The 72,089-nt window shown below is 40.4% G+C and overlaps 3 protein-coding genes across 3 annotated transcripts; all 3 read left to right on the top strand.

Moving 5' to 3' along the window:
- Positions 1–39,642: 39,642 nt before the first annotated feature.
- Positions 39,643–40,651, top strand: LOC122032478 (bZIP transcription factor 11-like). Its single transcript, XM_042591767.1, has one exon. The coding sequence runs from the start codon at positions 39,964–39,966 to the stop codon at positions 40,432–40,434; it is 471 nt and encodes a 156-aa protein (XP_042447701.1). The 5' UTR covers positions 39,643–39,963; the 3' UTR covers positions 40,435–40,651.
- A 287-nt stretch (positions 40,652–40,938) lies between these two features.
- On the top strand, positions 40,939–43,270 carry LOC122032775 (60S ribosomal protein L10). Its single transcript, XM_042592084.1, has 4 exons — positions 40,939–41,065; positions 41,983–42,484; positions 42,696–42,777; positions 43,017–43,270. The coding sequence occupies exons 1-4, from the start codon at positions 41,056–41,058 to the stop codon at positions 43,095–43,097; spliced, it is 675 nt and encodes a 224-aa protein (XP_042448018.1). The 5' UTR covers positions 40,939–41,055; the 3' UTR covers positions 43,098–43,270.
- Positions 43,271–53,892: 10,622 nt separating this feature from the next.
- LOC122032113 (NAC domain-containing protein 92-like) lies at positions 53,893–55,316 on the top strand. Its single transcript, XM_042591366.1, has 3 exons — positions 53,893–54,164; positions 54,255–54,541; positions 54,637–55,316. Exons 1-3 carry the CDS (start codon positions 54,002–54,004, stop codon positions 55,156–55,158), a joined length of 972 nt encoding a protein of 323 aa, XP_042447300.1. The 5' UTR covers positions 53,893–54,001; the 3' UTR covers positions 55,159–55,316.
- The last annotated feature ends 16,773 nt before the right edge of the window (positions 55,317–72,089 follow it).

Below are 72,089 nucleotides of genomic sequence, written 5' to 3'. Positions count from 1 at the left end.
ACAGACTGTTCGAAGTAGAGATGATAGTCACGTATCTCGAACTATCAACATTATGTCACAACACTTCAACCCTTAATATGGTGATGTGTGATGATAACCTTCATTTTTTTTAACAAGATAGAAACTACAACTCTCTTCTTTCTTCAATATCCTTCTCTTTTTTTACCCCTTACTCATACTTCATACAAAAAGTATAAATTTATAAGAGAAGATAAAAATATGGATAGTGTAAGTACCTCGAGGTAATTTTGATGTGATCAACCAAGTTAACTTAGGTCCTGCTGTGGTTTGACCTTTGTGTCTAAGTGTGTAGGAACTTAGGAGCATAAGAAGTCGAGCGAAAGATGCATCTAGCGAGAAGGACAACACGGGAGAGAGCCGACAGGCTCGGTGCGTTCAAGGAATGAGGTGTTGTGAAAGAGTATGCAGGTGGACGAGAAGGAGGCACACGACATTTCTGAGGGACAAGAAGCCGAAGAGGAAGGTTGCTCGAGAAGGCCGGAAAATGGGTTTAGGTGAGCCCTATTCCTGATGGCCGAAATCACCTAAGAAAGTGGAACCGAAGTGGAAGATCCGGACTAATATGAGCGGAACTGGAGCGGAAGACTATGATAGAAAGTCAACAAAATATTGACTTTTTGGTCTGACGCCCGAACAAAATGGTTAACTTCCCTTGTTAACTATTTTTCACTCCGCTCGCTTGGGTGATACTCCGACCATCCGAAATTGAGCTCACCCGAACCCAACTCATGCCTTCTCCTCGAGCAGTCTTCCTCCCCAGCTTCTCGTCCCTCGGATTGTCGCGCACATCCTTCTCGTTCGCCAGTGTACTCTTCTGTAGCACCTCGTCCTTCAGATGCACCGAGTCCGTCGACTCTCTCCCCATGCCATCTTTCTCGCTAGCTACATATTCCACTTGACTTCTTGTGTTCTTAATTTCCCGCACATTTAGTCACAAGGATCAAATATACACAGGACTTAACTGAACTTGGTTGACTATATTAAAACTATCCCGGGGTACTTACACTGTGGACCTCTACTCCCAAGAACTGCACTCGTGTGTCGAGAACCCGAGCATCACAGTTCTTCCTGAGTTCTTTCCAAGCACTGTGGCTCAGTCGCATTCTTGAGTACCCGCAGTGAGAGTGCAGTTGAGAAGTTTTGAGCACGGCTGAACACATGTACAGAGCATTTCTTCTCAGGCTACTCGAGCATCTCTACGTGCCCGGAGTTCTTAAGAAAACTCTGCGCACATGATTTTTAGCCGAGTTCGTGAATTTCTCACTTGTGAATTCATTGATCACTTTGTCAACGAAGTGCATCAAACCAACTTGGCACTAATACCAATGTTGGATGTTGATAAAAGTAAAATACATCATTTACTTCTACTTTGAGAAAATTAAATTTATACCTTGGTTGGTGATGCACTAATCTCCGACATCGTAAAACTTTGGAATTATTGTGAACTCTAGCCACGGATTACTCGAAGTCAAGATGATAGTCACGTATCTCGAACTATCAAAGTGATGTTACAACGATTCAACCCTTAACTTGGTGATGTATGATGATAGCTTTTTTTTCTCAACAAGATAGAGACTATAATGCTCTTCTTTCTTCAATACCCTTATCTCTTTTTTAACTACTTAATTATACTTCACACAAGAAGTATGAATTTATAGAAGAAGATAAGAATATGAATAGTCATTCTATTAGGGGAGTTACTAACATTCACTTATGTTAATGGAGTTATTTATGTTAGTGGAGTCATGAAATGGAGTTACTAACATTCACTTATGTTAGTGGAGTCATGTGATAACCTCATTATCCTATTTGAATATCCCATAGTGGGCATACATTACTAACACTATATGAATGCCTCATAATGGGTATAAGTTACTAACAATTATAAATATTAATTAATTAATTAATTAATTAATATCACAATCATGATTAATTTTTTAATCAATCAATTAATTAATCAACTAAATTAATTATAATTTCACACCTTTCAATAGTTTCGCATACTTGAATTAGCGTTCATGTAATCTCATCCAAGAATCCAACTTATGCGTGAGTCAAACTTCCATTCGATTATATCAGACCAACCGTTCATTAAACATTAATTTCTCATTCACTAAAGAAATTAGTTTATGATAGTTTACTCGCAAAATATACGTCTTCTCCATATTTAATTTATTGGTTATCAAAACTAATTTTCTAACAATTCCTCATATGAATGAAAATTATGGATAAATTTCAAGCCTCAAACAAGAGTTTCATCGGAAGACTATCACATCAGGAGAGGTAACTTGTTGCTTTGAACCTTCCATAGTGAAATGTGATCGGCTTTACTTGGCCACCCAATGAACTATGTCTTGAATTGTTCAATCGTTGATGTAAACCAAGATATTCATATCCACACAATAGCCCCTATGCTTTTTTCTATTCTGTATCGTGCTCGTTTTGCCCATGAACAAAACCTGGGATTCATAAGTGTTTTATTGAAGTGACCCATCTTCACACTTATATAGGTGATCTTCTATTAAGAGTATCCTACAATACTCCATTATACCTTTTGCAATATAACATAGGAATCATTAAGAACTTTTGTTCATCTTTTACTTACTTTATAGGTCATACCTTTTGTCTCTAAGAATTAGTTGTTGTAATTACTCCTAAGTGTCTTAAATCTTGTAGCTTAGTTGTCCATTTTGAACCATAATATTGGGATCTCTAGCCAACATGGTTGAGTTACCACACTCAATTTAAATGTTTGAGTTTAGACTTATTCCGCTAGACATGCAATGTAGTTGATCTCTCGGTAGGCCTTTCTTAACTAGTGGATTTGCACAATTCTTCATATTAAATGGAAATTTAACCACTATAGATATATTGTTTTAATAATATTAAGACATTTCAAGACTTACCATTTTATAGTAGTGCCCTTCTAATCATTTCTTAGATACCATAATGTATCATATATTTTGACACATATGACATATCGATGTATTTTATGCAGTTAATTCTTTGAGCTCCCAATTTGGGTATTTTATATCCAAATGCCCCCACATTTATTGGTTCACCTCCACATTTATTGGCTTTATTGGAAGGTTTGTGACCTTTCAATGTTTTATAGAGATTTTTATTTTTATCTCACTAGGGCTTGTGGTTTACCAAGAAGATAACTTCTCCCATAATTTTCAAGATAAATCCAAAACTTTAACATAGCTTTTATTATCTTCTCAATGTTTAGCCACAACATAGTTAAATAGAGGTGAATGGGATATAATCGATTATTGAATGCTGCTCTTCCTCAAGAAATATTCCTTTAGCAATACCCTACATTCTCTCCCTCCATCACTATATATCATCTTGCTTAGTTAATTTTTCCAACCACATTTCTAGTATTTTTAAAATACTTCAAGGGCCTCAATGTTACTTAAAAGCAAATCTTCATAACTAAAATCTTTTGATTTCATTAAGTTAAAACTATGGTTGTCTAATCAGGATGATGACAAAAATTGTAGTTGTTCTCAAACTAGAAAATATGAATCTCTTGATCTTCCAATTTCACTGAGCTAAAGCTACGATCGTTTGACTGGAGTGTTGACCAAGATTGCATTTAATATTCAAGAGACACTTGACTCAAGAAGTATACTTCCATTGGTCTTCCAATCTCATCGAGCTAAAACTATGGTTGTTTGATCGGAGTGCTAACCAGGATTGTATTTACCTTCGAGAGACACTTGACTCAAGAAGTATATATCCTTAGTCTTCCAATCTTATCGAGTCAAAGCTACATTCATTTGATTGAAGTGCTGACCAGGATTGTATTACTCTTCGAGAGACATTCGACTCAAGAAGTATATATCCCTTGGTCTTCCAATCTCATTGAGCCAAAATTGTGGTCGTTTGATCGAAGTGCTGACTAGGATTGTTTTTACTCTTCGAGGGATACTCATCTCAAGAAGTATACATCTCATAGTCTTCCAATCTCGTTGAGCCATAGCTATAGTTGTCTAATTGGAATGTTGACCATGATTGCATTTATTCTTCAAGAGACACTTGACTCAATTTCTTAGTTAATTGCAGCACATGTAATGCAATCCTTCTAACTTATCTATTTTGACCTCCACTTAGGTTTCATTGAGTTAGACTCAAATCTAGCTTTTTCCTTGTAGGATCGAAAGCACTAGGGGTGTGTGTGTGTAAATAACACTCATGGCTTTTTAAACTTTTTGTAAATCGATCAAGAGTAAATGCAGCAAAAAGTAAAGTAAAGAAAAAGAAATTGCTAACACTTTTCTTGAACAGCATGCAGGAGCAAAAGTTGTTCGGATTGTACTTTTCAAGGTATTGGTCGGACCCTCTTTTTATAGCCCCATCTGGGTGCCTGGATGGGTCCCCGGGCTCCCCCACAGTGTTGATGTGGCTGTACCTCATCGAAAGTCTATCCCGTGCAGTATTTATCCACCTCCGGGCGTCCGAACCAGTCCGAGCGCCTGGACTGCTAATGTGGGTTAGTCAGTCAAAGCGTGCCACTATAACCTGCGAATAAAGTTTGCCCAGTCTGGGCGCCTAGATGGATCCCAGGGCGTCTAGAGAAACTCCGGGCGCTGGAAGTCTAGGAGCCTAGATACCTTATTTTCTAGCCATCTTTACTTTGCATCAAAGGTTAGTTCAACAAGCAATAATATATAAAGCAGAATAATATTTGATAGTCTCTGGACTGTTTGATCCTGATTTGAGTTTCGCTGAAACTCTAGGTTGGATCGATGCCTATTGTTTTCTCTACGAGAAATGCATCCTTACCTATTCCTCTCAGGAGAGTTTACCTTTTACCAAACTGGTCCTCCAGATCGTTTGGACTTTTACTCAACATCCAAGATCTCAAGACTTTCTACTGGGCTTCTGAACACTGACCCATCCAGTCTTCCGCCTGGTGTCTGTGACCTCCAGGACTTCCACCTAGTGTCCTCGATCCTAGGATTTTTACTTGACATTCTCAACTTTTCAAGACTTCACTTAGTCCCACAAACTAGGACTTCCTTGCCTAACCATAACTAGAACTTTCTACCTTCCTAGTGTCCATTAGGACTTCTTTTCCTAGCCTCAACTAGGACTTTCACCTTACCTAAGATCACTTGGGACTTTTCTACACACTTAGTCAAACTTGTTAGAATAACAATAAGATTTAACTTAGAACTCTATACTAATATAAAAACTTAGGTTCGATCATCTGGTGCTCCTTACACCAACATTTCCAAGTGAGCTTGATCTTCAATTTGAAAATTTTTATTAGCTCTCTTTTTGGATAGTTTAAACTCACTATCCTTAACTTTATGATTTTAGTCAAATGACCTTCATAAAGCCTTGATCATTATTGTTATATTATACCCATGATATAATTTTTCTATCCATCCTTTTAAGGCATGGTTCTTGCATAGGAAAATTCTATTCTTCATTGCGAATAACTTTCCCATTGCTTAAGGTTAACTTTTTTAGATGCGTTAGGACATCTTTTAATAGTAACCTTAAAAGATATATTTTCTTCAAGAACTACAATATCTTTTATTGTCATCACTTGAAGACGATTATAGAGAATTTCTCCAATTTTGCTCCTGTAGGAGTGGGACTTACAGTCACTATAATTGTGAATATCATCTTAAGATTGTTGGATCAGTATATGAAGATGAATCTACCATGTTGATCCAATAGTTGGGCCCAATTAATCATCTCGACGATGAGTCGATAACTCTAACCGATGGAGCTCGGTATAACGGACCTTATCTCATTTAAACTTTTGACATGTCATTTCAGATATCGATACACCCTTTCAGGTAATAGATGTATCCTTCTTGGTATCATCATTATCGACTTAATCTTGTCAGTCGTTGAGTTATCCTTATGAATATCGACACACCCTTTTGGTAGGTTATCCCTACGGATAAGAGTATTAAGGTCGAGGTGAATACTAGACCTTATTTTCTTAAGATGATATTACCCTGCCCAGGTGACAATCGTCTCCTAAGATACAATGACTTACGTCTCAAAATAGGAGCACTCTAAATTTTAAGCCATAACGAACTTTCAAAGCCTTGAAACTTTTAAGAGAGGAAAGAGAAAAGAGAACTCCAGAGGAGAATTCATAATTTGAGAATTGAGTGTGTTGAATCAAATGAATGAGGTTCTTTTTGTAGGGATAAAGGGTTACTCCTAAGAGGTGAAAGATTGCTTCCAAGTGATGAAAAGACATGGAGTGTGTCTTTACACTTAAATCTTATCATTAATTAATTCAATTGATTAATTATTTATGATATGGGTTATATTGAATGGACCTAGGAGATAATGTGATGGTCAAAGTCAAGGTGATGTAACAGTCAAAGTCAACGGAGGAGAGTATCTCCTCATTTGGCCCTGAGGCTCATCTGTACTAAGGCTTTTGGGAAAAACGATTTTGAGCCGTATGGAAAAAGGCAAGCCGTTGAACATAAGGATTTCAATGCTTCATCTTGAATTAAAGAAACACCAATAGCCGATAGTTTAACCAATAGCGATCGAGTTTAAAGATCGTGTATCACCCTGTAATAGCTGATCCACTATCAAAGGGAGGGTCAGTCAACTCATTCTATAGGAGCCTCTCTCGATCTCGACGACTGGTCACTTTTATGGGTATTTGCTCAAAATAGAATTGACCGGGTTCACATGACTTCATGCCCATCTCTTCTATGTAAGCTTAGATAGCTTTATGAATCTAGTTGACGATTTGCACTTCACCTACAAGTTACCGTTGGATCGCGCGGCTAGCTAGAAGGGTGTTAAATCCAGTCTGTAAAAAAAAGAAACCTTTCTAACTTTCTTAAACTAAGACTTGAATAAATTAAAAGCGAAAAAAGGCGACACAAGATTACTTGGTACAATGGTGTTGTTAATCCAAGGAAGATGTTGCACTAGAATATCTCCTTGGTGAGAAGCCTCTTACAACAATGAAAGCGCAAAACGAAAGAAGCTAAACATTAAAAGAAGCACACAAGTGTTGGAATTACAATTTCTGACGCTGAGACAAGGTCAGATGATATAGCCTTCGGTTCTCGGGTTCCGACGTTCTGGGGATAAACTTATCCCCAATATTTAGTTCATATTGACGGATGGTCAAATGTCAACTCCGGGTGCTCGGAAGGGTTCTCCTCCGTGCGCTTCTGGCGCCTAAAGCCCGAGCTTGGGAAAGTCAACCCCATTGACTTTTTCACTCTTTTTCTCCGGCCCGCTCATCTCAGTCGTTTTCCACCGCTTGGGTGATCTCGCCATAATAGGGAATAGCTCACAACCTAACTTCCTTCTTTGAGCACGCCGCCGCGCTTCGCCCTCTAATCGCCAGGCTTCCTTCTCGCTCCATGATTCTCCCACCTCGCCCTTTCTACTCCACACTTGCTCCTCTCACCTCTGCGGCCCGACCTTCCTTGCTCCTCACCCGGTTTCGCGTCCTTCCCACCGTGATGTCTCCTACCTCGCCCTCACGTTCGTCTTCGAACGCATCATGTCTCATTCTCGCTAAGGCGCCGCTGTCTTCCGCCGACCACTGTGCTCCTAAGCTCCTGCTCCCCAGAAACACAAAGTTAAAACACACACTTACCTATCTTTGTTGTTCACACCAAAACAACCTTAGGGTTCCAACAATCCCCTTTGATGTGAGCAACCCAAGTGCCATAGTTAGGTAAAATAAACATGAAATAAATAACTAAATTTGCAATTAAGTATAAAAGATAGAAAATTTAGGTGTGCTTGGTGTATGCGTTTTTTCATTTTCTAGAAAACGACTCTCAAAATGGTGTTTGGTTTGTGTTTTGCTTGTTTTCTAAAAAAAATAGTATTTTCTAGAAAACAGAAAATGACAAAAAGTTATTTCCTTTTAGAAAAATTGAAAATGAAAACGACGCACGCAAAACACAATTCTTTAGATTTTTTGGTCTCTACCTCCTAGACTTATACTTTCCTTCTCCCCTTTGATCAAAAAAATGGGTTAAAAAAAATCTAAGGGTTAATAAAAATTTTTAACTTTCTTAACAAAAATTCTAAGTTGAATAAATTCTAAGTTAGAGAATTTGCAATAATTTTTAGCAAAAAATATTCTAAGGTAAAACAATTTCTAAGTAAAGCTTTAAGTAAGGGAAAACATTTTCTAAGGAAAAACTCTAAGTAAAAAAATTTCTAAGTAAAATTTTTTTGAAAATTTTAAAAAAAGTTTAACAAACTTTTTAAAACATTATTAAGTTTCCACCTTAATGCTTTTATCAGAAAGTTAATTAAACATTTTATTTCAATATTTTGGGTTCCATGTCATGGCGAGGCACCAGGCCTTCTTGGTTATTGGAACAATAACCACTTCTTTAGACAAAGCTTCATAAAGAACCACAAGAAACTCACATTCTAAATTCATTTAGTTCAAGTTCAAGTCCGACAAGAACCCAATATAGGTTCCAACCTACCGATTGACTAAAAATTTTAGGGATATCTTTGAAATGTTCCTAATTTTCCTTATGATATCTAAAATACCAATTTAAATTGTTATATTTTTTAACATTGGTTTTAGATGAGCATGCATAGTTTTTCAAGTTATTACTTGTATTTAAAAATTTTCCTTTTTAATTTTTTTTCTAACTTAATTTTAATCTTCTATTGGGCAAGATTTAGCTAATATTATTTTTAAATTTTAATTTTTCTAACTTGTAGCAATCTTTTTTAACAGCTAACGAACTTATACAATTGGTTTGGGAGGAAGCAGATCGACTACTTATCTTGTCGATGTCTCCGTGTCTCCAACCATCTCATCAAGTATCTTCCGACGTGGTTCTCCATCGATGCTCTCGATGCTCATTGAAGAGCAGCTTCACCGTGCAGCTGCCTTGATGACTTGCCATTAGTGTAAGAGAAAGCGACTTGAACACGACGTCGATGCATCCCACGATTGCTTCAAGTTTTACCTTAACCTTTCTGTCCTCGCCTTGTTCTTACTTGGGCACCCGACGTCTCTCGTCTTCTTCGTAGCAACGGATGATCCTTTTCTTTCATTCAATGATTAGTTCTGCACTTACATAATTTTTTACTTTACTATCATTACCATTTCCTCATTGAGAGAAGACTCCGACTCAAGTCTCTCGATGCTTTCAAGGTGACGTTGTTCTTGCCCTTCAGACTGCACATCTTGATTCGCACTTCAAATGTAGAAAAGAATTCTTCTAATGTAATTTTTTCTAAGTCTTTCAAATATAAAAGACATCTACTAGTGACGCCCATTTTGAATTCTAGGAAAGGAGTTTAGTGTGATACCTTAGAATCCGATTGCCACTGCCTCCGAGAAAGTGTGATGATTTCCTTTATCCTTGGAGTGCAAATGTGCAACTATCTCTGCTTCCCAGCATGTCGCTGGGCTGGTGAGTTTGGTTATGGAGTAAATCTCGCTTTTACTCGCTTCAAGCTGCAAGGGCCTTCCAAAGCTTTCCTTCACATGAGTCGTAGTTGCCGATCCGATGAGTCGTATAATGAAGAACGATAGTAGATGGTACTCATCTTTCCATTTGCCATAGTCGGCCCGGTCCTTTTCGTCCCAGTTTATTTCGGTCAGAAATTGAATTCCATAATAACATTAAATCAAAAGTAGTTTTAAAGAATACCGATCGCCTAACTAGCTTAATTCTCATTCGAACTTCGACGTGCATGGTGGTCCGACTATTATATCGTTGTTTGCTCGAGTCCTCTCCAAGCATCTTGGCTCTAATACCATTTGTTGGATGGCCAGAAGAAGGGGGTTGAATAGTCTGTGAACAAAAAGGAAAATATTTTAACTAACACTTGCATAAATTAAGAAAGCAATAAATTAAAACTAAAAAGATGAAAGAGAGATTTGGTTACAACCGAAGTTAATCCAAGGAAGATGTTGCACTAGAATATCTCCTTCAGGAAGAGTAGAGTAGCCTTACAAAGATTGAAAAGAAACTAAAGAAGTTAAACTTTAAAAGAAGCACAAGTGTTGGGATTACGAAGTTTACTTTCCAGGACAAAATTAGATGATACCATGAGAGCGTTAAGAGTGGAATCACCCAGCGTTTCAATCGAGCACGATGGAGAGTCAATCGGGCCCCGGGCGGATACAACGCCTCGATTCCCAGAGTGGCTTCAAGTGGTTGGCCTTGGGGCTGAGACGAGTGGGCTGGTAAGAAACCAGATTTCGGTTTTGCCTGTCCCCGTCAGGCGTGTTTACAGTCATTGCTCACTTGCATCCATGGAATGCTCACCACAACGGTCTTCAGTCCTGGCAAGGGCGGGGCTCCGACTTTCCTCCTAATCGCTTCCTTCTCTCGCCACACGCATACTACTCATCTCTTAGTTCGTCTCGGTTCGCACTCGGTCGTCGACCCCGAGTACTCTTGCCACAGCGTGTCTGCTCGCTGCGTGCTCAGTAGTCTTCGCCTGTACTTGTACGAACCCATCTCTTCGGTCGTGTCTTAGGTGGCAGACTCCTCCCTTCTCTCATTGTGTCCGCGGCGTCCGCCCTTCCATTGGCCTTCTCCTTCATTGGCCTACTACACCTATGACAGGCTGGTAACTTAGGACCTATTGTTGATCTTGACACACCTGGTCACACCAGACCACAAAACAACCTTGAAAACAACCTTGTTCCATAGCATACTACTATACCCTTGCGAAGGATTTTAGCATTTTGAAACACACTAGCTGGATGTATGTGCAAACCTCTTGTTAAACACTTGAACAGCGAATATTTCTCTGTTGCATCCACATCGATAGCAATGCTAGCATGTTTGTTGTTAGATTCATATTATGGACGGACGGATCTCTTATACAAGCATTACAAGTTATTGCTTTAACATCTCAACATGTCCACAACAAACATTATATTCCAACGGACGTTGTTGTAGGAGAGAGGGAGGAATCAAAGTATCGTCCTGGGATGAATAAAACCATGACTAATTAAGAATTGTCAGTAGAACTGACGAGTAATTACACCACGCGGAGGATTATAAAGAAGCAACTTTACTGGAATCGCTAACGGTGAGATAGAGAAAATACATAATAACACATATTAGGAGATAACCGACGGAGGTTTGTCTGCCTGGCCAAGTAAGACATTTTGAGATGAGTCCCAACTATAAGTGAGATTAAATGTGTAAAGAGGGGAAATGTAAACGTCTTGAACTGGTGAACGCCTTGCAATTCTGCGTTTTGAATAGCCATGGCAGCCTGACGAATTCATCCCCACCTTCTGCACAGATAGCTTCCACTGTTCTGCCTATGTGCTCATTCACTCTCAAGCGCTCTGACAATCTTCCGCACAGCTCCAAGAAGGCGCTTCCAGTTCCATTATTGACACATGTGCTGCAGATGCCTAGGATATGCTCCTCTTCGCGCAACAAAAAATACGATAAATAATCACTATAGAGATATGCCTATCACAATTCTAGAATTGGCGATGCCTTTTCCTGACTGAGGTGAAGGGTACGCGGGAACTCACTGTCAGCCTTTCTACTGCCTTACGTCTCCTCTACACCTATTACTACGGTGCGATTCGATTTCGATATACTGAGACACACGACGCGGTCTTCAGGACTACGGCTCTTCGAGTCTTCCGCTCTTTCGACACGGGACTGGGTTATTCACGACGGGATTTCTACCACTGGACACGGGGTTACAAGCAAGACGTGACCTGGTGACATAGATATCACGACAGGGTTACCACCCCACGCGCCGCAGGTTTTTTCTAAACGCATGGATCTTTCACACCTTCACAGCGATCCTCTGACTTGGAGACTTTGACAAAAACACACTCATCTGAATCATTATCAAAACATTTAGTTCGGATCGTTCCGGATGCACCAACAATGCCCCGGCCACCAACTTTGATTATACTAAGTAGTAAATAGCAAGTAATAGATGAATACTTTAACAGCAAATGCAGTAGGTGAGTTCATTTAACAAAAATTTTTAAATAACATATAAGGTTTAAAGTTTTAGTGTCAACTATATGCTCCATGCTTAACCCCATATCTGCTTCCTTACTATCGCTTAAATGCTCCCCTTAAATTTGCCCCTTATTTGAATTCTCTGCTGCTATGCCCTCTCCCTTTGCAATCATCATAGCAGAATAGTCTTTAAATAACTAGGTTTTGAGATCACTTAACAGTCATTTCTTATTTTTAGCTAAGTGAGAAAAAGTGTTAGCTCTTTGGATAGATTTTAAAAGCTAGTAAAAATATAATTATTACTTAGGGAAAAAGTTGCTTTTTAAGTTTTGACAAACTGTGCAGGAATTTACAAAGTAAGATTTCAAAGTTAGCTAAGCTCAAAAATGTTTTGAAAATTAAGATTGGAACTTAGCTTAGCTTTTTACAAGTATTGAATTTTGAAAACTTAGGTTAAGTTTAAACAATATTTAAATTTTAGGACAAGGAGGGAGCAAAATAGCTAAAATTTGGTTTTAAGAAGTCAGTTGATCCTTAAGTCCAAGCATGGGTTAAGTTTAATAGATTGATTTTTAAGAGGTATCAGAGCCCTAAAGATTAAAACATGCTTAATTAGAAAACTGAGTGTCCTTTTACCAACTGTCTAACTTTTAGCTACTTGCTGACTGCCTATAGGGCAACAACTTTCACATGGTTAGTCAAGTCAAGTTGATTTGGTCTAGTTAGATTTGACTAGAGCTGGAAGACTCAACTTGATTAATGTATATTGCGTATTTAACGTCCAGACTCATATCGATGCACAGATATAAGCATTCTTGAGTCCAGGCTGTACCCTATGCATCTCACGTCGTTCTATGTTTTTCAATCACAATCAAGGTAGACCTAGGTGTTTGTGAGATGCTCTGGCTTAATTCTAGGAAATTAGTAGGGGAGAATGTAAAATATCGGAAAAAATGGAAAATAATAAAGTGGAATTTTGAAATGATTTTCTAGATTTTGAAACACAAAAAAAAAGAGAGACACCTACTCCAACACACATTCCTATTTGCTTTCTTAAATCCGCGAACTCAAGTTGTAAAGGATTTAGTATAGATGTCAACTAGATTTGATTTGGACTCAACATGGTTGAGTGCAATTTCATCTTTACATGATCCCTTATAAAGTGGTGTTTTACCTCTATGTGTGTAGTCCTAAAGTTTTTGGTCAGATTAATCGAGCTGATATTATCAATAAAGATTTGTGTATTTTTATATTCTAGTTGATAGTCTTTAATGTATGCCATCATTGACAAGCTGCACATTGCCCTGTAGAGATTCACTAGATAGCTATGCACAATCCAACAGTCGTGTCACCTAGCGAGCAATATCACGGTAGTTCGCAACTCTCACTGTTTCTAGGCTAGATCGACTTAGCACTATTCTTTTTCTATTCTCGATACGGTGCCATATAGCCAAAGATCAAATGTGAGTTCTACCAAGTCCTACATTTAGTGTCTCGATACCTAAGTATTCTTTTAACATATGTTAGTGACTTTGTGATCCCACGCAGTCCCGAGTTGGTACATAAGCCAAACAATAACTATGGGTAGCTTGGCATTAGCTAGTAAGCTAGGTCAAAGTGTTCATACACTCCTATAGTATTTTGATCTCTCTTGGTTTTCCTTGGATCGGAGTCAATGTTAATGTTGGTTGCCATTGGAGTATTTATAATTTTGAATTTTCCATGCATTTTTTAATTAATTCCTTAGCGTATTTAGTTTGATAAATGTAGATTCCATCTTTTGTTTGTTTAATTTAAACAAACCATACTCATTTCAAATTCATTTCCCATTAATTTAACAAATTTTTAAAACTTAGAGTTAGTTGAGCCAAAAATTATGTTGTCAACATAGATTTGGGCTATAAAGATGTCTTTTTCTATAGTTTTTACAAATAAGGTCAGATCTATTTGTCCTTGGTTAAAGCCTTTGGATATTAAGTAGTTAGATAATCTTTCATACCATGCCTAGGGCTTGTTTTAGAATCCATAATGCCTTTTTATTTGAATTAAACATGGCTGGGTAGTCTCTCAAGTCTTCAACCTGAGGTGGCTCGAGACCCTTTGATAAACCCACTAGGACTTTAACGTCATTTGGCACAACCTACCCTTCTATCCACGCACTGATCATCCTCCCAACTGTCTGTCTAGTCTCACCGGAGCATAAGTCTTACTTGTATGACTACTTGAAACTAAACTTTGGCTACTAGACTAGCCTAGCTGCTCTGTTATATCACTGCGGTTATATGTTAATAAAAACCCAGGCCGGCTGCTAACATCCTTTGTACAGGTACCGGACTTGGTTTGACAATCCGAGGTGTGCTAATTCTTCGATTCCAATTCTCGAACATTCTTCCGATCTAATCTTCCGCAATGATGATGATCGTAGCTGGGGCTTCTTCTTCCAGGTAATAGTCAATAAGACGTCGACTAGAAATAAGCAATCGACTATTGGTTATGATCTAGTTAATAGACTTGGGTCACCATCGAATTTGGTTTGATTTGTGACATCTGTTACTTACCCTAGATCAGGGTTGTGGAGAGGTACCTAATGCACGTCGTGCTTCGATTACAATACTCATTAAGGTTAGTTTATCACATAGAAGAAGCGACACCTCTCCAGGAAGGACGGCCTCCCTATGGAACGGATACTCTGATATACACCAGCACATACTATCCAATCCGCCGATTTAAATACAAAATGGATATATCATACGAAACTCAGAACCAGGACACCATACAAATAAACAAATACAATAACCCAGCGCTAGAGTCATTTGAACCCTGAAACGAACCACAAAATACCATAACCTCAAACAAAAATCGGGTGATCAAGCCGCGACTGAAAAAAAAAAACAAAACTGCTGTATGAGCAAAGATATCTACGAACTCATATACAAACATAAATTAAACCGAATGTCTGAGTACTCGAATGACGAGGTGATACTCATGATAAGAGTATACAGGTGCAAACCGATAATAATTGATCTCTGAACGGTGATCACATCTCGCGGAACAGTGACATATTCATAGGCCAAACAGTCCTTACCTTAGTAACGCCTGCCCGAGATGCAAGAAGGTCAGACCAACACCTCAGATATATCAGATGTACTGAGTCATGTGTCATTATGTATGATGTCAAAACCCACAGACTGACACCCAAACGTAATGAAGTCGCCAGGCGCATATATAAGGCGATAGGCGGCAAATGAATGCGTATGTGCCAATCGCGCGATCTGTCTCGGGTCGACTTGGCTGACTTCGCACATGTCACACATGAACGTGATGATGTGGTTGTGACGCTCCACTGATCACTATCTATCACTATGCACCTTAGTGGAGTGAGATTGACGTAGGTACAGAGTGGCTCGTAGATACGTGTCATCCATGGGTCACGTCAATCTATCGCATTAGGCTATCACCACACACCCAAGCGACACGGATATAGCTACGTACCGGCCCGAGCTCCATTGCGGCGCTCAGTCAAATAGACACAGGAAGCGGTCTCTGCGGCTATGCAACTAGGCTTTCGATATATCACCCGAATGGCAAAGCTCAACATGCGATATATACGACTAACCCGGGTGGTGGTAATAGACATAGCAGTGTATATGGCGGCGTGGCAAGGTAAATACAATAGTCGTTATGCCGACTGTGCACATCAAGTGCCGAATGAAGATGCAGCCATCACTAATGCATAAATAAACATCGACATACGAAGCTAAACGAGCCAGTCGATCTAAAGTACCGCCACAATACGATACCGTGAAGACTCTTCGAGAATCGAGAATCATGATCCCATACAATGCATACTACTACTCCTCAGTTGGTAGTACCAACGAGTAATCAATCAATGGTACTTTAGCTAGCATAAAATCGTCTAGCAGCAATGCATGTGATGTGAGCTTAAATGTGTATTAGTATCCAGAGAGTGTCGTCGGTAAACGTCTAGAGTGCGAGTGTCCAGCAGACGCACAAACAAGGACTGCGAGGTCCTAGTTAGCGTCGTTAAACAAGGACGAACATCTAAAGGCATAGATCTATATCACACAAGATCATGTGAGTGAAGTACCGCGATCGATAGCGGGTAATCCGACCAATACAGAGATCGTGAGAGGTCGAGTCCCAGCAATACAGATCCTTATCCTTAATTTTAAAGCAAATATTAGCTATTAGCAATTCGAAAAACTCAATAAACAAATAATTAATCACATAACTAACTATCAGTCATCCTAGTCCATTCTATTAAAACCACAATCACCCTCTCTACATATTGACTTTACTTAACTTGCAATCTAATTTGCACATCATATTGACCCAGTGAATACGATAGACCCCGACACAGCGAATATCAACGATTAACACATCATCAAAAATTAAACATTCATTTTAAAATTACATCCATCCACTTTCAAAGTCTCAAGCCAAGTTGACTTTCTCCGCATTACCATATGACGAGATGCTCGCCTGTGAATCGTCTTCTTCTAGATCAATACCCAGAATATATCTGAATGTTGGCCTGATTCGAATGGGTCATATAACAGCAAATCAAAATCAGGATCCTCATGTAGGAAGATCGTATGGGAGGAAGGACCCAAGAGCCTCACTGCTGCTGACCATGCATCTTGGTCGACCATATCTAACCACTCACTTACAAATAAATCATCGGATCATAGATGTCTTCATCCAAACCACAACACATCAGGTTGTACTGTCTGTGCCCCACCGTGTTGCGGTAGTGTGGTGAGGCTGACCCACGACAGCGTCGAGTGTGGAACAAAAATTTAATTTCGCCTCCTTGGCCGGGCGATGGAGCATCTGCTCGGCCGAGTGGATGCTGGTGAGCCTCAGGCCTCGGGAAAGCCGTCACCGAGCAATTGTTGCTCGTTGCCTCGGCACTGCAATCACTCCAGATACCGTATCGATCGTTACTGGAGAACAAACTATCGATACCGGATACAATGAGGCCGTGGACCGGGAGAACCTCCGGCGGTAGGATCGGCGAGAGGAGTAAGAAAGTAATGACTCACGACGCCTAAAAAGAATAATGGAGACGAGATACTGGCAGTTACGGCGAAATGCACGCACAAGGCATTACCTCCCAGAGGCATCTATCCTTGGAAGGGAGAAGAAGGAAGGAAGGAAGGCAGAGCACCGCTGTACAGGTCTGGTATGAAGGCGGAGTAGGAGGGAGCCGAGATCGCAAGAGCCAAGTGGACAGAGAATCGAGGATGAGAGAATGACTCGCCAAGAGGTGCGGGACGGGAAGAAGAAGAAAAACTACTAAAAGAAAAAGGAAAACAAAAAACAAAATCAACTTTTCGTAAAATAGGGTAGCCTGGACTCGGGATTATCCTCAGAATCTTCTTCCATCTGATCAGAGTTCCATAAATCCTTATCATTATTCACCATTTCGTATCATCATCATCTCTCTATCTCTTGTGTGATGTTTCATTTATATCGATAGGTTGTTCTTCATCAAATATTACATTAGTTGCTTTTCTTGAACTTTCATATTTGATTATATACTAAAGGCCCACTTTGTCTATATTCCTCGTGAGTTAGTTTGTAAATTTTCCTAAGTAATTTTTAGTGTTTAAAATGGACCTTACACCCAAATACTTTTAGATAGTTTAGATTGAGAAATTTTATGGTAAAGTTCATAAGGTGTTATTGTAAGTTTGTTAATTAAAAATTGTTGTTGCTTTGAATGAATTTTGTCAGCCCAAGCCCCATTGATGATTGTTATATCTCTGCTTTAGCATAGTTCTCAATTTAGAGTAGTGTTCTTTACGCCCACTACAGACCATGACTAATATTGGGTTCCAGGACATGAAACCTCGTGTATCCATTTATTTTACAAGCAAACTGATTTCATCCCCAGTGTGATCACCCTCTTATTCTTTTGATTTTAGTATCTTTTTCATTTTCAATTAAAAATTACTAAATATTTCATAGGTTTCATCTTTGTTTTAGGAATTTTACCCATACCTAATAGAATCATTACTTACTATTGCTGGGTGATTGTCCATGAATCGAAAAATAGTAAAGCTCAGCTCCTAAATGTGTCTTTCTAGGTGGTGACTTTATGGGTTGACCTTTTGGTCTTTTGACACAGATCATAGTGTTTTCAATTTTTAATTTGGATGGAATGAACCTCCTCTAACTAGATTCACTTGACTGACCTTTAATGAAGGTGTAGGACCGGATGCGACCGGCCATGGGTGTTTCACAGTAGACGACTTTATGAGGATATGATAGGTCATTGTGTAAGATGTTATTCCTAAGTCCTTGTCTTATTTTCGTTTTCATGTTTTACACTAGACCGGTATCAAAATTGACTGTATCCGCCACATACACCTTACTTCTTACTAAATTAAAGTTAAAATTTTCAACCATAAGACATTTGAATGAAACTCTGGAGTTCATATACCTACCTACCCTTTCGATTACTTTAAGTTTCTGATAATTCCGCTGAATCTAATGATAACACCAACCGATTCTTTGTCAGATGAGGTGAGTTTAGTAAACTTGATTTTATACTTGTCAATGAGTCTATCATTGATCCACCACCACATGAAGTAGTTTGAATTGTTTTAATGGTTAACAATTGAAGTAACAATCAAGTAGACTCATAGATTTTCCTTAGATCTATCTTACTTAATCAGAATTTCAACAAACACTTAATTTATATTACTTTAATTAGTATTTGAAAAGATTTTATTATAATTAATTTTTGAGATTTTTTTAGAAATAGTTAGAAATTAGTTTTGAAAATTATTTTGAAATTGCTTTTTGAATTACTTTGTTAAGTTTTTATTTTGAAATTTAGTTTTGAAACAAATTTTGTTGATTCAAATTTAAGTTTTAAACAATTTGAGCTTAAGTGTGAGTTAAAAATTTTGAGAGTTAAAGTTAAGTTTTATTTTAATTTTGAATTTATTAAAACTGTTTTTGAAAAATTAATTTTTATCTTTTCACCAACAAGGGATTAAAACCATAAACAATTTCAAATGAAGAAAATTTAGTTTATGCTAAATTAATTTTGTTTTTTTTAAAACAATTTTGAAATTAATTTGACAAATTGAATTTTGAAAAGTTTAAAAAAAGTTAATGGTGAAATAAATCGAAGTTTAAAACAATTTTGAACATTAATTAATTTAAGTTAAATAATTGGTTACAGTAGAGTTTAAAAAGTTGTTTTTTAAACACACTTTTAAGTAAAACAATTTTGAAGTATTGTTATCAGTTTTAAATAAAGTTCATTCAAGAAATGAAATTAAACAATTTTTTAAAAAATTAAGTTTTTAAATCGAGTGAAATAAACAAAATTCAAGAGTAAGTAAACAATTTTGAAATTAAGTTTTTATAAACATGAAATTTTAAGAAAGTAGTTCAATAATAAATGAGTCGTAAGTGATTAAGCCGTATTTCAAAGATCTAAGTCAAAAAAATCTCAGTCTCAAATTGAAATTAACTGACTTTTACTCTTGTTTTGATTTAAGAACTCGTATGGGTGTGCCGCAGTCAGATAACCTATAATCTGCTTGAGCATGTCTGGGTGTATGTCAGGTGCAATGTATGATAATAAACGCCATTAGGAGTCACACCTCAGTAGCTCGCTCAGCACCCATCCCACCCATCTTGAAGCTCAAGGGCCTCAGGCTCACATAGCAGCTTAGTAACCATCTTGGTATGAGTGAGTCCCCATCAGCGTTAACCTGCCATTTATGGTGTAATTTAAGGGTAGTTTTCATTCCACCTATCTTGGTAACCGCTCTGTGAGCGACCTGTGGAGTCGATTATAATGGACGTCAAGGCGCTTCCACATCTCGAGAGTCACGTTACAAATTTAGTTACTACTTGTTTTAAGCAGATTTGCCGGTACAAGTGTATAGTCACTTTAATTACGACTCCGTAGTAATAGGAATTTATGCCATCTCCAACCATCTATCTGCTGTACTTGGACTGTCGGAATTCGTATTCCAACAATGTCGAGTTTGAGTTGGAGGTTTAAGGATCCACCATCTAGTTGATTTTAATTTCGTTTATTTGAATTTAGTTTTTTTTGATTTTACTTAATTTCGAATTCAAGTAGTAATATAGTTTAATGTTTAGTTCAATAATATTTATATAATAATTTCAATTGAGAATTTAATTTCGAGAATTTTGAGTTTATTTAATAGTAATGAATAATTTAGAAATTTTGAGTTAATTAAGTTTTTATGTGTAAATTATTTTAGAAATTAATTTAACTTAAAAAATATTAATTTAATTTCAATTTTGATTTTAATTTATATTTCACTTAATAATTTAGATTAATTAGAATTTCAATGATTTAGAATTTTGATTTAGAAATTAGAAGATTTACTTTGAGAATTGAATATTTCAACTTAATCAACTTAATAATTAACTTAAATTAATTTAAATTCTAGATTTAATTTTGAATAATTTAATTTTGAATTTGAATTTAGAATTATATAATGAATAATGAACTTTGAATAATAGATTTTTACTTAATATAATTTAATTTCAATTTTTAATTTGAATTTTTAATTTGATTTTGAATTTGAATTTAGAATTTATAATTTATTTAAATTAATTTGATTTTGAATTTAGCTTGAATTCGATGGAAATTTTTTTAGCTAAATCCTCGTTACGAGGATCAGTGGAACCCGAACCCGAACCCGAACTAAGATGATAACTCAAGAATGTCAACTATTTTGCTACCCATGAACCGACCTCTTTACTACTTTACTACTTTGTTTATTAAGATTTAAGGATAAGATCTATATTTCTTTATTTTTTTACATCACATCACTTATTGGCTTACTCAGGGTGTCCAAATTGGTCATTCTTGGAGCCCGAAAAGTCTCTAAAGTATTTTAAATTTACTGATTTTCAAACTAGAATTTTCTTCCTCAAGTTTTGAACTGAGTTGAATTTCAGTTAACTTGACTTGTATACGGAATGTCATACACTTACTTAAGGACCCTGGATGACTACTAATCCTAGTTGACTAGCTAATTCTCACTAAGCGATAGTTTGTAGTAAGGTAAGTTAACTAATTATTATTAAGCCTTGAATACAGGGGCCCTGAGTAAAGGCGAACTGGATGCATGGACTGCGCTTTGATTCGACCACTGACTTCACTGATACGGTCGACACGTCACGGCCGTAGTAGTAGACTTGTTTCGTTCGTAAATGGTGTAGCTCGAAGATTCCCAAAAGTGATGTTGTCCCAGCCGTGTGCTCCTCTCTCCTGACCTCCTCGGTTCTTTGGACTTGATCGATGACTTTGATACCTTCTATCTGATGAATTGAACCCTCACCTCGTACCAACGTTGGGCACCTCTCAACTGCTTCGAGCTGCATTCAGATTGATTCGATCAGTCTTCTTAAGCCTCTTCTTCTCTCAGAGCTTCTTCACAATTCACGATCACGAGTTCGAAGATCTTGATTCCATTCATTCCTAACCGTCGTAAAGAGTTCCGAGTGGGTCCGATCGATTCAATCTCGATTTCACTGATTTTTCTGCTCTTGATTTCACTCTTGATTCTCTTGATTCCGTTGGCTGTTACGCATGACTGCAACAACGCAACTAAGCATAATCTCGGGTGGGCATGCATTAGTTTGTTCATGAAGTTCAAAAGTTCATAAAATAATTCATCTAATTTTAAAGAAGATAAATCCTTGGAGACTTTGTAGGCACCTACACCCACAATGTACTCCTAGGAAACGAGTTAAGAGCATACCTTATAATGTCCCTATTTTCCTTTGGATTCCATGAAGAAATTAAGAATATCTTGAATTCGAGCATGTCCTGTCAGTTCCTTGCATGCATGCATCCCCATTTTTAAATTGTAGTTTTAGTAACAAAAACTAACGCTTGGTTTCCGGGTGAAGTTCACTACCTGATCACCTAAGAGAACAAGCTCGCTTGGACCGAGAGCCGACCTACATCGCATCCGCGTGGTGCCGTATACGTCCGCCGACTTCCACCTGATAAGTGGCGGCTCGCTTCTCACGGGATCACTGCAATTTCAATTCGTTACGTTGGTGCTGCCTTTCGAATGTGTTGATCGAGATTGAGATTCCATTCCATCTCTCCTTGCAGATATCTCGTCTTCCCGTATCATGACGTGTGTTGTACTGTCCATGTGAACTGGGAATATTAAGCGGTTACGTGAGAGATACGGAGATGGATTAAGAGTAAGGATGTAAGGAAGCTTTAATTGGAGAGCAATGAATTAGACATGGTCATTGATATAATATTGTCTTTAACTACAACCAATCTCTACCAATGAACAGAGGTGCTTAAATAAATAAATACAGTACACCGAAACTCACTTAACCTACTTAAGATAAGATGGAGGGCCTAGATTCCTTAACATGCAAGATACGGATCGCCGAGCCGATCTCTGCGAATTGCAGGCAGTGAGGTTAGGATTCAGTGTCCCCTTGTTTGGTGACGCGATTGTTGTTCTTGCCTAGTTCGCCTGTGTTTTCTGGAGAGCCTAATCGCAAGGCTAAGTTTATGCCTTTCAAACGCCTCGTCAGCCGCTCCTATGTTCCTTTCCTCAGGTTCGAGCGAGCTGTATCCGCGTAGTTTAGTTCATAGATGCTAATCTTGTGTTCGGTATCCTTAAAGCTAACCATGCCCAAGTGCGTGCTCACTCTAAGTGGCTTAAAGGCCTGCCACCGAAGATAGTAGAGAGTGTGTGATTGGTGAGGCATAGGGCTGAGGTGGCTGAGAGGTGCCAATTGAAAGATTCGATAGAGGTCGACCTGCGAGACGAGAGACCACAGCTCAACTCCCTGATCGAGATTCACTAGTTCTGCAACAAGACTCCTAACCTTTTGCATATGATGGTAACTATCTAATTCTACATATAGGAATCCTGGAATTCCTATGCTGCAGGTGAGAGGTGCGATGATCCAACTTCTCCTCGTAGAAGGTGCTCATTGGGTAGTTGTATAGCACACATAAGGTGCTAACCATACTTATCCTGCCAAAACCTCTCAAAACTTGTTGTTACACTTTGCCGCCATTTGGCTCTAAGGGTCAAATCTCAAGCCTTAGGTTTCTACTAGAACAAATTAAAGAGGTCTTAGTCCATAAGGTATGTCAATGAAGTCTTAGTTCATAAGGTATGCTAAATTATAAGCTATCGTAGTCGTTTCATTCATGCATAGTGCAGTAAGAACCTGAACGCTGAGCGTTCGAGAGCTCCTATCCAGAAATCGCTAAGGTTGCTAATTTGAACGATGAACCTCCATCTTTTCCTTCGACACATAAGATTATTTAAATGGTGAGGCGTACTAAGAGAAAGCAGAAAGCGAGCGGAAGTTCTAGGTGACAGCATGGCGACGGCGCGGTCAGCGAGGCCATCGCTAAGGTGCAAGGTTCTACTATTTTCTACCACCAAGGTCTCACATATGCTCGCAGCGCATAATACAGGACCACCTGAATCCTTCCATCTCAGGCCACAGTGAAGAGGAGATGTGCAGCGCAATGGTCGTGTTGTCTATAGAAATTATCTGCGATGTATGTAGAGACGAATCGATCTCATTCGCATATAGAGCCAGTCTAGAAGAAAGCGTGTGGATCCATGTTTATCAGGATAACTCCATGAAGAGTCTTGGGCGGGGCGGTGACCGAGGGCTTAGTACAGGGTTAATTCCGGATTTGCAGCATATAGTATTGGATACAAAGAAAGTTTGGTTGAGATGCATCCAGGTAAGGTGAGGTTGTCTAGCCGACTGCTGAGAGCAACTGCTAAGTTGTTACTACTTGAGCTCTTTGTTCTGGGTGGCTATATGGAGATTCGAGTGAATCACGGTTTGGGAAGATCACTGGTTGACCGACTGATCAAATGAGCTTAGAGTCTGGAAGGGGGTACCGATAGGATCTAACAAGAAGGAAAGTCTAGAGGTGCCAACACTTGGAAATGTTGTTTGGAAATCCCGTTGGGAGTGTTGGTGAAATCCTTTAGTTAAAGACCCTAGTGAGGAAGTAGGGTGATCTTGGTGAAGCTCGCACCCGAAGGCGGTTGTGGCAGGAAAGCCTGGGTGAGGTTGAGTGGAAGTGAGTGATGGTCGTGGTCGGTAGTGTAGGTGATGTGTGAGGCGGATGGTGGGTGAAGGGGCGGATGGGACATCTGGCAGTAGAAAGGGGTGAAGCCAAGTCAGAAGTCTGTGAAAATCCAGGTCGCCAAGTGTTGGCAAGGAAGTCATGGTGCGGGACACTGGCACAAGCTAGTAAATCTAAAGTGGTCCAATGAGAGTTGGCGAGAGAAAGTCGTGTCAATGAAGTTGTTGAATTGAGTAAGTTGCATCCAGATGCGTCAGTTGACGGGGAGTCTATAGGAGAGTTCGTGGGAAGGAAGTGGAAGTACGGCGACTTCATTCTTCCGGGCCATAGGCCAACTTGAGGTCAGAATGGAGAACGCGAGCGTTCAAGATCAGCCAATTTGGTCTTTGCGTCATGGTGGTTGATCAGCGATCAATCCATCAATTGGCCGCGATTCGATCAGTTATTTGGTAATGGTTAAGCTTGTAGGTCTTCCCTAATCGAGTTAGTCAGTTTCTCGTTGATTAGATCTAGTCCAAGTGAGCTTCATTAGCTGGTCGGCCATTTTTTCGCGAGATGATTGATTTTTCCCGTTTTCGATTGCAGAATTTTTCGACTTCTGGAATTTCGGATGATGATTTTCTAAAGAATGATCAGGCGACCGGACACCAATGGTCCCCATCCTGCTGGAGATTTTCTGCAGAGACACTACAGAGTTAAGTCTCTAATTCAATCCGCCGCTGCCGCTAAGATGCCGATGCTTAGATCCGGAGATTGTGGCTTTGGATGATGATGGGATGTGGCCCAATAAAAGTCAATTGTGATCAATGAAGCATGGATTGGCGAATCGATGTGGGATAAAACTCATTGGGGAGCAAACCTATTCATTCGGCAATGATCCAATTTCACGATTTCCCAACTTCACGCACCTTTAGCCAATCTTAAGGCTCTCAAAAGACATTTAGAGGGGCAACAAGCAACAAGTAAGTAAGCAAGAGAAGCAGAGAAAGGTATATTTTGTATTCTATGTTTTTCTCTTGTGTTGTATTTTGTTGTGTGAGTTTGTACGAGGCTTCTCCGCCTCTGGCTATGATCGAGAAGGAGTGTTTTTATTAGTGGGAGAGTGTGTCGTGATCCTTTAATAATGCTTCCTCCCGTTGGTTCAAAATAGCTTCATTCAGTCGATTACGTTTAAAGAGAAAGGCTGAGGCGATAGCTTCTGCTTTAACAATAAATAAATATCATGAGAAAAATCTTTATAAATAACTAAGGAAAAGAGGAAGATTTCCTATCAAAAGTGGTGCTTAGCTCAAGGTTGACCGAGGTTAGCCCAAAAACAATCATGATTAATTAATATCACAATCATTGTTAATCTTTTAATCAATTAATAAAATTAATTATAATTTTATACCCCTCAATGATTCCACATACTCGAATTAGCGTTTATGTAATCTCATCCATGAATCCAACTCGTGTGCTAGTTAAACTTTCGTCCGATCATATCGGACTAACCTTTCATTAAACATTAATTTTTCATTTACTCGAGTAGGGGCAGGAGGAATTTTTAAAATTAAATTAGTATATATATTATTCTACCCCAATGTAAGATATATTAATAGTTGGTCTAACATTAAATTTTGTTTTTATTTTAACACATCTCTTGAGTACGAATCTTTATAGGATTGAATTTTAATTTTTTTTTCTCCTTTATTTTTCACATTTTAACTAAATATATATTATGCATTTTGAAAATTTGGAGAGGTCATTATTATATAATGTGTTTAATAATTATTTTCGTCACTTAATGTACGACTCCTCCAAACATAAAATCCTCGATCCGCTCCTGCACTCGAGAAATTGGTTTACGATAATTTATTCATGAAATAGCCACCTTATTCCTATTTAATTTGTTAGCCACAAAAACCAATTTTCCAACGCTTTAACACATTCCACCTATAGACTCATTCAATCTATCCATCCAAAATGGCTTGTACAATTTGCCAAGCCGATTCAATTGATCGATGTGGTCTGCAAGGCCATTTGCTTCAGTCTTCGACCCAAAATACTCACAATGCTCCATGATTTGACTTTATGTTACATAGTTCCAAACATGTTCCCTTCCTTTTCACTAATTTAAGCACAGTAAATTCTCATCCTCCTCCTAGTTACCGTTTTGCTGTTCTCACATGCCACAAAGTGTTCTTGATGAAATAATTGAATAAAAATTTTCTCAGTAACCATCAGTGCAAGTTTAAGTAATCATCTTTTAACACGAAACTGTATGCAAGAAGGTACCTTGCTGCAGTTATCATTACACTGCACATGGTGCGCACTATCTGGAGAGGACTAGCCAAGTAATCTGTGGTGGTGGTGTTGATGGTTGCCAAAGGTGGTCACTGATGATAAAGAATGTTGCAGTGTTTGTCAAATCTTGGAAAAAAGATTGATAGATTGGCGTGTTTCTGTCATGTGAAGGATTGCTCATTTGTGGGTCAGTGGGGAGGAAGGCCAAAGAAAGGTGATAACCTGCAGCACTGCTCATGTGCGAGGGAAGGCAAAGTTTGAGTTGATGTTACAGAAAATGCTGCTCCATGTTGCAAGTGGTTTAATGCGCCTCCTATCTGATAAAAAGAGTGGAATGAGAAGGCCTTTTGATAAAACGAGGACCTCAGATAGATAACAAAGCAAGATACAGAGTGCTTTCCCCTTTCTTGCAGAAGATTCAAAGGTTCCTCTTTCCTCTTAATCGATAGCAATTTCGAGAAAGTTGTTAGTGAGGTCTTGTTTCATCCTTTTTTTTAAAAAAAAAACAGAATTATTAGTTAATCATACATGCTTACTATGTATAATCTGCTTTGGTGTGTATGTTTCAGGAGAGACTAGTATTGCTAAAATCCTTTAATAACCCCCACAAATCTAATCAAATCCCTTTTTCTTGGTGTATCGCACTCAAACTTTTACTGTTGATCAGATTCAAGAAGAAAGTTAAAGATTCCAAAGCAGTTAACAGCAATCCCCACAACTTAGGATTGGTCAGACAATTGGTATAAAGTAAATTTAAAGTTCTCAGAGAGCTCTTCATGAAGAAGGCAAACATTACCAAAAATTTTTTGGCTATGTTTAGTGAGGGATAATTTACCTTGTAATATAATTAAGATTATATTATAATATTTGATCCTGTCCGAGTGCCGCTGGGATCGGTTATGTGGGCGATTCGCCCATCTCCGCCTTCACTGGTCGGACGAAAAGATGGCACTCCGGCAGGCCTGCGCGGCTCTCAGGCAGCAGCAGCAACATGAATGGAAGTTGCATACAGTCCTACGTCGCGAGAGGTCTATAGGCCTGAGAAGCGGACACGGGGCTCCGGCGTAGCCGTGCGCTTCCTGCTGCTAGTCCCATCGGAGACAGTGTGAAAAAGCTCGTACCCGCAGTTTATCTACGAATGAGCCAAGCAACTATATGCCGCATTTCGGCAGGGCTAACGGTCGCCAGATGACTCCTCATATCTTCATGTACATAGGCTCAGCGGATAGGCGGGATCCTGGTCATATGTAGCAAGGCCTTCCTACCTTTGCGCGGCCTGGCGACTACGGTAACCCCCGCCACCCTTTGAACCTTTTATGAGCGCAGGCTAAACGCCCTAGTCGTACCTTCTTCGTGGGAGAACTCACCGTCACGGTTTCGCCTTCATCTGTCCGATACGATCCACGGCCAATCTTCATTGACTATCTTGACCTTTGACCTCCATGTAGCGACCCTTTCACCGCTTGTCCCGCCTGCGCCTTATCAGGGAGGATCACACCTCCCTTCAAGTTCAAGTTCGGAGGCGTGAGTGTCCGAGAGTGGCTTAGGTCGAGACGATCACACCACCTTAAAGTGTGTGAGTGTGGGCTCTTGATGTCGGCCATGCCTCGTTGCTCGCGGTTCGCTCGTGCCGTTTGGGAGGTCAGCCGTGAATCGAATTTGATCGCCGCGCACGCCATTAAAAGTTTAGCCAATCTCATTAAGGCTTAAATTGTCCCCAATTGCTGACCATATCGCGCGTGGCGGATTGGCATAGCATATCCGGCTGCGATGATGGTTCAAATCGGCTGACGTTCAATCACGGTGGTCCGATGTCTCGCTTCGGGATCCTCTGGACGAAGGCCATGTTGTTGAGGGGTTACGAAGGCTGCGCCGAAACCTTTAATCGAACCTCCTGCTCTCACCTCACCTATGCTGCCTGCTGCTTGGGCCACTTCCGCGACCATCTTCCTAGCATCCGCTGTGCCTGTGCGCGACCCAAGGCCTCGACCCCTTCCTTCCTCTAGTCTCTCTACCTTTCTTCGATTCCTGTGATGTTCACCACAGGTTTAGCATTTCCCTGTAGTCTTAGTTCATCTTTCTGGCTCGCTGCTACCTCTCACTATTCACTCGATCGCCTTAGCAGGTCCATCATTCCCATCTTAGCCCATATGCCATTACGGCATGCCTTACAGCGGCCGCCCAAACGTCCAGCCTCAGACGTAAACCTTACTTCCTTACGGTTCCTTACTAGTCTAGTCTTGCCTTGACACGCATAGTCTGCCACCAGAATCCGGTTCACACGCCTACTACACTTTCAGGAAAGGTTTGCGATTATTTCCATCACGGCACAACTTACCTAACTCTTTAGAGTTGGCCGGCGTGTATCCTTTGGCGCACCGTTATCCCCTAGATTTCCATTACTTTTACTACCCAAAACAGTCCGAGTGGGGTACTTTCCTTTTCTAGTCTCACGGACCCTGACTCTCGTAAGCGAGGAAAAGTTGGAAATTATTTTTTCTTTTTCATTTTCCTTTAGTATCCAAGTGGCAAACCATCGTTTGACGTGACTTAGCGACCTCGGCGAGCAAGACCGGTACGAGTATCTTCTTCACATCTACATAAGTTCAATATCGACAAACTAGGGGTTGTTATGTGTTGTGCTGAGATGGCATAAAGCTCAATGGTAATTTGGGTAAGTATCCTCTTTCCTTGTTTCGTCCTTCCTTTCCGGTAAGTTCTATACGACGAGTAGCTTCACAGAAGCCCATAGGGCGCCAAGGTAGGCCCGCTACCGTGAGCTTGGCAGAAGATTGGTAAGCTTGATGCATCGAGGACGTGGTCGATCTCTACTGGCCTTGCCGTACCGAGTTGGTGAAAGTAGTGACTCAGCGACACGAACTCACGAGTGCGTCCACTAGCAGGCTCACCCGGCTAGCGGTTATGCCAAGCCGCACGCTTGTTCTTGAGGATCGTGGCTCATTAGCTGGCGCGGTCAGTAGCAGGCCCGTCTATTCGCCGAGCCCTTGTCGACGCCTATTGCTCGAATGACGACCAGCTGGCGCTCTCGGAGGCGCTGCGCGTCAGTGATCCCGCAGACTGCACCTCGACTAACGACCATTTCTTCCGATCCTCCCACCGGGCATCACCACCGTAGATGCTCACTGACTGCAAGGTGGGTCTTGATCGGCTCCGCGTCTCACGGTTTAGCATACTGGCTTTTACCCGCGGTGGTGAAAGCTGTGTCACCGTAAGCCTGGCAGCTTAGCCCGTACTCTCACGTTAGTCATCGCCTAAGGCGGAATTCCTCAGTGCACGCTGCAAATCACGGCTAAGAGATTTTAACCCCGGCACCACGTCATTACACCATCCGTGGCTGATCCGCACTCGGCCGAAGATGCGAGGCTTACCACTAGACTTTCCTTGCCTCGCAGAGAGCCATCACATCACATGACACCGCATGAGAGGTCATGTATCATGCATGATCTCACGGCTTATTTATCCATCCGTTCCAACCTGTGTTATGGTGAGAGGCGGTGCGTCATTCTTGATCAGCATTGATCACAGAGCGTCGCAGATCGCACAATGAGGTGGTCAAGCCTCAACGGAGTGGCCTCGCGGTGAAGCAAAGAGCGGTAGTACCGTGTTCCTCATAAATCGTCGCTGGCGGAACGGATGGCCTAGAATAGCATAGGGGGGACTTGGACACAATGGAGCGAGCATAGGAATGGACCTGCGCGGAGGATGAAGTGGCCGCCGCGGCGAATGTGCAATGATGGAAGATGCCATCTGGTTAGCAGAGACTGCTGATGCTTGGCCGCGAAAGAATGTATGCGTTGAAGCGAATATCAGAATATCTGAATATGAACTCCCAAATGGAGTCGGACGCTTTCCGGCAAGGAACATCTAGGATAACTATCGAATCCGAGATCGATCATTGGGCGGCCTTCGTTGGAAGGAATATCAGAGCCAATGGAGAGTATGGCAAGCTCGTATGGCCAGGATCTCTCGGACGAGTTCGGTAACGGTGATACGTAGTTGCAACATATCACCTGCCCAGGTGGAGGTGAGGAGGGGTACCTCCATCTTCCGGCCGCTTCCTCAGGCGGAAGATGGGCTTTTAGGCCTCCTATCCGTCATCCATTATTAGCCCACAGGTTTTACTATAACTGGTCCTTTGTAACCGCTGGGCTTTTAGCCAGCCAATACAATCGCAGCCGGTGTCTCTCTCCCTATTTTTAACTGCTTTATAAGCGTGACCTAGTATGGACCCCTACTCACGGAATTTTTATCCTTTGTTTTCGTATGTAAATGAGTGAAGTAATTTCGAAGGTCAAACTGGCGACCCCGCTGAAACCCAGATACCTTTGTCGTATTACTCACGAAGCAGTCGGCATCACAAGTCGTGAGGCAGTACCTTCTGGATGCTGGTATGACATTTATAGCGCGGTCATTAAAAGAGTAAATCATCTTGAGCTCACTCTAGTCTTGGCCGACTTTCTCCGGCTATACTTAGTCCAATGCCACTCTAAGTTTAATGGCATGTCTATTTCTGCGCCGGTCCGAACGAGTCCGGAGTTTAATGTCAGTGCCAGCTAGTCAGTCCGACTCGAGCTGACTTGTCTCATCGGGTGAGCTCCATATGATTTAATATATATCTCGCCAAACGTCACGTCTCCACCAGCCTGCTGCTAATAGATAATATATTAGTTATAATCTCACCGCACGCACCGCTGGCAATGTAGAACATCCCATGTACTAGAGTGTAATTTACAAACGTATTGATTACCATTAGCCTTTTCATCCGATCCGATAGATGTGTGGTTTAAACCCCTATCTGGCATGTCTACATCCTCATCTTCAGTAAGGATCTGATCATTCGATGTGAAACGTGCAAGATTTCTCTTCCACACCAAGTCGCCCGAATCGACTTATCTGCCGATCACGCTAGGAGCCTCCAACTTTGCATCATTCATCGTACAGCTAGGCCATTAGGCAGGAGCGGACGGATTGCGCGATTCATTCAATACCAAGCATCAGCCATCAATTCATTTTGCTCGCTCGATCTCGGCCCGGTGGAGTTCCACTGTGCCGTTCTCTCGCTCCGCGCCCATGGGATGATATCCTCCCTCCATATACAAGGTCGTCACTGGCGGGCTGGCTGCTGCTAGTCGAGTCAAGCGGATGGCCCCATAACGACTGACTCGATGGGGTGAACAACGCCGTCCTCTCCCGGTTGACGAAGAAATGAGTATCTCGACAACGGCTTCCGACTTGACATTGCTTGGGGATACGCCACGGCGTGAAATGCTACCGGATGCCATATCCGGTTGGCTTGCACCATTTTGAGTTGATTTTCACGTAACGTCTATTGACGAACTATTGTCAACAGCGAATGCTTGAACCGTGAACCGCTTGAACCGACAGATATGTTTTGCATGAATTTTTGACCATGTGCTCGGTTATCTTGGCCAATGGCTCAGCCTCCACTCTAGAATTTGATCAATCCTTTTTTGTTTTTCTGTCGTCACACGGGAAGGGTCTCGATGTCCATGCGGTGACGGTCGGGCAAGACATATCCATGCTTGCATTTCTTCTCCTGGCGCATGCAGAGGATTGGTATATCGGTGGATGGTTGTGGTACTTGGCGGGAGACACGCTACTACTATAACCGCGTAGAGTGCATCACCGTAAAGCTGGTAGTGAGATCTTCGAAGCGGCACATGGCCTCTGCATGATGACGACTGATGTACCTCTGGAGAATGTATGGCCCGAGCGATGACTCTCCGAAATTGCAGCCTCCGAAATGACTATAGTGACGTCAGCAATGCCTTTTTGTTGCCGCGACCGGCCCTCTCCTTCTTAATAGTTGAGGCCGGTCCGATCCGACCGCACCCGGAGTAACTCCCGATGGTTGCTCTCTCAATCGCTCTGGTGTCCAGAGGTCGCCCATCCGATCCACATGTCTACCAAACATATTTGCTACGTACGGGTGGTGATGACTGCGATGACTATTGAGCTAAGTATTTAGCTAACCCACGCGTGGTTCTCCTCGTTAAGTATCTTTCTCGACTACTACCTGATGAGCCATGACGACCTTTTGAAGTTTTGAGTTCAAAGGCCTGAAGCTGCGTACAATCAGCATTGTTTATTTCAAATGGCAGTCGTTTGGTCGAGCGAAAGAAGTGAGCTTGTGCCCCGCTCACACGATTCGCCTCATTATTTGCATCGGGCATGACACGCCCATGTCATAGTCAGCTCCAGGACTGGAGGATCATCCACCTTCTCCTTGAGACGGTAGTACTATCCCATTCCACTCCACGTAAGTGTGGACCATCCATCCACATGATTTTCCATATACCTTAAGTATACTGCTTTTGTACGCGTGAAGCTCGACCAAAGGGAGTGTGCTTCGATTCGTGATGATGCTTGGTATTGATATCAAACCGCTTAAACTCGCTGTCCACTTAATAAACCGTCCGGATGCCGGTTGGAGTACCGCTAGTGGTTCGTCATCCAAGCGCGCGAAAGCGTGTAAGGGCCCTGTGTAAGGCGCACCATCTCATTGTATCTCACTAACTCGAAGACCAGATACTATCCTTAAGATATGGCTTAAAAATATACCGTCGGTGTGCTTTTCACTAATGCCGAGCTATAGTTGATTGATGAAGTAAATAAGACGTTAGCGGCTCCTTACCAATTTCACCTCGCACAGAATTCAACACCCTTAGCTCGGCATCGCACTCTCATCCCATTGAAACTTGGTGGTTTTACTATCTTGAAAACAACCGGTCACGAGAGATGAACTGTATGCCGTGCCGGTGAGATGCAGACTCTCGAGGAGTTTCGGGAGCGCGGCATGTCCTCTGCAGCGACTTCTTTATCTTGCTAGGGTTCTTATGCCAGACAATTACATACGTAACCCAAGGCGCCCAACCAACATTTAGGTGTTAAGTCTTGATGCCATACCTAATGTTTGAAGGTCTCCTCCATGTCGTGTAAAGCCCAGGACTTGATAAGTACGTGGTCGCCCACGCACACTTCCAAATGCGCCGTGCCGAAGAGACCTTGTTCATCAAAGGTGGTAGGTGGCTCACGTTCTTCAATCCCGGCATTAACGTAGCAAGCCGGTGCTGTACAGTGTGGTTTCTTCTCTTTCTTCTTCGAAGCGACACTTGATGGTAGCCTCGTATCGAACACATAGCATATTAGCGGCATGCCATGAGTGCGCAGCATATGCTCATATGGTTAGCCCGCGAGCCAAGACATCAAGAAAGGGTCGACTTGCATGCCTTGTGTTCAAGTCAACTTGATACGATCGATGGGAAGAGGATAGAAGTCCCTGCATGCCTTGTTCAAGTCCCGGGAAGTCGATGTAGACTCTCCACTTGTTGCCTTGGCTTGCAGACTGAGGACCGACTTGCTCTGAATTGTACTTCTGAACTTCCTTATATGAATTGCTAGCGTGTGTTTTCTTCTTCGCCCGATGATTACGTGCTTGCTGAGTCCTCTCTTCCTTGCTTCACTGCGCACGTCCCCAGATAGAAGTTCATGGGTCGACAAGTCCACGGCACGGCGAACGGCCCAGCTCAGCACCATGGGACACTACGACAAGGCTAAGGGCGAAGTTCGGCGATTCAGGCATTTGATCACCTTTTACACGCTCCGATCGCACAAGGTGGTGGCCTCACGTCCGATGGGATGGTCAATCGCACCTCCTCTTTCTTCATAAACCAAAGAAGGTGGCCGGTATTGTTCGACAGTTAATCGCAAACGCTCGGCACTTCCGAACTTTGATTAGACCCGATTCCATTTCCACGTAGCATCTCCGGTGGGGGTCTCGCCTTCCTCTGATCCTCCACGGTAAATTCGGATCCGGGTGAATGCGAGACCGAGTTTGGAGGCAAGGCCTATCGCACCTATACGCACCAACAGGGTCGGACTGGCCAATAACGACGAAGATAGCCGCTGACCCAATTCCAACGGCACGAGATTCGGAACGTGGCGGCCAACAAGTAGGGTCAGCTATGCCAGGGAAATCGTCAGACTGGTATGGATTGCCTTAATTTGAAGCAATTTCGATCAATGACGTAACCTTGTAGTAAATTTGGTGAAAATCACGAATGACCGAACCGAGCGCCGCTTGTCATCAATATGATCAGGCGCGAATAGTAACTTGACTTTCCTCGGGTGTTGAAGTGGGCTTCTGGTCCGGGTCTCACACTGTCAAGGCGCTGGACGATTATTCGACCGGTGTCCGATCTGGCAGCGTCGCTCACAGGTGATCCTATGCCTGACTCATTCCGATGGAGAGGTGCCTATTCCAGTCCCCCTAGGTGAGGTCCTGAGACGACGAGATGACCGATCTCTCCCGTTCTCCGATCCTCCTCCTCCCGTTGTTGGGTGATCCCTGCATGCTACTCGGCGCTACGCTGAGCGTAAGCTCATCCGGCCAGTTGCGTCTTCTTTTCGCCTCGTCATGGCGGAAACGCCGATCGCCGCATGGGGCTCTTTCCGATGCGAGGTGGTCGTCGCACAATCCATCCTCTCCCACAATCTCCATGGGGGTCGTTCTCACTCCTTGTGGTGGCAAGTGAGGACGGTCCTCTTGTAGGGTAAACCTTGTGGCTTGCTAGGCCAGGACGCTCGTGAGCACCGGTCTGTTCGACGTCGACTCGTATGCTCAGATCGTGGTCGCTACCGTATCCAGGCCCAGTCCTCTTGCCCGAGCCTGATGTCGCTCCATGCAGTTCCCTTCTGAGGCTAGGATCGACCATCCCCGCCCATGCCACGCGTGATGGACAGACCGGATACCCGTCCGGTTGAGCCCTTGCGTCGCGCGCGTGGTCCCTGACTTAAGCTAGCGCTTGGACGGTTCAACGTACGCACGTGCAGCGGCTATACGGCGTGTCAAGAAGCATTTGACCAGGTCAAGTGTGAGCCTTCTCGCTCGACAAACCCAAGCTTTGGCCTCGTAGCAACACATCGAGAGCCACCGTCCGAATTCCTTCCTAGCCCTGATACCACCACCCGCTACCGTCCCGGGACGCCTTCAGCGGTCACCGTCGTCGGTGGCGCAGAGGTGACGACGTGCATCGTGATTGTCACCGCGTAGATCGCTCTGAGGCAGAGTGGTCAGATCGCTGACCGACATATCTCATGCTGCGTCTTGCCGAATTTACTCCCGTGCGCCCGATAGACGCCTTGAAGAAATGCGCAGCGGATACACGGGCTGCCTGCGAGAACGCACGGGTCCGCCGATCAGTCCCGAAACTAATGCCTGGCTTGTAGAACTTGAAATCGGTCTGGATTGCCAGTCCTCAAGTAGGCAGAGACCCGGAACAGGCAGGAAGTGAAGGCCTACCCATACCTCAGCAGGCATAGCCAGAAAGCGTCGTCTCCGCTTCGTGCTCAGACCCGATGATCGTCCGGCCGACGCCAGCCACCCGCTGGAGTGGCCGGTTCACCTTGCTTGAGTTTCAGGCCTCGCAGCAGCTTCGTACCAAAAGTGTCCAAAGGCTACGTACCGGCTTTCGGAAATTCGAGCTGGCCTCGAACGGTCAGATTAGTTCCCACAGACAGCGCCAATATTAATTCTTTTATTTGGTAGTTTTAAAATTGTAATATAATGTAATCTAGATTATTAAAGGTAATAAAATTTTGTACTCTGAATTACAAGGTCAACATCATATAATCTGATTGCATTACGGCTAAGTTTAGTTAGGGGTAATGTAATCAAACTTCTAATATAATAATTTTTTTAATATAATGTAATATAATCTTTATTATATTACTACGTTTGGTAATATGATGTATATAATCTTTAATTACAAGGGTGATTATATTCTTTTATTTGATGTCTATTATTTTTTTTAAGGAATGTGATTCGTATTATTAAAAATTGATAAAAATATCTTGTGACCTCTGCTGAAAGCAATGGCCAACAGCGGTAGCCGGCGCACCTCTACCAGAGGTGGTGGTCGGTGGTCTGTGGCGGTGGCCGATGATGCCCGGAGGTGGTGACCGGCAGCGGTGGCGACATGGCGACTGACGATGACTAGCGGCGATCAACAGCGGTGCTCGTAGGCGACTGGCAATCGATGGCGGTGTCTGACGGCGCACGGAGGCGGCGACGGTGCTCGGAGGCGGCGGCTGGCAACGACGATAGAAGCGACGTCGATGACCAATTGATGCCGAAAATGGACTAGGGGTATATTTGATATTTAAATGTTAGTTAAACAACGACCTCATAATATAATCGGATTACATGGTGTTGGCCTTATAATCCAGATTACAAAACTTTATTATCTTTTATAATCTGGATTACATTACAAGTGAATTACCTCCTACCAAAACTTAGTCTACAAGGTCATCATTTAATTAAATTTAAATTTCAAATTTAAATGTCGCCCTCAGGCTGCTACCTCCGGGTATCGTCGGCCACTACTGTTGGCCATTGCCTCCGGCAGAAGTGCAACGGCCGCCACCACCTACTGCCACCTCCAGGCATCGTTGCCCATCGCCGCTGGCCATCACCGCCTTTCAGCAGAGGTGCGGTCGCGATCGTCACCTGTCGTCGCCTTTGACAGAGGTTGCAGGATACTTTTATTATGTTATAATAATACGAATTATATTTCTTATAAAAAAAATAATATGTACCAAACTAAATAATATAATCACCCTTTAAGTAAAGATTACATATATTATATTAACAAATATAATAATATAATCAAGATTACATTAAATTACAAACGGAATATATCGGTAAGGAAATCATAGGTACAGTAAATTGAAACAACAAGTCTCTTAGAACTGGAACTACTATTTCGCACCTATTATTATTGTTAGTATTGTAATATCAAGCTGTCATCAACTAAATGTCCCAGCCTTTTGTCTTCTCCAAAAAAGTTCTTTGAAGAACTTTGAATACTAAACTGTATAACTTCATTGGTGTATAGAAAGGAATGTTACTGACATTAACTAAGTAGCATAAAGTGGTGTTCATCTTTATGCAATTATGCTGAGGTTTCAAACACTCAACAAACAGAAAGATCCGACTCTTAAATGCGCTACTTACTTTTACTTCATCGTGCAAGATAGACTTGGATGAACGGATTGGGAGTTCTAAAAGGTGGAGAACAACATTTGGAGGATTTTAATTTTTTTTTGATAAAAGCAAAATGATCTTAGTGCATGAAGATCCATTTTGAGTGCCTTTGATTTGTCTCCACTCCAGGGGTCTTGTTTGTTCCGAGGATATTCTTTTGTTATACCACCTCTATGGTAATGTATAAGTGCCTGGCCTTGTTTATAGGTGCCAAGGAGAAGGAAATAAGGGGAAAACTTTAGTGCCGTAGTTTATTGTTGTGGTCTTTTTATTTCTTTCGAACTTTGCAAGGCATCTCGTAATTTTGCATGAATCATGAAGGCTTGCTGGGTTACAATTATGATACATTAGTAATCTGAATGTATCTATTATAATATGATCCAATTATCATTAATCTTTATAGTAATATAGAAAATTAAAATAAGAGCGATGATATGCTCAAGGAAAAAAACTTAAGGAAAAGCTCAAGGATAGATACATACAATCATGACCCACCATTTCATTTTTTGTGGGCCCCATCAGTTTATGTGTCTATCCTTAAGTTTTTGCTTAAGTTTTTTTTCTTGAGCATATCATTTTTCTTAAAATAATAATTAGTAAAGAGATGATATACTTCTTATCTGTCATAGGAGATTCTATGAAAAAGTCCTTTACAATAAAGGAGAAGAATCAAGAGAAAGAGGACATGATTCAACATGTCCTAAAATGAACCTCATCTCTTCCTTTATATACTCAACCCAATTTATGAAGAATATCCATCATAAAATTTATCTCTTATTAGCAATCCATCAATGTTAATGAATCAGGTTAATCGATTTATACATTGAATTCACATCTAATAATTCAAACTCTCTTTATATAGATTTAGTTTCCTTAATAACAATTAGTTATGTATGTTAATCAAGTATAAACCCTTCTTATGGAAATTAAACCGATCCAATCATATGTACTTGATCCTACCAACTGAATCCAGTAATTATACATGTTGATCATCCACAATATAAACCTACAAGTATATATAACAATTTACACTGATGGCGCGCAGCGAAAAAGAGTATATATCATACATGGAAACAAAGAAGGAAGAATAGCAACAACAAAATACAATTTAAGAGCGCATCTTGTGCATCAAAAAGATATTGGGCGATCTCTTTACTTTAACATCGGTAAGCAGTGCCATAGTCTTGCTCCTTCATTCGACACGTGATCAAAAAGATGACTTCACAGGTCACTCTTAGTCACCACTCAAACACTAGCGAAGCTGGCCTCGTTCATTGACTTCGCCTTGAAGTATTTGGCAATCAAGGTTTGTTTAGAGTTGCTCGATCGAGAGATCTTAACGTAAAGTGATTTCGCCATCACTGTAGTCGTCTTTGTACTTGAACAGATAAAAGGTCTCCTTCACATCAATCAAACCACTTTTCTATTCTTCAAAACCTGAATAAGTTGTTTTTCCTTCGGTCAGAAGAATTGATCCAAATCTTGATGGTAACAGAGCAAACGCTGTTAGAGTATAGGGATACCATCGGAGAATATATATGATGGGCACTTGAATTGATTACTACGCAGGACCTAATTAATAATGTCAAGAGCATTAGAGAATATTCTACTTAGTGTCTGAAGTGGGACTACCTCAGCCATCCTTCAAAAGACTGGGGTAGGACTCTTGTCCCCTTATCAATCTTTATAAGAATTAAAGAAGGAAATCAAAATGTTTGTGGGAGGGTGAGTGCTCTTATGCGCTAGCTGTTGGTTACTTCCACATTTGCAAAAGGCAGTCTACTAAAGCATGAGAATCTTGGCAGTGTTTTGAACATGTTCTTTACCTCCTTGTTTGAGAAAAAAGGCAAACTATTTACTGTCCAAAATGACTGACCTATTACTGAATAAATGACTGACCTATTACTGAATCTTGATCAAGTGATTGCTCTTACAACACACTAGCCATTGTAGGAGGATGCCTTATGGAATGTTAATGTTGACGAATCAAAACCAACTAGTCTAGTATTCTAATATTTCTCTCATCTCTTTCCTCTTTCTTAGCTCCCATTTTGCTCTATAAATACTACCAACTCCTAATGTTACAATTCCCTTCCCTCCTTCCCTTCTTCTGACTTGCTTAGTTTTTCTTAAGATTCCGCTGCTCTTGTCCAAGTTAGACTCTTCTCCTCTCTCTGCAAGACAAAGTTCTATCTATTGTTTAATTAGTCTCTCTTAAAATTTCTATTTGGTTATTTGCCCATCACATGTATCATCACTGTCTCTTGATGTTTCTGTGAGTAAAATTGACCTGTCTTGTTTATGATAAGCAATATTCTTCGTCGCATGACCAATCTCGCGCAATCCTTCTCCGTTGTCTTCCTTTACTGGTTCTATGTTTTCCATGACCTTTGAGCTAAGAATTGCCCGTGACTCTTAGCTTTCTCTTGTCATAATTCCATTATAAGTCTTTCCAAAACAATTTCTCTACTGTAAAACTCCAAATTCTAATGGCTTCGCCTGGTGGTACTTCTTCCGGCTCCTCTCTGCTCCATAACTTGGGTTCCCACGAAGACCTTCAGGCTCTCATGGAGCAGAAGAAGCGCAAGCGAATGATATCGAATCGTGAGTCCGCAAGGCGATCAAGAATGCGCAAGCAGAAGCAGGTGTCGGATTTGATAACAGAGTTGAGTCAGCTGAAGAAGGAGAACAGCCAGCTCATAATGCTCTTGAGCATCACCACACAGCGCTGCGCTGCCATGAAGGCCGAGAATTCTATTCTCATGGCTCAGGCGATGGAGCTCAGCTACGCACTCGAATCATTCAATGAAACAGCACACAGCATGAGGGGAAGCAATCTCAGAAGCAATATGTCGATGTGGGACGGGCCTCAGCTCACTGATAGCTTTATGAGTCCATGGAACTTGAGACATATAAATCAACCTATCATGGCTTCAGCAGAGGACATACTTTACTATTGACAGGGAGCTTATCTGAGCAGTATGTGCATGACTAGAAACCAGGTCCTTTATCATGAGCAGTGATGTCTGTCGAGTCTAATTTACTTTGTGAGATAGTGCTTTTATCTATCGCAATCTGCATGTTTGTGGTGGAACAAGTCCCTGTTCGGCTGTTCCATTCTGTCATTGATCTTTCCAGGACAATGAAGATTGTTAATTAGTGCGTTTTAAGCTTCAACTTTAATCAAGGTTACATATATATCTCGCTTGCTGCAACATGATTCTAAAGGATAATCTATGTGACTATATTTACAAGAGTTACAAAAAAAAAATGTTCTATTAAAAAATATATGTATTTGAATGAAGAATTTCAATTTGTGATGAATTGGTACATTTAAAAATAAACAATTCATGAGTTAACCATCCACTCTTATCTTTGGATGGTCAATGGACCTTGTATTGGTCCGGTCCTATTGCAGCCCATTTGGTGTTATGGGCCGTCCGGTGCTAAACCGATGGTTTAATTTGTTCCTAGGGTTTCCTCTCTCCTTCCACTGTTTAGAAAAAAAGGAAGGCAGGGGAGCCGCTTCGCTACCTTGGTTTGGTTTAGGCTTTGATCCTGTGCTTTTCTTCGTCGCAGCGATGGGCAGGCGTAAGTTTTCTCATTCTGTCTGATCCTATGATTTCTAGTGGAGTATAACTTTGATATGTCAATCTTCTTAGAATTTTTTCTGAAAAAAATGGAATTTTCTGTGTTTATTGATCATCCCTTCTATCGGCTAGTTTTGGGTTACACGAGGCATTTTAACATGGTGAATAAAGTTCAATAGATTGTCTTTCCTGACATGAAATCAGGCGGATCTACTTTAAACTTCATTTATTTGTATATGGTCTATTGCTTGCTTCGTTCTGTTCTTGCGTGCTCGTCTTATGTTACCTTTTTATTAGCAAAATTATGTTCACAGTATGGAAATAAATATGATAACTAGATTCGAACAGTGCTGTTTTGGTCGTAATCGACATGGTAATGTGCATTTGATACCATCGTATTATGCAAAATCTATCGTATATGAAATGTTACTACTGCTTTCTACTGGTCGGCATTTGTATCATAGTTGTAAGATGCATATCTGGTCATTATCTTTAATTTCACTTGTAGCATATGTAATATCAAGGAAATAGTGAATCTTTTTGTTATTCAGAGTGTCTCCTTTTACTTTACTACACATATTAATGGGTCTATTACATACATGTAACTCGTTTATATTATGATTTTCCAACATTGTAGTTTTTTTGTATTTCCAATCATGACTAGAGGTGTGGTTAACTGTCATACATTGAGAAATGGTTGTTCAGTGATTTTTAGTAAGAGTAAGTGATGCATAGGCCTTCACCATCTGATGAGAGCAATAGGCAAAGGGTGATTCATAAGATTATTAGGAGTGATTCATTATGTTTTAAGACCAAAAAGAAAATTTGTTTTAGATATATTTTATCATTAAGATCATTGGTCATATCACAATACTTTTGCTGGAAACAATAAATACCTTATGGTTATTCTTCATACAGGGCCTGCACGTTGTTATCGTCAGATTAAGAACAAACCGTATCCTAAATCGCGGTACTGCCGTGGTGTCCCTGATCCTAAGATTAGGATCTATGATGTTGGTATGAAAAAGAAAGGGGTTGACGAGTTTCCTTTCTGTGTTCACCTTGTGAGTTGGGAGAAGGAAAATGTTTCCAGTGAAGCTCTTGAGGCTGCACGCATTGCTTGCAATAAGTATATGACCAAATTTGCTGGGAAGGATGCTTTTCACCTACGAGTGAGAGTTCATCCGTTCCATGTTCTTCGTATCAACAAAATGCTTTCTTGTGCTGGAGCTGATAGGCTCCAGACTGGTATGAGGGGTGCCTTCGGGAAGCCTCAAGGGACATGCGCTAGGGTAAGTATTGGCCAGGTTCTTCTGTCTGTTCGCTGCAAGGACAACAATAGCCATAATGCCCAAGAAGCATTAAGACGGGCCAAGTTCAAGTTCCCTGGCCGTCAAAAGATAATTGTCAGCGGAAAGTGGTAAGTATCTGAATGAAAACCTGAAAGTTCAGATGATATCACCTTGATTTCTATAAGGTTCTATTGTTATCCAATCTAATGTCATATCTCTGTAATTCATGAGCTACATTTTGCCTCTGATGTGTGACAGGCACCATTTTCAGGCCTTGAATGATCACTGGATTTGTCATATTTGTTATTTTATCTGCTAACATCGTAAACTGGCTCTCAGGGGCTTTACTAAGTTCAACCGTTCTGATTATGTGAAATGGAAGAGCGAGAACAGGATCATGCCAGATGGTGTCAATGCCAAGGTATCTTCTGTTTCATAAATACTTTACTCATTTGATGCAATGAATTAACAACTTTGTTACCATAGTTTTGCATTTTCATCGCTCTCATTCCATGCTGACGCTGTGCATTTAACTAAACGTCTCAACTTTCCATTTGCTTGAAAGAGAAAAATAGAGTTGCTATTTTGATATTTCCTGATAATTCTGGCAAGCAAGCAACAAATGAATTTATATTCTTGTGAATGTGTCTGGCTGTGCAGCTGCTTGGATGCCATGGTCCACTGTCTAAACGTCAACCTGGAAGAGCTTTCTTACAGGCCACTTTAGCAGAAGCTTCTTAGAAACTTACCTGAGAGATTTTGACCCATGTTTATCATGAACAACCCTGTTATTTTCAAATTACTTTTGCAGGACAATTCGTCCAGTTTTTTTTGATCAGGTTGTGATTCTGGGGCATGTAATGACTTCTATCATTTCACTTTTATGCTTCATATTCATACTAATTTTCCATTTACTATTTTCCTGTTAATATAATTCGACAAACATTGGCATGATTGTGTCGCTAATCGATAATAGTTTAGTTATAACATAATTTTATTAAAATTAAGTAATGCAGACGTAATAAATTTAATTTAATTTTGAAATTCATGCCAAAAGGATTCTAGCTCTATTATATTCTAAAATCTAATCCAAGGTTCTATTCTAAAATATCTCGTTTAAGCTTGTTTAAAAATCCGTTTAGTTCTATTCTAAACTCTTGTCTCAATTAAGTTATTCTAAAATTTATTAGTTTTATATAAAGTCTGCCTCAATTAAGATTACTATAAAATCTATCCAAATTAAGGTTTTTAAAACATCTGTCTCAATTAGTCCATCCTGCCTTGATAGTTCAATGAAGCAAGAATAGGATAAAATTATAACTTGTGTGTTGGCCATGGAATTCATTTATTATGTTAACTTTTACAGATAATTTATTTTTTTTTTCCGATTTAAATTGACAAATATATATCATCCATTGCTCTTAATACCCTGATCGTTATTATAGTTTGCCTACATCATCGTCAAATTATCATCAAAATAGTTGCTCGAGTGCATCGGTAAGGGCAATTTATATTTATAATATTCGAAAACTTGGATAAAGTTGACTGTTGGATGAGGAATCGTTCTATTTTTGAGTTTATCCGATGGACGAGTTAGGGAAAAGATCATTCATCTCCGAAACTAATTCAACTATCCATATATCAGATTTAAAACAATTGAGATCGTTGACTTTGTCACAAAGTGTACGCATCGAGATAGCATGCGGCCTATCGCACCAGAACGTACATCAACGTCATCTCAATTCCCGTGTTCTGCATGCATCTACGCTTTTAATTTGCAAGGGAGGATAGTGATCCGATCGGTGAGTTCTAGTTACGTGGGGAGCTATACCTTAAAGCGTTCGAACCTTATTTGAATTGATTTCTAATTCTCATTCTGTCATATTTCTCATTCGATCAAAGAATCGTCCGTTTCTAACTCCGAGTAGATATTTATTGAGATTAAGTTTTAATCCGTATTACTTCAAAGATTGGCATGTATCCTCCATATCAGTACACAGATCGCTCACCCGGAAAAATTTGATAAAGATATCATCTATATAAATTTTCATATTTTGCCCGATTTACTTTTTAAAGACTTTGTTCATAAGTCGTTCATAGGTAGCTTATGTATTCTTTAGTTCAAATGACATAACATTATAACAATAAGTATCTTTGGTTAAAAAGCTAACATTTTCCTAATCATCTTTGGCGAGCGAGACCTGATGATATCCTTAATAAGCGTCCAACATACAGATGAATTCACACCCAGAGGTGGAATCCATCACTTAGTCGATACGGGGCACAGATAATAATCTTTCGGATGAGCTTTGTTAAGATCTCTGAAGTCTACACAAACCTGCTACTTGTTTCCTGATTTATACACCAAGACAACATTGGCTAGCTAGCTTGGGAACTGAACTTCTCGGATGTAGCTTGCCTCCAATAATTTGTCCACCTCTTCCTTGATGATTTTATTCAGATTTACCCTGAAATTCTGCTTCCTTTGCTTGACTGAACAGGCATCTGAATGAACATGGAGTACATGCTCCATGATCTCGGGTGATACGCCTGTCACTTCTTTGGGTGTCCAGGCGAAAACATCACTATTGTTCGTCAAACATTTGACCAACTCAGCTTTAAGTTTAGGAATCAGGTCAGTTGCTATCTGAGTAGTAGCTTTTGATCGGCCGGGTTGAATCTGTATTTCTTCCTTTTCTTCATATACCAGGGTGGGCGGTGTTTCCCAGATAGTGTTGACATCCAATCTTTGAATTTTTCAAGCAGCATTGGCTTCCGTCTTAACTATTTCTACGTAGCACTTGCATGCTACCAATTAATGCCTTTAACCTCACTCATCTGGTCATCCACAGGGAATTTTATTTTCTAGCAGAAGGTGGAAACGACTATCCGAAATTCATTTAGGGTCGGTCAGCCCAAAATAACATTGTAGGCCAAAGGCGCGCCCACGACTATGAAAATCTATCAGCGCGTTTTCATTAGGGGCTCCTTCCTTAAGGATATGTCCAATTTTATTTGGTCGAGCAATTGAATCCCATTACCCTTGAATCCATACAAAGAAGTCACCATGGGTTGAAGCATGCTTGAGTCTATCTGCAATTGCTTAAACACCTATTGGAAAAGGACGTTAACTGAGCTTCCTGTGTCAATAAAAGTACGAGAAATATTATAATTAGCTACAATAGCCTTAATTATTAAAGAATTGTCATGGGGTATTTTCACCCCTCCAAATCTTTGGATTTAAAGTTAATTTCGGGCCTAGCTGCATGCCCTGTGCTGCAGCCGACGACGTGAATCTCCAAACATCGAGCATGTGACTTTCTCGCTCGGTTGGAGTCTCCATCGGTCGGACACTAACTATCATGTTGATATTGCCCCGAGAGGCATTGTTGCGGTTCTCTCCAGTTAGGTTGTTAGCTCTGGTTGAACCTGGGCTGGAACTTGTGCTCGTTCTACCGGTGGAGGTGTTCTTTGGCGCCACTTAGTCTCTCATTGATTTCTTCTAAGTGAACCATTTGGTTGTTGATAAGGGCGGCGGTTGGGAGATAGGGTGTGCCGGTAAGATCTCTGATTGGTGTTCTGGCAATTTATCAAAAAGTAATACTCCTGAGTGTCATGAGTGGCTGACCGATGATATGCACACCACCGGCGCGGTACTTCTCGAGGGGCTTCCACATGTTTGCATGACCTGAGGTTGTGGTTCTTGATGACGAAACTGAGGACCCGCCCGAGGTCCTTTAGGTAGAGGAGCAGGTGGCGTCGGTCGCTCGGAGGTTGGAGTTGAGACAAGTGTGGCGACCTCCTTTTTACGGGCGACAAGTGCTTCTTTCACATTAATGAATTCAATCACCCAATCGAGTAACAGATCAAAGTTCTTTCGAGGTCTTCTAGCCAAGTCGTGAAAGAAGTCGTTATCAGCAAGCTCTTGAGAAAAAACGCTCAACAAAATTTCTATGGTGGCTGTGAGGACTTCCATAACCACTTGATTGAATCTTTTAATATAAGCTCTAAGGGTCTCCTTGGGCCCTTGCTTGAGTGAAAAGAGGCTCTAGAGGGTTTTATGGTAACGTCGATTGTTGGAAAAGTGATGAAGAAAAATTTTACAAAAATGTTTAAAACGGCGAATGGAGTTGTCCGGCAGTCACTTGAACCATCGTTATGCTGAATCGCCGAATATAGTGAGGAATATTCGACACTTTACACCGTCCGTAAATTGTTGAAGGAAGGACGTATTTTCGAATTAAGGAGATGATCTTCTGGATCAATTGATCCTGGTTATTTTCCTATGTTTAGGGTTTGATAATGTTTTGGCAATTTATCCTCTAGTATTTGTTGAGAAAACGGGATACTAATTCGCTAGGAAGAGCTATCAGTCACTGGAGCCTTTCCTTTGGTGGTGACAACGTACCACCAGTAGCTGCTTGTTGTTACTGTTGCAGTGCCTTTTGCACTCGAGTGTTAATGATCATCTCTAACTCCTCTTGTATTAAAGTGTAATAGTGGTGAGTCTTCCAGCCTCCTGCACCTTTAAATCTCATATTCAAGTAAAGATTTTTACAGACGATACCAAATTTGATCATGTTCGGAAGCTAAGAAGATGAAATTATCAAAATGATGTGGCTAGAATGCTAACCAAGTCGCCATGCCCCGGAGGGGGAGGATATGATGAGTTGTCTTCTATGTTGATCAAGTCGTCAGAAAGTCTCTAGTCAATGCTACTTGCATACAGTGACCGAGTTACCCCGGTCTCTAGCACCCTAATGCTCAAGGCAGATCCTATAAATATATAAGGAACAAGCTAATAGTAAAATGATAAAATAAATAAAGAATGAGTATGATAACGTACCCTGGCTCAGGGGAGCGACCTCTGGTAGATCGATAAATTGGTCATAACGCTTAGCCCATAGGAGCTGGCGGAGATAATGAGTTGTCTCAGGTTAGTCTCCTTTGATATAAAAATATAAAGACGAATAGAAATGTTATATGTGAAAATAGGAGCGATGGCCTCCTTGTACCTTGGCCTGTGAGGGCAGGACTTTATATAGCATGAAGGATCGAACTGGATGGAGAACTGGGTCAATGCGAAGTTGGGGGCAGTACAAGGCCAGAGGCCACACGGAACCAAGGAGCTGGAACATATCAACGGCTCAAAGGCCGGAACCACATCAGCTCATCGGCCAGACACCACCTCAGCTTGTAGAACGAACATCATATCGCCTCGAAGACCAAACATCATTTCGACTTGAAGTTGGAGCAGATAAACAGTATGGAGCCAAAACAGGCGACATAGAGCTGAAACGGAATAGGTGGTATGGCGCCGAAACAGAATAGCGACGGCACGCAGGTTGAAGAACCTAGGCAATGGCTACTAGGAGGGCAACAACTATGGAGGCAGCTCTGAGGATGTTAGCAGTGGCCGGAGAGATAGCGACAACGACCAGAGAGGCAACGATGTTGCAGGACCGGTGCCAGGAATAACCATAATGACGGTGAGGGCGAGGAGAGGTCTGGTCGATGATGAAAGAGGTCATGGATGAGGATCATGAAGGAAAAGAGGGTTGCTACTCACATGAGGAGAGATGGGTACGAGCTACGTCCTGGTGGCCGATTGCGTGAGCAAGAAGGAGGCAGCGCAGGGCTACATGGTCCAATCGACGACAAAAGTGGCAAGAGGCGCAGACGACGAAGGAGATGAGAGGGGGCGTCGCTTATCCGTTGGATGCGATGGCAACTGTTAGATGCGGCAGCGGTGGCTGGGGAGACAAGAAAAGAGGAGGGGTGGTATGGTCATAGAGGCGACAGGCATTGACGGCGGACGGTGTCGTAGGCGACCACCTTATCACGTGTCAAAGGCGACAGCCTCAAACTAAGAAGAAGACCCCCTCCCCCCTTCTTTTGCTGAAGCCTCTCCTCCTCTAAAAGTCCTAACAATGATTTTACCATAATACCCTCCCCTTTCTCCCTAATTCCCTTAGGTCCTCTCAATACATTCGCATCATAAGCCTTCTCTTAAAGTCTAGTCGAAGAAGGCACGAGCCCGATTTGCTAGATAGTCCATCGTAAAGGCTGAATCACTTCTAAGTACAGAGTCAGATCGCTGGGTTCGTCGTGTAATGTCAAGCCCGTATCTATGACGATGACGATCGAGCAACGGAAGCGGTGTTGAGCAAGTGACAGTAACGATGTTAATCGAATGACGATAGCGATGATGAGCGAGTGATAAGATCATTTTTGTCGTGATACGATATCAAAAGAATTAAGTACCGAATCTATGTACGCTAGTATAACATATGGTCAACTCAAGTCGTTTACCAATGAATGTAACGATAAAATGATAACCATAGGATTATATGTTATTTATGTTTTTAGATTTTTGATATGGAAATGGGAGTTTTGGGTTTTGATTCTACCTAACAAATGAGATAACAAAACAAGTATGAAATTTACCCTAATGAAATGAATAACATTCATCTACCCATTAATAGTGATCTCACAACGCATTGTCGCTCTAGGCTACGATTTCACCATCAACGGAATTAAACTAGAGAATGAAATAGCAAGACATTAAATAAAACCTAATCTAGTAAACGAAAGATAATGCAAGTAATTAAAGGCTAAGTCTAACTTAACTACAATTACAGAAAATAAAAGGCAACATGAAGTAAAACATTAACGAAACTAAGCATGGAATGAAACTTAGAGCATGTAACGAAATCTAAGCTAATATATCCTAATTGCATTTAATCAAAGGACAACTATCACTAACATTTAACCAACCAAAGCATTGCAAGAAATTAAGGAACTAAAATGCATTAATAAACTGTCAAGGGTGTTTAGGGGCATTTCATCGAACACATCAAAGGCAACATCTGATTAAGCCTAATGCAGGAAATCTAAACTATGAGAAACCCGATCTAATACAATAATCCATCAATAAAGATCAACCAACATCAAGAACTATTGAAAACAAACAAGTATTAACCAAATCAACACAATGAAGGAATAAATCCAAATGCGATTGCGGCTGTTTAAAACTGCAAGAGATGGAGATGCTGATAGGTTCTGGAGGAAGTCGCTGCTGCTTCCCGGCGATGGGAACCCCCAAAGTCCGAATGAAGATATGAACTGTATGGGCTGTTGGAAATGGATCTTGGAGATGTCGCGGTTGGATGGAGACTGTGTGAGGCGGGCTGTGTTCTGGATGAAGAGGCAGTGCGGCTGGATTCGCGGGTAGGAGATGATGGTGGGGAGATGGAGAGGATGTGAGGAGAGGTGAGGGAAGTCCGACTGGCGGCGGTGAATGAGGAGAGGTAGCTTCCGGCCGTTGGTGAAGGAGGAAGAAGAAGGGTCGAAGGCAGCGTCGAAGCTTCGCGCGTGCTAGAAGCTTCGTGCGATGTGTCCCCCCTCCCTCTCCAAATCGTGTGGCAAAAGGCGAAATCGCTCGCTCCCAGCGCCCCCGCCACACCCGACCCCAGGCTATCACGAGGGAGGTAAATCATGACAGCTAAGAAGGCAAGTGGTGGTGGAGTGAGTTGCACAGGGGCCGAGGATTTACACTCCGGCAGCCCTGTGGTTCGACCCCGCGACCTCATGTGGCAAGCATGCCACCACTTACCATCTCGGATGACCTGTGGGGTCCTCCCTCTACAAATTGTGCATGAGGTAGAGAAGGATTAAGTTTCTTAGTAGAATTTTGGATTTTTGGTTTTTGGGTTTTGGGTTTTGGGTTTTGGGTTTTGGGTTGATGAGAGGAGTGAGATTGATCAAATCCATTAAGAGGAAGTAAAGTTGAGCTCTTGTATGAGTTGGGCTTTTGAAATTGGACTTGGAGCTTCACTTCTTGATGAACCGTTAGATTACTTATTCATGATCAACGATCTAGATACTTCCAATCTGGATGAATGATCCAGGATGCTCTAGATCTCTATCAACGACCTAGATTGCTTCCCTACAAAATAAGATGCACCTTTTTAGATAAAAATCTAGAAAATATATGAAAAATTACATCAATGCTCCAAATAAATCTCAACTAGTAAAATATGATATAAATATGGAATTAAGCATATGAGAGGGTAAAAATATTAACTATAAGAGTCAAAATAATACATCAAAATGCTAATTATCGAGCGATAAAAAAACAGTATTGAATGAGTGTTGAATGAGACAAGTACTAATGAAACAAAGAACGAGGCAAGTGCTGAGCCCGAGAATTGAGCGGGAATATAACCCGTGAAATTGAAGGTGAACGAAAATGAAACCCATGAACCGAGTGGACATGAAATCTGAGAATTGAGTGGAAACTTAGTCCATAAAATTAAAGGTGAACGTGAATAAAATCCGGATTTGATTGTCATGAAGGGCAATTTACGTTTGCAATGCTCGAAAACTTGGACAAAGCTGATTACTGGATGAGGAACCGTTGCGTTTTTGAATGTATCCGATGGACAAATTAGCGAAAAGGTCATTCATCTCCGAAATTAATTGAACTATCCATATATCGGATTAAAAAAAAATTGAGATCGTTGACTTTCTGACAATTTATACGCATCGATACGCATGCGGCCTGTCGCACCACAACGTGCATCAACGTCATCTCAATTCCCGTGCTCTGCATGCATCCACGCTTTGAATTTGCATGAAGTTACGTCCATTGGTGCATGCCTTAAGATTTCTAACTAAACCCCACTTTTATCTCACTTTTATCTAGATTTTTTGTTTTGACATTAGACGTTTTATCTAGATTGGATCTGCAGTACGTTAACGTTGCTTTTCAGTGGGGTGTCCAATTAATAGAGGCGACTGCTCATGACCTCATCAAAAATTTCACATATAATATATGAAGTAATATAAGATATTTCATGGGTTGGCCAATTAATTTGAAAATGACAGATTTAATAGGGATTTTTACGTGGGGGAATTACTATCTCCTAGTACACCTCAAAGCTCAAAACCATTGTTTTCTAATAGTTTAACACTATTCCATGCAAAGGAATTAACTAAGCGAGGCTTTGGTGACAAGTACACCTCAACGCCCAATCTTTTCTTAATTAATTAATTAATTAATTGGTTCGTAACTATTAACCCGTTTATGGGCAAACCAATGCGTGCATAGCTTAATTTTATGGAAAATATGACCATATATTTTGATTTCTTATTCGACAGAAAAAAGAATCAAACTGGCTAATTAATGAGAGCTTCATGATCGTTCTAGACAATTAGAAAATTTTAAGTGGCATTTGGTACATAGGTATGTGTATAGGAATGGAGAATTGGATTTCTTCATAAATTTTGTATTTGATTGATGAGAATTGAATGAAGATTTTATAATAAAATTTAAAAACTTGAGTATTGATGAAATTCATCGTCTCCCTTGGATTTTGACGAGAATAAGAATAAGAATAAGAATTAAAGTTTGGACGAAAATACCCTTAATATATTTGTTTAATTTTTCTTATATTTTACTTTTTCTCTTCTCATTCTCTTATCACACTTTCTCTTTATCACACTTTTTCTCTCCTTATTCTCTCTCATCTTACTTTCTCTATCTGTTGCTCTCTCATCATGCATTCTCTCCGATCACATGTTCTCTCTCCTCATTTTCTTTTAGCACACTTTCTCTCTCTTCATTCTCTTTTATCAAACTTTCTCTCTCCTCATCCTCTCTCATTATGTTTTTTTATCCCATCACATACTTTTTCCTTATTTTTTCTCATCACATTTTCTCTCTCATCATTTTCAATCATCATGCTTTCTTTTTCATCATGTCCCCTCAGATGGGTCTAGTGGCTAGCGTATGAGGTGTTGCCACAATGAGGTCTGGGGTTCAATCTCGACAAAGTCGAGGTAAATACCTCCCTTATGTGTTAATCACTATTCCAAAGGCTAGTAGCCGCCCGTGATTTACCTACTCCGTGTTGTTCTTTGGACGGGTTGGCGGGGGCGCTGGGGGCGAGCGTATTCACCTTTTGCCACAATGCTTTCTTTCTCATCATTCTCAATCATCATACTTTCTTTTTCATTATGCTTTCTCTCTTCTCAATCTCTCATCATACACTCTCTTCTCATTTTCTCTCATCATATTTTTTCTCTCATTATTCTCTCTCTTCATATTTTCTCTCTCCTCAATTTCTCCGCTTTCTTTTTTCATTTTCTCTCTCTTCATTTTTTTCTCATCACATTTTCTCTCTCATAACACTTTTTTATATCATCATCTCTCATCATATTTTTTTTCTCATATTCAACTTTCTTTTACATTTATTTTTTTCTTTTATTTCCTCTAAAAATAAAAAAGAAAATTTAAGTTATAGAAAATATTTAATAAATATTATTTTTAAGAGTGATATTTATACTCATACTCATTCTCATCCCGTAATATTATGATTCTAATTTTTAAAAAAGAACCCAACTCCACCTTAATCCCAGTTAAGATTAGAAATTAATTCTAATTAAGCCGAAAGGTTTTTTAACGTAATTAATACACACGTAAGACACGCGTGGAGGAGGAGAAGGCGGCAGCGGATGGGGCTTCCGGCAGAAGCCGCGCCACCGCTACCGGTTTTCCCGGCTATCCGAAGCCGGTGGTCCCCGCCGGAAACCGTGTCTTTTCGGGAGATGGCGTGGCCGTCTTCCTCGAGAACAGCGTGACCGAACGCGTTCGGCTCTACCTTAAGCCGAGCTGAGCTGAGCATTATCCTTATTATCAACTGGACACGTGCCAATGATTTACCCCTTTTCACAATTTAGCGCTCAACACTCTTTTTGCACCATCTCTATAGCCATAACCATAGATACCTCCTAAAAAGTTTTAAAGTGGTCAGTTTTTGTATCACCATCTTAAAGTTTATCGATCGTTAACTTAATAATTAACTACAAAATACTAATTATTCTTTGGCATTTGCCACTCTTTAGTTAACACGACAAGAGTTAAGCATTGAGATATATGCCTTTAATTGCTAACGCACAAATTCGATCGAAGACGAACTGACCCACTGATTCTCTTATGCGTCTGGTTTTTAAAACAGTGCCTGTATTTATGTCCAAGTTTTTGCCATATGTCGATGCCCTGAACAAGGACTTGCCATAATTAGCTCAGCTACAAAGTGAATGGACAATCCATTAATTATATTCCCCCTCATCGTTCTCCTCCTTCAATCATTAACGACACTTTGATCACATTATCCATCAAGATCAAAATAACAATAACATTCTGCAGCTTTCTTGCAGCCTCGAGAGAGAAAGAGATAGAGATCAGAAAATCAGGGCTGTTTTTTAGCATACTTTATTCCCTCCAAGAAAAGACGACTAGCTAATTAATTAATTAATAAACACAGTAGATTCTGTTCCTGATAAGAATCGCAGGATTAACCCATAATTCAGGCAATTATATATGTTTGCAGCAATGGCGAGGCTTGTCGCTGAAGTGACTTCAATGGCACGGACCTTAATTGCCTTGGAGGGGAACTCAACGTAACTCCCTTCTTGTCCCTCTATATAAGGCACCACCTCTCCTCTATGTTCTTTTTTCTTAACTCCACCTCGACCTCACAGCGCAATTTGCGCTCTTAATTATTAATTTCCTCCAAAACTCTTCTTCTTGATTGTTATTTTCTCATCTCTTGCAAGAATTTGGAGGTAGATTTAGTGGCATGGAAGAAGATTGCATGGAGCTGCCTCCAGGCTTCAGGTTTCACCCCACGGACGAGGAGATCATCAGCTACTACCTCACGCCGAAGGTCGTCGACCAAACCTTCTCTGCGAGGGCCATAGGAGAGGTTAACCTCAACAAGTGTGAGCCATGGGATCTCCCAAGTAATTACTCAATTTTCTTACCTCATCTGTTTTCATTATAGATGTATATAATTTTGAGTCGATATGTATATGCATGTTTTTGCACCCTAGGCAAGGCAAAGATGGGGGAGAAGGAATGGTATTTCTTTTGCCAGAGAGATAGGAAGTACGCTACAGGGATGAGAACCAACAGGGCCACAAAGGCTGGCTACTGGAAAGCTACAGGCAAGGACAAGGAGATCTACAGGGGCAGAGGAGTCCTTGTGGGCATGAAGAAGACCCTTGTCTTCTACAGAGGAAGGGCACCTAGAGGCCAGAAGAGTAATTGGGTCATGCATGAGTTCAGACTGGAAAGCAAATCCCCATTCCCTAATAATTTCTCTAGATCTACATCAAAGGCACCACGACTGCTACTACTACTACTTTTCTTTTCCCAACTAATCATATCTTTTTCTGAAACAATCTCAGAAATCTTGACTTTTGATGATTGCAGGAAGAATGGGTTGTGTGTAGGGTCTTCCACAAGAACACAGGAGGAGCGAAGAGAACAACAAGTACTCTTGGATCAGAGTTGGCTTCAGATGATTTCTTATTTGACTCCTCCACTTTGCCTCCTCGTATGGATATCCCTTCCAATTACCCAATAATAGCCATGGAAGACCTGCCATTTCTGAGCTCAAATCCACCTCAACTTAATGTTGTCTTCGACCCCGTACAGAATCTGAGCTCCGCAGCCCACAACTACTTGCATCACCAGGATTCCTCTTTGCTGACGACGACGGCCTCAAATAACAACCACCTTGATGCATCCATCAGGAGACGTTGCAAGATGGAGCAGAGCTCGAACCAGTCCATGTCAATGGGTGGCTGCTGCCGTTCGCAGGACACCGGCCAGAGCACCGACCTCAACGCCGCAGCCGAGATATCATCATCCTCGAGGAACTACAGTGGCTTCATTGTCGATCCTTCTTCCTCTGGAGCGGCCTTGGATTGGGATAACATGTGGAAGTACTGATGAATGAGAGATTTTTAGTTGATTATAAGCGTTTGATTAGTATAGAACTGGCTTCAGGACCTTTTGGTCTTGCTACTCATATACATTTATACATACTCTTGCTGTACATAATTAAATCTTTGTTTTGTGTACTAATTTATATATAGATTATATAGAAGATGTGAACAATTCATTAAGTAATCATGGATAAATGTTGATTGTTTTTCATTGATAATGCACCAATCATTTTTAATGCATAAACAATTTTTGCACTCTAAGAATCATTCAATTTGCATTTCTCCTTTTCAAATTGCTAAAGAAAGATTGCAAATGTCATTCTTAGTTCTTCTATATCCATTTTGCAAAATATCCTGAAAATGTCTCTCATATTTTATTCTTTGATATCTTATTAATTCTAGTAGTTCATGTCCACTGTAATTTCATCAAGTTTCATTATCAACCTCACAAGGCCACTCATGCATTATATTAACACTCTAATTTTATCTAGTGGAATTTATTCTGACCCTAATTTTGCTAAGTTTTCGTTTACGTGTTATCATACACATGCTTTATTACATTTAATGAATTTCGATAGTTTATTCCTACACTAATAGTATACCGTTTTTCATCCACGTATCAAATTAAAGACACGTGATATGTGTTTTCACAAACATGCCTTATCTCGTTTGTTTGAGGTCAAGACTCAAGTGCTCTAGCTAACACCCTAACTTTATGCCTCATCGCTTGCATTTTATGAATTCTAGTAGTTTATTCCCACCCTAATTTCACGCTTGCATTTTATGAATTCTAGTAGTTTATTCCCACCCTAATTTCATTTGAAGATTTTCATCATGACAATTGGCAAAGCCAGCCACATGATACATGTTGTACCTAATCTCGTTCGCTTTGACTAAATGCTTTAACACACTAATTTCATGTCTTATCTCTTACAATTAATGGATTCTAATAGTTTATTCTCACAGTTTCCAGTGACTTGGTAAGGCCATGTGATATGTGTTACAATGAATATGCTTTATCTCCTTCACTTTAAATGAAGTGATTTAACACCCACCTATTCATTTGCCCCAAATGAGCTCACCCCATAAATCTAGCTAGCTCAACGAGTACTCTTCGTTAGAACCCAAGTAGTTTGAAAAATGACTATTTTGATGTGTTGTAAAACTAGTCTAAGTTAGGTCTTGCTTGTGTCACTAACTTGTGTATCTAAATGTACAAGAATTTAGGAGAACACACAAGTACCCTATAACTCAAGTTAGAATAAAGTGAGGTGAAAGGTGATATGAGACACCCGAGGGACCGGAAAGGACAAGAAGCATTGGAGATGGTGGACCTTGATAGAAGACACGAGCGTGCAAGAAGGATGGCACGAGAAAGGAACTGACGGACTGGGTGCATCCGAGGGGCGAGAAGCTGCGAAAGAGTACTCCGGCATTTGAGGGCGAGAAGTCGAGAGGAAGCATGCACAAGGTAAACTGTGAGACAAGAGTAGAGTAAATTGTAACCAGATGAGGATAGACACAACTCTAGGTAAACTCAGGGGTAGTCGATTGGGTTAGGAAGTTCGAGCAACCGAAAAAGAGTTTCCAATTAACCAAATCTTCTGATCAACTAGACTAGTGGTTCGATTGACCAAAGCAGTGGATAAATATTATATGTTTACAAGATATCGACTGAGATGGATCAATTGATCGGATAACAAGATCAGGCGACTGAAAGCCTCATGGACATTAATCCAATAGCTGAGATCCAATGTAAGCGGGATCGAGTGACCGTAGATAAAGATCAACGACTGAAGGACACATGACAACAAGTTTGAAAAGTCATATGAAGCTGATAAGTTTCAATCAACCTTAATTAGTGATAAGGTTAACCGAATTGATGTCACATTAACAAAGGGATGAGCAAGGATCGTCGAGTGGATAAGCCTTATTTGCCACATCATTAATTTCCTATGGATTAAACAACCTATTCAGTCGACCAATGAGCTACGTTAGCAATTCGATCAGAGATTATAAAAGAAGGCGAGGAGCTCTATTAAAAAACACGACACACAACTACAAAACTCTTTTTGTTTTGCAAAGCTTTAATTAGTCTTCTTGTACTCAACTACTGTAAGAGGTTTCTCCACCTCCTGTACTTTCCTGAAGAGAAGAAGGTAAGTAGACATGCGCTAAATTGTGCATAGCCCCATGGGGGGTTGTGAACCAAGTAAATGATTGTGTCCTTACTTTTATGTTTGTTTTTATTTTTTGTTTAATGTGTGTGTCCTTACTAAGTCGTTAGTAAGAGAAATTTAAATTTTATTGTAGGTATACTATTCACCCCTCTCCTCTAACGATCAAAATCGCTTTTGTAATACCAACAATCTTAATCATCCAATTGGGACACTAACTCTCTGTTTGGGAGGAGGTGAGTGAAGGAGAGGGAAGGAAAAATAGGGGGAAGGATAATTTTGACCATTATTTGGGAGGGAGTGAATTACGGAGAGGAAGGGGAGAGAAGGGTAAAGCTTACCCTTGCATGCTCGGGAATCAGCCATATTCCTTACACCCCAATTTGAGGTGTAAGAGCATCCACATCAGTTTCTCTATCTTTATATCTAAAATTTAATGTATGTTTACTCTAAAGCACGGATTAGGAAGGGAAAGGAATTTATGATAGAAAATTATCCTCGGAGGAAGAGAAGAGAAAGGGTGAAGAAATCCTTTCCTTTACATGTTTGTTTATCTTGATAGAGGAAGGTGGATACATGCAATGTAATTTTGTAAATAAAAAAGATACATGCGTCATTTTTTAGGTGCATGGTGTAATTTTATTAGTTAAAAAGGGTACATGCGCCATTTTTTGGTATATGGTGTAATTTTGTAAATGAAAAAGGGTACATGGATCATTTTTTTTCCATATGTTGCTTTCCGTTCGATTTTGAGGTGATCAATTTTTGCTCCAAAATCATCCGTTGATGGATTGCATTTCTTTTCCATCTGAAAATTTGAATGAAATAAATGATGAAAACTTTTACACCACGAAAACTTTTCCTTAGTTTTGGTTTCCACTCTCCCAAGTAAACTGACCATTAGGGTAAATGACTCACTTTATTAAATTTAGACAATCACTTTTTACTACACACTACATCAACTACTCTAAAATTTCCATTATCTTCAATTTTTATTATTTTCTTCTCTTTCTTCTATTTTTATTATTATATTTATGAATGAGTGGAAGGAGAGAGATTAAAAAGAAATTTTGTTTTATTTTTAGGGTAGAGATTTCATTCCCTAAATTTAGAAAATAACTATTCATCAATATAAATTTAGAGAATAGATAGGGTAGCTGATACAAAGGTTTTTTAGCTACTCTATCCAAAATTTAGGATAAAATACTTAGATAGGGTAGCTGATGTGGATGCTCTAAGGAAGGGTAAGGAGAAATTGTTTTAATTTTATACTTATTTTTTTTCACATGCATATTTATTTAAAGAAAAAAAGGATATTTTGTAATTTTATATATTTAACTTTTATTCTCTTCTCTTTCCTCCCGAATGAACCTTTCCTCCCTCCCAAACAAGGGTAAAATAAATATTTTACTTCCTCTCCCTTTTCCTCCCTTGTCTTCCTTTTCTCTTCCATTAATGAATCTTCCCTCACCTCATCCAAACAGAGGATAAGTCACCCAATTAGTATGTCTATCAACCTAATAATTCATCTAGTATGAACAACTTAACCAACTGATTTTGTACATATGGCTTAATAGATGCACCCTAGCCAACCGATGCATATGATCACCTAACCCAAATCATACTACGGGAAAAGTTGGGTTTATCGGTGATGATATGGGTTAGGTTTAGTAGGTCCCCGGTGAAAAGGGGAAAGAAAAGAGATAGCAGAATTAATCAATGTAAATATTGGCCGGGATATCGGGCTTAAGAAAATATAGGACAATATCGTCTGGGACAACATGCTTAAGGAAATATAGGCAAATACCGGACGGGGTAACACACTTAAGAAAATATAGGCCAACACCGACCGTGATAATACCTTAAAGAAAAGATAGGCTAATACCGGTCGGGGTACATCTTGAGAAGGGTAGGCTAATATCGGCCGGGATAATACCTTAAAGAAAAGATAGGCTAATACCGGTCGGGGTACATCTTGAGAAGGGTAGTCTAATATCGGCCGGGATATACCTTAAGAAAGAAAGACCAATATCGGTCGGGATTGTCTGAGCTAGCACATGCGAATATAGACTAATATCGGGTGGATGTATATGATCATCCGAGAATGAGCAACTACAAGACCGTACAGGATTTATAATATATTATCGGACGATGAGGACATGTGTTAAATAAAAATAATAACCCGCCTGTACAAAACCTAGGGTCAATCCCGACCAATACAAAACATAGTATAATATCGGGCTGTCCACAATATAGTGGAGACAGGATAACCAAGCAGGGGTGATAAAATATAACTTATAGGACAGGACGAGAATAAACATTTTGAGGATATTTATGAATAGCTTATGAAAATATCTGCTTCATGTAATCATATAACAGGTTGACTAACTTAGCGGAAAGAATGTTTCTAGACTCTTCTGCAGATACTAGGCGACAAAGAAGGTACATCTGGGGTACAAAAAAGATTCCTTAAAAACTATTTTCTGCAAGTACGTGGCTTACGTTATCTTATAACAAATTCTAACAAACCGGGGTCCACTTCATGACTACGGAGGTTATATGAAGTGGTATAAAAAGGGGAATCCTCTCCGTTGGTCAGGTATGCTCACGTTGATGCTCATACTCACAACCCTAGTTTTCAATTACTGTTCATCTTCTTCTTCTTTCTGGTTTTCCACACAAAAAGAGAGATCACTGACTTGAGCGTCGGAGGGCCTAGCCAGGGATTCCCACCCCGGTCTTAGGTCACTGACAATAGTGTTAGTTGATCTCTTGTGTGCAGGAAGCCTTGGAAGCTCCAGATCTCGATTTTCTTCATTAAAGCTTTCCTTTCGTCTTTGGATCTTCGCATAAGGAGGGCATTCTGTGACTTCATTCTCCTAGATCCACTTTGGGTTTCTCGGATTGGTATTTTACAAGTATTATTCTTCATCAGTAGTAGGTTTTCTCCTAGCTTTCCGTTTTGTCAGGCTTCTCAGACAGGATCAAATTTGACGCCGTCTGTGGGAACTTCACCTGAATCTGAGACTGTGAGATGGAAGACACTGGAAAATCAAACTTACTCACCATTAGTCGTGAAGATCTGGATTTCCTCATAAATACTCATGTGCAGAAAGCTTTACAACAACAGCAACAACAACAACAAACTCATACTAGAGCTACCCTGCCAGTAGCTCATAACCTGACGATTTCGACTACTGAGCATCGGAAGGGAAAGGAGCGGGAAGAAGAAGATCATGTATATTTCCCTCCGGCTGCTACTTCTCCGACTAGGCGCCCTTGAGCTTTCCTTCGTACTCCTTTTGAGCAGGGAGGACGAAGGCCTATATTTCAGGAATCCTCTTGCGAGGCGCCAGACAAAGAAAAGCGCAAAGCTAAGATGATGGTAGCTAGTGATAGCTCGCCGGAAAGAGTCATTTCTCCATTTTCCCAAAGTGTACTGGATGATCCGCTTCCTAAGCGGTATCAAAATCTACAGATCGACGAGTATATTGGGACTACAGATCCAGAGGATCATTTGTTGAAATTTGAGAATGTAGCATTATTACAACAATTTTCTGATGGGGTGAAGTGTCGGATCTTCCTTACAACACTCGGAGGAGCTGCGCAACGTTGGTTCAAGAGATTGCCGGAAAAATCTATCCGAAAGTTTAAGGATTTCAAGAAGGTTTTCCTGCACCATTTTTCCAGCAACAAGAGGTATCACAAAACTTCCTGGAGCTTATTTTCAATTAAACAAGCATCTAAGGAGTTCATCAGAGCCTATATTAAAATATTCAATCAAGTAGCTATTGATGTGCCCAATGCTACCACGGAAATATTAGTAAGTGCTTTCTCTCAAGACTTAAATGATAATGATTTCTTTAAAGATCCGGTGAGAAATCCCCCTGCCAATTTTGACTCCTTAATTGAACGTGCCACTGAGTTTATTAATATTGAAGAAGCTCAGGCTGCGCGCAGAAAAGAAGGTACTACTTTTTCTCCTGCCTCTGTTAAGGAGAAGGCCCCCGCTCCTGTTCCTCCACCGAGGGGACCTCGAGTAGTTCATCTGCCCCATCGTCATCTAGAGTATCGTCCACAAGCAGTACAACATGTGGAGATATAGCAAGAGGCACCAAGAATATGGTGCACTTATCACAAGTCCAGCAGTCATCACATAGAAGACTATTTTGTTTTGAAAAATAAAAGAGCAAATAGGGATCGATATCAGAGACAAAATTACTATCAGCAACAATATCCCAGGCAGCAAAGTCCACTCAAGTTAGAATATCGCCCGGTTGAGCCTCAACAAGGTGTATTACCAACCCCGGTCGGTACGATTCAGGTGCCTGAGAAGACTCAGCCTGAGGCCACGATCGCCCGACAAGAAGAGAATAGAAGCAATGCCGCCCGGGGAAACATTAATATGATCACGGGCAGGCCCACTAATGGAGACTCCAATAGGGCCAGAAAAGCACATGAACGAAGACTCGAAATCCATGTTGTAGGGTGCGGCATGGAGAGAGTAGCCGATCCAGAGATCAGTTTTGGGCCCAAAGATCTCGAGAGAATAGAAATACCCCATGATGATGCATTAATAATTAAGGCTGTGATAGCCAATTATACTATTTATCGTACCTTTATAGATACTGGTAGTTCTGTAAATATTATCTTCAAAAAAGCTTTTGATCAACTGCAGATTGACCCGAGCGAACTTCAACAGATGGTGACTCCTTTATATGGATTCACTGGTAATGAGGTACAACCACTCAGACAAATAAAGTTGGCCATATCTTTAGGGGAAGAGCCCCTAATGAGAACAAGAAGATCTCACTTCATGGTGGTGGATGCTCCATCTGCCTATAATGTGATACTGGGTCGACCGACCCTAAATAAGTTTAGGGTGGTCGTCTCTACTTTCTGCCAAAAAATTAAATTTCCTGTTGATGACCAGGTCGGGGAAGTTCGGGTGATCAGAAGACAACCCGTACATGTTATGTGGAGATCGCCTGGACTGAAGCTAGTATAGCTCGAAAAATTCAAAGAATGGAGGTCAATGCCATTCAAGAGAAGCCACCTGTTCTGATCTATGAGGAAAAGGAGGAGGTCCAGATACAGACCGGTCAACCTGAAGCTACTACCTATGTCGCGGTCGATCTTGATCCTATGTTGAAAACCGAGCTGGTTCAGTGCCTAAAGAAAAATAATGATGTCTTTGCCTGGACGCCTAAAGAAGTCACGGGTGTTTCTCCTTCAGTAATGGAACACTCCTTGCATGTCTTCCCAGATGCTCGACCTGTCATGCAAAGAAAGAGAAATTTCAGTACCAAACACTAGAAGAGGGTTTTAATGAATATGTGATAATTAATGAATGGAGGAGGGTGTAACAGATAGTTAGAAGGCTCGTCTTAACTAACTCGTAGGAAAAAGTAGAGGGGCGCATGACATGTGACGTGAAGATGCTTTTTGACAACAATATAAACACTAGAAGAGGTAAGTTAGAGGTTGGTTTTTTTATTCTAGCAAGCGGAGGCGACTCCTTTCCATTAATTTTCTTCTTCATCTTTCGTTCTTCTTTTTCTTCCTTCTTTGATTGATCGCTGACTTAAGCATAGGAGGGGCGGTACTACATCTCAAGGTGCTTGGATCTTGCCAACTAGGAAGTGTTAGACGTTGCATCAGTTGCAATGTCGGGAAGATGAAGGGGTGCCGATCCTTCATCTTCCTCCATTGAAAGCTAGCGATCAAAGCATCGGTTGGTAACCAATGTTTTGCTAGCTATATAAGATGGCGTCCAAGAGCAATCGTGATTGGAGGAGGTGAAGAGCGAGCAAGCGATCGAGGTTATCAGAGGAGCATCGAGGGTGAACAGCCAGCAAGTGATCGAGAGGCGAGCAGAGGAGCAACGAAGGTGATCTGAGAGAGCAAAGGGAGAGCATCCAGAGGCTGGGATTTGGCTCGTGAACCTTGAAGCGCTTTCCGGTTACTCTGTGATCGTGTTTCCGACAGCGGCAATTTCTTCATCGATCGGCGTCTTTGGTTGCGGTTCTTCAGGAGATCAATGTGAGTGGTTACCGTATTATTTTAATTGCTTCGTTTTAGTTTTCATGCTCTCAAAACTACCAACAATGGTATCAGAGCGTGCTAGATTTGAAAGCATGAAAATCGACGCGAAAAAACTCGCGTTTTTCTTCTTCTGTCGCAAAGAAGACGATGAGCAGTGAATAATGTTCATCAATTAAATCGATTAATCAATCAATTCAATTGAATTGAATCGATTGAAATGTAATTCAATCGATTCAAAATCGCGCATAGTATTGAATCGATTCATTAATCAATTGAAATTTTTAATCGATGAACAGTGCTTTTGACGAAGCACAGTGAAAAAACTTGCATTTGAATCGATTAAAGAGAAAAAAAATGCATGAACAGTGGCATTTTACGAATCACAGTGAGTTGCATTTTTTATTTTTTGCATGCACTTGAATCGATTCAAGAGCAGGCATGAATCGATTCAAGAGTGAAAAAGGCATGAACAGTTCTTTTGATGAAAACTGTGAAAAAAAACTAAAAACGTGAAGAAAAAAATTGCATGCATAATTTTAATTTTTTTTCTTCATCACGAACTGTGCCTAAAATTTAATTAAATATTTATTTATTAATTAATAATATATATCTATATGTATTTAATTAATAAATAAAAATATTTAATTAATTTATGGTTCAATTTACCGAAAATAGAACCCTACCAACTTGATCAATCAAACCCAGATCTGGTTTAAATTATTAATTGATTTAGGCAGACCAATTTGATTCGATGATACCTAAAGCTGGTTTAAATTATTTGTTGGTTTAACCAGTTCAGTTTATTATTGAATTAATTAGGGTGATCTTGATTACAGAAGTTGGGTTGATCAAATATGACCGGATTAGTTCTGGTGTATCAGATTTTATAAAAAAAATTAGATTTGTTCTAATGGGTCAGACTTAATCCAATGGGCATTGGATGAATCAAACGGACCTAAGTTTGATCAATAAGTCTGAGGTTGACTCAAATGGGCTTAAACGATAACAGAACAAAGGTCCAATTAGATTAATTCTAATAAGGTAATTAGACTAAGTTTAACATCCGGACTCCTGATTAACCGTTCTAATGGGTCAGTCGACTTAAACTCCTGAAAATCGAGAAGATTTGTTTTTCTTGATTTATAATGATGGTATGCCTGTATAAATTGAATTAAACTGGTTTTGTTAATTTTGTACCGACTTATTTAAATTCAATTTTTCCGGTTAAAGACATCCATGGTAACCGAACCTAGGAGGGAGATTCGAATAGAAGTATAAGTGCATGTCATGAGTCGCGAACATGGGACCGGATAAACTATTTTGAAACTTGAGCAAAAGAGTTTCGATCTGACGCTTAGGATCCGGGCATTGATGCATTCATTGCAAGTATCCCAAGATAATAGCAAACTATGTGGAAGGGAAGGGTGTCACATATTGTTCGATGATCGAGGAACTACTTCATCATATGGGTGAAGAAGAGCCTAAAGAGTCTGAAGAGGACCAGGAGATGCTCGAGGAAGATCCAGAAATGAATCTGATAGAGAATCCTGAAGCTGCCTCATCTGAGATTATCCTAAATAAGTCCAGGTTAATAAGGACAGTGTTGGCTGCTACACTAGTGTTTGTCCTAGTGGGAGCAGTGCTGGCCTATCTAGTTAGATAGGTTATTAGTGTTCTGTTTACTGTCGTTATGTACGAACAGTGTCATCTCGTTTGATTTTTGAGTCATGTAATAATTTCTTTCGTTTTGTACGAATATAATTAAATAATGAAAAGTTTTGTTATATGTTAACTAACTTGGAAATGATTAGTTCATTTCATGATATGATTAGTTCATATAAATATGATTTGTTCATATTAAATGATTCGTTCATTAGTTAGGATATGTGTAATATAATTGATCAGTGTTGATTAGATTAGAACATACAAATGATGAGTGGAAATAATGTTATCACTTGATTTTGTAAACTAACTCTAATTTACACTGAGTCAATAAATAGTTGCACATATATGAATTACACTGAAATAATAAATAATTTGTTTATTTATGTAGATCATAACAACTAAAAACATCATAGCTGAACTCAATAAGGGTGAGAAATTATATGGGGATAACTATAAAATCTGGCACCTCAAGATACAATATGTTCTTGAGGAACAAGAAGTTCTAGAGGCTGTAAACCAAATTATGGAGAAACCGGTTGATGGTTCTTCAGCACAGCATAGACGTGACCTTGATGCCTATAAGGCATGGAAAAGGAAGGACTCCGTTGCTAAGGGAATATTGATTAGTTCAATGGTGGATGACCTGGTGTTTGAATATGAGCCATTACCATCGACTCATGCTGTCTGGGTAGCCCTTAGAGAGAAGTACAGTAGAGTTAGTCTGAGTAAGCTCCGTCAGCTAACTATCAAGTTTGATAGTTGTAAAAAGCGCTCGAATGTTACCATAGCCCAACATCTCAGGGAGATGGGTAACATGATTCGAGAGCTTAAGACTGCTGGTTATACGTTGACCGATAAACAACAGGTTCAGGCAGTTATCCGTTCCCTTCCTGATTCTTGGGAAACGATGAAATAGAACTTGGCCCATAGTGAGAGTATCAAGACTTTCACTAATGTCTCACGCCATGTGGAACTTGAGGCAGAAAGGATTGAATCCACAAGGATTTCGGGTCAAGCTTTTGTAGCTGAAGGTTCTAATTCCAAGAATAAGAACAAGTGGTTCAAGAAAGGAAAGGGGAAAGGAAAGGAGGCTAATGTTGTTGCTGCGAAAAACCAAATCAAGAAGAAAGGAAAGAAAAATGGACAAAAACCTAGGAGCAAGTTGACTTGCTTCAACTGTGGCAAGAAGGGTCATTTTGCTTGGGAGTGTGTTGAGCCTAAAAAGGTAGATCCATCTTTGTCTTCTTTCCACGAGCAATATGTTGCAAGTACAGTGTTGTTAGCTGATTCGTATCCTTTGTGGATTGTAGATTCAGGAGCAATGAACCACGTACCTCGTGATCGAGCTACATATGTGGAGTACCATCGGGTACCAGCTGGCAACAAATGGATATATGTGGGAAACAATGCAAGAATTGAAGTCAAAGGAATTGGCACTTGCAAGCTCAACCTACGTGGTGGAGGCACCTTGTTTCTATATGATGTCCTGTACGCTCCTGAGATTCGACGGAATCTGGTTTCCGTCATTTGTCTTCTTGATTTAGGTTACAATGTATATTTTTATAGCCGTTGTGTGGAACTTCGAATTAACTCTGTGTTAATTGGGTATAGTTTTGTAACAAGTGGTTTTATGGTTCTTGATGAGGAACCAAATAATAATGATAGTTGTTTTTCAAACATTGCTCTTCCTAGTAATGCTGATGTTAATGATGAAATTTGGCATGCTAGATTGGGACATATAGGACAAGAACAAATGAATAGATTAGCTAAGGAGGGCCTATTAGGCACTCATGCTAAGATTAACTTGTCTATATGTGAGCATTGTCTTGCGGGAAAGATGACTAGAAAACCATTTGGTAAGGCTATTAGGGCTGAATCACCATTGCAATTAATTCATTCGGATATTTGTGGTCCAATGAATGTGAAGGCTAGAAATGGGAGTTCTTATTTCATTACATTTATCGATAACTTCACACGTTTTGGTCATGTGTATTTGATTTCTCATAAATCTGAAGCATTGGATTGCTTTATTCGTTACTTAAATGAAGTTTAGAATCAATTGGAACGTAAGGTTAAAACCTTGTGCACTGACCGTGGAGGAGAATATTTGTCTGATCAGTTCAAGACAATGTGTAATGAGAAAGAGATTATTAGACAACTAACTATCCCTGGAACTCCACAGAAAAATGGGGTTGCTGAAAGAAGAAATAGGACTCTTTTTGAAATGGTTAAGTCTATGATGATGTAGGCTAATTTATCAATCTCCTTTTGGGGAGATGCATTATTAGTTGCGACCTATATACTTAACAAAGTGCCTTCAAAGTCAGTTCCATCTACCCCACATGAACGTTGGACAGGCAGAAAGCCAGATTTGAGTAATCTGAGATCCTGGGGGTCAGCTGCCTACGTTCATGATAAGACTCACGAATATGGAAAATTAGGACCTAGAGGTAAGAAGTGTATCTTTATAAGGTACTCTGAGACTTCTAAGGGTTATGTTTTTATTGGTGAGCGAAAAGATGGAACCATCTCTGAAATAGAGTTAAGAGATGCTACTTTTCTAGAAACTGAGTTCCCAACACGAGGTGAAGTTGATAAGACAATTCCTCTATATGAGTTAGAGGAGGAGGATAATTTTCCTTTATCAACAAATCAGGAGATGCCTGAACCTAGTCAACCGAGTGGGAGTAATTTGCCACTGAATGAGTCAGTTTCTCAACAGTCTAACCTTCGAAGAAGTAGTCGTCTGATTATTCCTCGGAGAAGGTTTGATATTGAGAATGAGGCATTGATGGTTCTCCCAGTTGATGATGAGGAACATCGAACAGTTGAGGAAGCTTTGAGCAGCTTAGTTAGAAAAGAATGGAAAATTACAATGGATGAAGAAATGGAGTCAATGAGAAAGAATCAAGTTTGGGATTTAGTCGATCTTCCTCCAGGCCGAAGGGCTATTGGGAATAAGTGGATTCTCAAAGTAAAGAGGAAAGTAGATGGATCAATTAACCAATACAAAGCTCGATTAGTTGCAAAAGGATATACCCAAATGGAGGGTATTGATTTTGAAGAAACATTCTCCCCAGTTGTGAAGTTTGTGTCAATACGTATCATCCTAGCTATAGTAGCACAATATGACATGGAATTACATCAGATGGATGTAAAAACGGCTTTCCTTAATGGTAATCTTGATGAAAAAATCTATATGGTACAACCAGAAGGTTATGTTGCTGAAGGTCAAGAGAAAAGAGTTTGTAGACTTCGGAAGTCTATATATGGGCTAAAGCAAGCGTCAAGACAATGGAACATAAGATTTAATGAAGTAATATTATCTTATGATTTTGAAATGATCAATGAGGATCATTGTGTTTACCTAAGAAAGGAAAAAGGAAAGCTTGTCATTTTATCATTATATGTTGATGATATGCTAATAGCTAGAAGCGACATAAAGTGTGTGATAGAAGTCAAAAGTTTGCTTTCATCACAATTTGACATAATAGATATGGGAGAAGCAGAGTACATCTTAGGAGTGAAGATCGTTAGAGACCGATCAAAGAGGCTTTTGGGTTTGTCTCAAGAAGCTTATATTACTAAGATGCTGCAACACTTCAATATTTCAGATTGCAATATTGAACAGACGCCTATAGCAAAAGGTATTGTTTTGAGCAAAAGTATTTATCCCAAGACTCCTGAGGAAATAGCCGAAATGAAGAAAAAACCATATATCAGTGCTATTGGTAGTTTGATGTACACTATGTTGTGTACTCGTCCCGATATAAACTATGTTGTTGGCTTAGTTAGTCGTTTCCAGTCAAATCCAGGATCGAGACACTGGAAAGCGGTGAAGAGGATATTCAAATATCTTAAAAGAATAGCTGATTATTGCCTCTGTTTCCAAGGATCAGATATGAGCCTAAGTGGCTACTCAGATGCAGATTGGGCAGGGGACCTTGATGACAGAAAATCCACATCTGGCTATGTCTTCTTGCTGAATGATGTCGCCATCTCATGGAACAGCAAAAAGTAAGCTTGTGTAGCCTTGTCGATAATGGAAGCTGAGTATGTGGCTTGTGCAGTGGCTGTACAAGAGGCTGTCTGGCTAAGAAGGTTCTTAAAGCATCTGAAGATTGCTGAAGATAGTGGGAGTCCTGTTACTGTGTACTGTGACAGTCAAGCTGCGATAGCTTTTTCTAAGGATCCCAAATATCACAGCAAAGGCAAGTATATAGAAATTAAATATAATTTTGTAAGGGATATTGTTGACAAGAAAAAGGTTATTCTTGAGTACATCCCTACACGGAATATGCTTGTTGATCCTTTTACTAAGCCATTGACTAAAGAGTCATTTCATGGACATATGAAGTCTTTGGTGATAGGATCGAGTAGCGCGATAGAGGGGGGGGGGGGTGAATATCGCGTTCTTTTAAAACTAATAGTTTCTTTGAAATCAAAGTCGTGCACAGCAGAAAGGTACAATGACTTTGTGCCTCTTGCTCGAGCCCAGCGCGTCCTTGACCACACCGATGGGCAAAACACTAAAACTCTTCTCTCCAAGTCCTCGGAGAAGGCGGATCGCAATACAATAGAATAAGATAGTAACAAGCCTACTATCTTATTTGCAATTAAGTGAAAAACAAAATATATATACCGACAAATGAATGAAGATTGAGCGTAGGTCGGTGCTTTCGAATAACTTGACTCAGATCATCGATGAAGATGAGTCGCCACAAACTTGTGATCGAGAAAAATTGTTCATGGCCTCGACCTCGAGCCTTAATTTATAGGTGACCGAGGTTCCGATCGATCCTGACCGACAGAACCCCACGCTCAATCATCCGAGTGGCGTCTCGCGCATGTTGCGGCCTTTGGTTCGTACGGAACCAACCTTTTTCGACACGAACAAGGTTTTCCTTGTTCGCTGAAATCGCCGAGATCACCCTTTAATCAATTTGATTGATGTCGACGTGGTTCGATCCGATCCCGGTTGAATTCGTCGGTCACTTCCATCGGTCCTGACTTGGGTGATGATGTCTGCTGAGTCACTATGGTTCGGTGCTCATCTGGTTCTAGATGTCAAGCTTTTGGTTGACTCTGCTGGTCCGAACCTGATGCAGAGGAGTCCTGGTTCGAGTGCTTATCGACCAATCCTCCGTTGCTCGACCAATCGGCCGAATCTACAAAGAGTTTAAACAATATTCATGCAAAACAAGTGTTAGCACAAATATAATGCATGAGTAATATAGGACAGTAGAACTGTCTTGATCTCAACTTGAAACTTTCCGGTTTCTTTAGTTGGATCGGCGACCTTAGGTTGTTCCTTTGGGAACCCGACACCCGCCCTCCTTGTTTGTTTACCTCAACTACAGAACATGCTCCTCGTGTTTGGACTTCTTTGGCTCTTTTCGATGTCCGATGATCCACTAAGACTTTTCCTGCAATACTACATTAGCCAACAGCAATAATAGTAATACAGAAAACAACAGTAAACCTAAACCTAGATTTACCGAGATTCGCTGGTCCAGTCGACCGCGCGCGGTCGACCGAAAACCATCCGATCAACCTTGCTTGGAGTTCACTCCTCCAAGACTTCTCGTTACCTAAGGTTACCACCCCTTAGGATTTTCTCCACTTGGCTTCACTTACCAAGACTCAGTATTCGACTACCCAGGGATCAAGTCCTCCAGACCTATCCACCTGACTTACACGACATACTGAGATTTCCCTTACCTAGCCTACAACTAGGACTTAGTATTCGGCTACCTAGGGATCAGGTCCTCCAGACCTATCCACCTGAGTTCCACGATATACCGAGATTTCTCTCCTTACCTAGCCTCCAACTAGGACTTCCCTTGCCTAGCCTACAACTAGGACTTCCCTAGATCAAGCTCCATACTAAAACATTCTTACTTAAACATATTTGTCTGACATTAAAACCTAGGAGGTCGATTGCACCAACATTTGGGACTTCGAAGAATGTAACAATTGTAAAGATATTTTGATAAATGAAAAATGTCATGATCTATTCAGTGTATATGTCTTGGTTACATTCGAACAAAAAGTCTCGATAAGCATGTTGGTAGATTGGGATTGGTCCACTCACATGGACAATCATCTCTATTTGTTAAGTACGAATAGAGGTAAGACCGTTGCTTATGGGACAACTTATGTAGCTGTGAATAGAGACATACCCACAAGTTAAGGTTGCCTTGATATTTGTGTCAAGATGAGATCATTTGTGTAATGATTGGAGTAAATGCACCCACCATTTACTAAATCTGCTTGAGGTCAGATTAGAATTCATATGTTGAATTCAGGATTAGACATTGGGAATGTCTAAATCGAAATCTATATGATGTTAAATTTGGGAAAAACATGCACTCTTTTTGGTAAAAAAAAAAATATCGTAACATATGATTCATACCACATGTGTTATTGTGATAATAAGTGTAGTAGGAGAATGACTCTCTACTTCTCTATTATGTGAGCCCTTCATATTATACGTTAATTTCATTCTTATCATAAGTGACTATTTAATTGTCTACTACTTTAGCATGTTTCCTATTGGCTATGGATGATTCGGTCTATAGAGCATAACTAGGAAAGCGACTGATTAGAATGAATGGATTCTAGCTAAAAAGGAAGATTAAGATTGATTTACATCTGTGACATTTATTCACTGGTACCGGTTACATTTTTAGTTCAGTACATAAAATGTAATTGTGAATAATTTGTTTGATTGGAGAAGTTGAACCTGCTCTTGACATATGGTCAATATGAGGGATTAGAGATGTTCATCATGATGTAAATAATTTAATCTGGGGTAAAAGTAAGTCATTTATGTGTTTGATTCATTCTATGGACATTTATGTCTCTGATTTGTTCTATGGAACAGCTAAGTAAGGTGTGACAATCTTTTTAGCAATTGAATGCTCACTGTGCTTGCTGTCGCACGAACCATTTTCCCTAATGTATGGAATGGATGTTCTTATTAGGTCTTCGTGACTGGATCCTCATAAAGTCTACGTGACTTATTTGGTCTTTGTGACTAAATTTT

Source organism: Zingiber officinale, chromosome 11A (genome assembly GCF_018446385.1).
Source record: "Zingiber officinale cultivar Zhangliang chromosome 11A, Zo_v1.1, whole genome shotgun sequence".
Taxonomy (NCBI): domain Eukaryota; kingdom Viridiplantae; phylum Streptophyta; class Magnoliopsida; order Zingiberales; family Zingiberaceae; genus Zingiber; species Zingiber officinale.
The sequence above is the reverse complement of the archived record's forward strand: the minus strand, read 5'-3'. Positions and strand labels throughout refer to the sequence as shown.

Coding starts and splice junctions, on each gene's coding strand:
- LOC122032478 (XM_042591767.1), top strand. CDS start 39,964: ATGGCTTCGCCTGGTGGTACTTCTTCCGGCTCCTCTCTGCTCCATAAC.
- LOC122032113 (XM_042591366.1), top strand. CDS start 54,002: ATGGAAGAAGATTGCATGGAGCTGCCTCCAGGCTTCAGGTTTCACCCC. Junction 54,165..54,254: donor TGAGCCATGGGATCTCCCAA/GTAATTACTCAA, acceptor TTTGCACCCTAG/GCAAGGCAAAGATGGGGGAG. Junction 54,542..54,636: donor TCTCTAGATCTACATCAAAG/GCACCACGACTG, acceptor TGATGATTGCAG/GAAGAATGGGTTGTGTGTAG.
- LOC122032775 (XM_042592084.1), top strand. Junction 42,485..42,695: donor ATAATTGTCAGCGGAAAGTG/GTAAGTATCTGA, acceptor ACTGGCTCTCAG/GGGCTTTACTAAGTTCAACC. Junction 42,778..43,016: donor CAGATGGTGTCAATGCCAAG/GTATCTTCTGTT, acceptor CTGGCTGTGCAG/CTGCTTGGATGCCATGGTCC.